The 71,295-nt window shown below is 45.8% G+C and overlaps 1 protein-coding gene across 1 annotated transcript; it reads left to right on the top strand.

Moving 5' to 3' along the window:
* The first annotated feature begins 23,418 nt into the window (after positions 1 to 23,418).
* LOC141192290 (uncharacterized) lies at positions 23,419 to 70,189 on the top strand. The gene is made up of 7 exons (XM_073661784.1): positions 23,419 to 23,710; positions 23,905 to 24,077; positions 27,413 to 27,436; positions 58,261 to 58,384; positions 58,468 to 58,565; positions 58,752 to 58,842; positions 68,498 to 70,189. The coding sequence occupies exons 1-7, from the start codon at positions 23,419 to 23,421 to the stop codon at positions 69,865 to 69,867; spliced, it is 2,172 nt and encodes a 723-aa protein (XP_073517885.1). The 3' UTR covers positions 69,868 to 70,189.
* Positions 70,190 to 71,295: the final 1,106 nt, after the last annotated feature.

Genomic DNA, 71,295 nt, shown 5'->3' with positions numbered 1-71,295 from the left:
TGTGTATCTCAAGGAGAGGTTCACCTCTGCTCCCATCCTTATGTAGCCTGATGTTACTAGGCCGTTTTTGGTTGAGGTTGATGCTTCCTCTGTGGGGGTTGGCGCAGTATTGTCTCAGGATAACGGGGATGGGTTACATCCCTGTGCCTTTTTTTCAAAAAAATTTTCGGAGACTGAATTGAATTACGATATTGGTAATCGGGAATTATTGGCTATTAAACTCGCATTTGAACACTGGCGCCACTTCTTGGAAGGTGCGGAATTTCCCGTTCAGGTTCTTACGGATCATAAAAATCTGATATATCTTGATGCTGCCAAGCGCCTGAATGCCCGTCAGGCTAGGTGGGCACTGTTTTTCTCGCGGTTTAATTTCTCCGTTACTTACATCCCTGGTACTAAGAATGTTAAGGCGGATGCCTTGTCTCGCAGTTTTTCTCCCATAGTCGGTGCTGAGAAAGAGGAAAACATTTTACAAGAAGGTGTTGTGATAGCTGCTTTAGACTCCGTTTTGGAAGATGAGATTCTTAAAGCTCAGGAGAATGCCCCTTCTAACACTCCTCATGGGAGGTTGTTTGTGCCTGGGACCTTTAGGAGAGATTTGTTTGTTGAGTGTCACGAATCTCGGTTAGCAGGTCATCCCGGAATCTCTGAGACCAAGAGACTGGTGGGTCGCAGTTTTTGGTGGCCTGGATGGCAGAAGGAAGTCATTAAATGGGTGCGCCAATGTACTGTATGTGCTAGATCTAAGTCCTCACATACTCCTGCTGCAGGGTTGCTTTGTCCTTTGGAGGTCCCCAGTGCTCCTTGGACACATTTGGCTATGGACTTTATAACTGACCTTCCCCCCTCTGAGGGTTTTACTGTCATCTGGGTGGTCGTGGACCGTTTTAGCAAGATGTGTCACTTGGTTCCCTTCGTCAAACTGCCCTGCGCTAAAACTCTCGCTAAGGCCTTTGTCAAGGAAATTGTCAGACTTCATGGCGTTCCTACTGACATTGTTTCTGATAGGGGTCCTCAGTTCGTGGCTCGTTTTTGGCGTGCCTTTTGTGACAGGTTGGGAATTCATTTGTCGTTTTCGTCCGGATATCATCCTGAATCTAATGGCCAGACAGAAAGGAAAAACCAGGATGTTGAGCAGTTCTTGCGTTGTTTTGTGGCAGACAATCAAGAGGGGTGGTCTGAGTTTCTGCCACTTGCCGAATTTGCTCTGAACAATCATACATCTTCTTCTGCTGGTTGTTCGCCTTTTTTTTGTTGTTCTGGGAGACATCCGTCGTTTGGGTCGTTCTCCAAGTTGGGATCTGCCGTGCCTGAGGAGGAGAATTTTTCCGGTGATTTGGAAAGAGTTTGGACGGATGTGCGTGGTAATCTTCAGGAGGCCAACAGAAAATCTAAAGACTACTTTGATAGGAAACGACAGGAGGTTTTGTTCGCTGTTGGTGACATGGTTTGGTTGTCCTCTAGGAATCTGCGGTTGAGGATTCCTTCTAAGAAATTGGGTCCCAAGTTTGTAGGGCCCTTTAAGGTGCTTCAGGTTGTCAACCAATCTGCTGTTAGGTTGGAGGTTCCTACCTCCTGGAGAATTAATCCGGTCTTTCATGTCTCTCTGTTAAAAAAAGCTGTTGTGTCGGATGGTGACGCCTCTGCCTCTGTTCCTCTGGTGGTGGAGGACGGGGAATATGAAATTTCTCGCATCCTTGACTCTAGACGGTATAGAGGTAGTTTGCAGTATCTTGTGGCCTGGAAAGGTTTCGGACGCGAGGATAACTCTTGGGTGAGGTCAGATGATGTTTCCGCGTCCAGACTTATCAGAGCGTTTCACAGGAGATTTCCTGATAAGCCTGGTCCTAGGGGATCCGGAGGATCCTCTTAGAAGGGGGGGTACTGTTAGAACCTTGCTGTTAGTTTTTTTTTCCTTTGCTGGTCACATGACCTTGTTGGCCTATTTAATCCTGCTCCGCCCTTCTGGCTTTGCTGGACTTCATTGTATATCTACTTTCTAGCTAGCCTGTGCTCTGTGTCTTGCTCTGTTAGTTTGCTTGGTCTACTGACCTCTATGTTCTATATATTTTGTTTGTTCGTCTGTCTGCTACTATTTCTGTTAGGAGGTGTCCCATATTCCTCCCAGTCCTTAGTACTTGTAGGGATTCCCTCCCCACATCTATAGGTCTTCGTACAGACTAGCTTAGGACTTTAGCAGGTCTGATCGCAGGATCAGGTCCCCTGTTACATCGTAGGGATTCAGCTGAGTTCTATTGTAGGGACAGATCTCCTCTCTTTCCTTAGCTCTGGTAGCAGAACATAACAACAGACACACATCCCTTTGGTGTTGGGGTCACACAAACAAACACACATTCAGTGCTGGGGCCACCCACACAGCCCTTCAGTGCTGCATTTCAGGGGACATGTACACGTGTGCCAAACACGCGAGCAGAAACCCCTTCAGTGCTGCAGTGTTGAGGAAACAAGCACACACCCCATTAGTGCAGGGACACACAAACCATCACACAGCCACCCGTTATTGATGGGGCCATAGAGACACAGCCCTTCATTGCTGGGGTCACAGACACACATCCCTTTGGTGCTGAGGTCACACAAACAGACACAGACACACACCTTCAGTGCTGGAGCCACATACACAGCCCTTCAGTGCTGCATTTCAGGGGACATGTACACGTGTGCCAAACACACGTGCACACACCCCTTCAGTGCTGCAGTGTTGACACAAACACACACCCCATTAGTGCAGGGACAGACAAACCATCACACAGCCACCCCTTTATTGATGGGGCCATAGAGACACAGCCCTTCATTGCTGGGGTCACAGACACACATCCCTTTGGTGCTGAGGTCACACAAACAGACACAGACACACACCTTCAGTGCTGGGGCCACACACACAGCCCTTCAGTGCTGCATTTCAGGGGACATGTACACATGTGCCAAACACACGTGCACACCCCTTCAGTGCTGCAGTGTTGAGGACACAAACACACCCCATTAGTGCAGGGACGCACAAACCATCACACATCCACCCCTTTATTGATGGGGTCACAGTGATACCCCTTCATTTCTGGAATCACAGACACACATCCCTTTGGTGCTGAGGTCACACAAACCGACACAGACACACACTTTCAGTGCTGAGGCCACACACACAGCCCTTCAGTGCTGCATTTCTGGAGACATGTACATGTGTGCCAAACACACGTGCACACACCCCTTCAGTGCTGCAGTGTTGAGGACAGAAACACACACCCCATTAGTGCAGGGACACACAAACCATCACACAGCCACCCGTTTATTGATGGGGCCATAGAGACACAGTTCTTCATTGCTGGGGTCACAGACACACATCCCTTTGGTGCTGAGGTCACACAAACAGACACAGACACACACCTTCAGTGCTGGAGCCACACACACTGCCCTTCAGTACTGCATTTCAGGGGACATGTACACATGTGCCAAACACACGTGCACACACCCCTTCAGTGTTGCAGTGATGAGGAAACAGGCACACACCCCATTAGTGCAGGGACATGCAAACCATCACACAGCCTCCCCGTTATTGATGGGGCCATAGAGACACACATCTTTATTGCTGGGGTCACAGACACACATCCCTTTGGTGCTGAGGTCACACAAACAGACACAGACAAACACCTTCAGTGCTGGGGCCACACACACAGCCCTTCAGTGCTGCATTTCAGTGGACATGTACGTGTGTGCCAAACACACGAGCACAAACCCCTTCAGTGCTGCAGTGTTGGGGAAACAAGCACAAACCCCATTAGTGCAGAGACACGCAAACCATCACTCAGCCACCCCTTTATTGATGGGGTCACAGAGACACCCCTTCATTTCTGGGGTCACAGACACACATCCCTTTGGTGCTGAGGTCACACAAACAGAAACAGACACACACTTTCAGTGCTGGGGCCACACTCACAGCCCTTCAGTGCTGCATTTCTGGAGACATGTACATGTGTGCCAAACACACATGCACACACCCCTTCAGTGCTGCAGTGTTGAGGAAACAAGCACACACCCCATTAGTGCAGGGACACGCAAACCATCACACAGCCTCCCCGTTATTGATGGGGCCATAGAGACACACATCTTTATTGCTGGGGTCACAGACACACATCCCTTTGGTGCTGAGGTCACACAAACAGACACAGACACACACCTTCAGTGAAGGGGCCACACACACAGCCCTTCAGTGCTGCATTTCAGGGGACATGTAAACGTGTGCCAAACACACGTGCACACACCCCTTCAGTGCTGCAGTGTTGAGGACACAAACACACACCCCATTAATGCAGGGACACACAAACCATCACACAGCCACCCCTTTATTGATGGGGTCACAGAGACACCCCTTCATTTCTGGGGTCACAGACACACATCCCTTTGGTGCTGAGGTCACACAAACAGAAACAGACACACACTTTCAGTGCTGGGGCCACACTCACAGCCCTTCAGTGCTGCATTTCTGGAGACATGTACATGTTTGCCTAACACACATGCACACACCCCTTCAGTGCTGCAGTGTTGAGGACACAAACACACACCCCATTAATGCAGGGACACACAAACCATCACACAGCCACCCCTTTATTGATGGGGCCATAGAGACACAGCCCTTCGTTGCTGGGGTCACAGACACACATCCCTTTGGTGCTGAGGTCACACAAACAGACACAGACAAACACCTTCAGTGCTGGAGCCACACACACAGCCCTTCAGTGCTGCATTTCAGGGGACATGTACACATGTGCCAAACACACGTGCACACACCCCTTCAGTGCTGCAGTGTTGAGGACACAAGCACACACCCCATTTGTGCAGGGACACGCAAACCATCACACATCCACCCCTTTATTGATTGGGTCACATAGACACTCCTTCATTTCTGGGGTCACAGACACACATCCCTTTGGTGCTGAGGTCACACAAGCAGACACAGACACACACTTTCATTGCTGGGGCCACACACACAGCCCTTCATTGCTGCATTTCAGGGGACATTACACATGTGCCAAACACACGTGCACACACCCCTTCAGTGCTGCAGTGTTGAGGACACAAGCACACACCCCATTTGTGCAGGGACACGCAAACCATCACACATCCACCCCTTTATTGATTGGGTCACATAGACACCCCTTCATTTCTGGGGTCACAGACACACATCCCTTTGGTGCTGAGGTCACACAAACAGACACAGACACACACTTTCATTGCTGGGGCCACACACACAGCCCTTCAGTGCTGCATTTCTCGAGACATGTACATGTGTGCCAAACATACGTGCACACACCCCTTCAGTGCTGCAGTGTTGAGGACACAAACACACACCCCATTAGTGCAGGGACACACAAACCATCACACAGTCACCCCTTTATTGATGGGGCCATAGAGACTCAGCCCTTTATTGCTGGGGTCACAGACACACATCCCTTTGGTGCTGAGGTCACACAAACAGACACAGACACACACCTTCAGTGCTGGAGCCACACACACAGCCCTTCAGTGCTGCATTTCAGGGGACATGTACACGTGTGCCAAACACACGTGCACACACCCCTTCAGTGTTGCAGTGTTGAGGAAACAAGCAACACCTCATTAGTGCAGGGACACGCAAACCATCACACAGCCTCCCCGTTATTGATGGGGCCATAGAGACACACATCTTTATTGCTGGGGTCACAGACACACATCCCTTTGGTGCTGAGGTCACACAAACAGACACACACCTTCAGTGCTGGGGCCACCCACACAGCCCTTAAGTGCTGCATTTCAGGGGACATGTACACGTGTGCCAAACACACGTGCACACACTCCTTCAGTGCTGCAGTGTTGAGGACACACACACCCCATTAGTGCAGGGACACACAAACCATCACACATCCACCCCTTTATTGATGGGGTCACAGAGACACCCTTTCATTTCTGGGGTCACAGACACACATCCCTTTGGTGCTGAGGTCACACAAACAGAAACAGACACACACTTTCAGTGCTGGGGCCACACTCACAGCCCTTCAGTGCTGCATTTCTGGAGACATGTACATGTGTGCCAAACACACATGCACACACCCCTTCAGTGCTGCAGTGTTGAGGACACAAACACACACCCCATTAGTGCAGGGACACGCAAACCATCACACAGCCTCCCCGTTATTGATGGGGCCATAGAGACACACATCTTTATTGCTGGGGTCACAGACACACATCCCTTTGGTGCTGAGGTCACACAAACAGACACAGACACACACCTTCAGTGCCGGGGCCACACACACAGCCCTTCAGTGCTGCATTTCATGGGACATGTACTCTTGTGCCAAACACACGTGCACACACCCCTTCAGTGCTGCAGTGTTGAGGACACAAACACACACCCCATTAGTGCAGGGACACACAAACCATCACACAACCACCCCTTTATTGATGGGGCCATAGAGACTCACCCCTTCATTGCTGGGGTCACAGACACACATCCCTTTGGTGCTGAGGTCACACAGACAGACACAGACACACACCTTCAGTGCTGGGGCCACACACACAGCCCTTCAGTACTGCATTTCAGGGGACATGTACACGTGTGCCAAACACATGTGCACACACCCCTTCAGTGCTGCAGTGTTGAGGACACAAACACACACCCCATTAGTGCAGGGACACGCAAACCATCACACAGCCACCCCTTTATTAATGGGGCCATAGAGACACAACCCCTTCGTTTCTGGGGTCACAGACACACATCCCTTTATTGGTGGGGTCACAGACACACATCCCTTTATTGGTGGGGTCACAGACACACATCCCTTTATTGGTGGGGTCATAAACACACATCCCTTTATTGGTGGGGCCACAGACACACATACTTTATTGGTGGGGTCACAGACACACATGCTTTTAGTGCTGGGGTCACAGACACACTTCCCTTTAGATCTGGGGTCACACAAACCTTCAATGCTGTGCCTACACTCACAGTCACATGCACGCACACCTACCTTCTTGCTGAATCCCAAAAAGTCTTCTCACTTGATAATTGCCGGACGTATGATAGTTACTCCACAGATCTCAGAACAGCCTTGAGGAAGGTCAGGAAGAAAGAAAACAATGCAGCTAATAATCATCTGGAAATATCATGGGGATGAGGACACAGTCCATACAGCACACACTGCTGATCTCTTCCTGATCTTACTCTGCTGTTTGTGCTGTGACACAATGCTGTGCAGCCAGTCCTCCTCCCTTTCCGATGTGACCCGATCCCCAGCGTTCAGTGATGAGCTACTTACCTGGACTGGTCCTCTTCAAGCTGTGACACAAGATGGCTCAGGAATAGAACTTTGTACATTCTGTAGCAGTTATGATGTCATGTGAGGTCTATGATGTCATGTTCTCGGTGCTGTCATGTGCTTTGTGATGTCATCATAACGGACACTGCTGTTTTATGTATCAAGTTTACACTTCAGGAAATAAATTACTAAACAAAAAAGTCACAGACTGCAAATTTTCCACAGCCCCATGTTATAATTCATGACAGCTATTTAAATGAACCTTTATTTTAATCCATATAACCTACTGCTATATGAAAAAAACCTCGAGACCTGAACTGGAATTTAAATTGTCGTGCATGCAGCATGTAAGAGCATGTTCACACATGGCCACTAACCAGAAAAAAACTAAGACAGAAATACAATACACAAACACCCTGCAGTAAATAAATAAATCGCAATAGTGCATGAAAATAATAAAGCGTACTTAGCTAACATAATTTTGATCGAAATAACGTATATTCCAAATATTGTACTCTATTTAACCCCTTTAAAGCATGGGGCGTAATAGTACCCACTAGGCTATCACCCCCGGTTCAGTGAGGGCTCCGGCGCTGAGCCCGCACTGAACCGGGCACATGTCAGCTGATTTATACAGCTGACATGTGCCTCCAACAGCCGCGGGTGGAATCGCGATCCATCAGCGGCTGTTAACATGTTAAATGCCGCTGTCAATCTCTGACAGCGTCATTTAACAGCGCTGCGCCGGAAGCGCGTCACTTACCCCGCCCATCGGTGACCCCGTCACGTAATCGCGGGTCACTGATGGGTGGGCATGACAACCCTGGGTCTGCAGCAGACCCCAGTGATTGTCATGTACTGACGCTATGAGCGCCACCTAGTGGTCGGCGCTCATAGCACAGGAGCATTTCTGCTACATAGAGCTGATCTGCTCATCCCCTCTATGTAGCAGAGGTGATTGGACAGTTGCTGCTTCTAGCCTCCTAATGAGACTATAGAAGCAAGCAAAAAGTGTAAGAAAAAATGTTTTTAAAAATATAAAAAAAAATTAAAAATATATAAAAGTTTAAATCACCCCCCTTTCGCCCCATTCAAAATAAAATTCAAGAATACCACCCAGATACACATATTTGGTATTGCCGTGCTCAGAATCGCCCGATCTATCAATATAAAAAAAGAATTAATCCGATCGGTAAACGGCGTAACGAGAAAAAAATTCTAAACGCCAGAATTACGTTTTTTGGTCGCCGCAACATTGCAATAAAATGCAATAACGGGCGATCAAAACATCGGATCTACCCCAAAATGGTATCAATAAAAACTTCAGCTCGGCGTGCAAAAAATAAACCCGGCCCCAGATCCCGAAAAATGGAGACGCTACGGGTCTTGTAAAATGCCGCCATTTTATATTTTTAATTCTGGCACTTTACAAAGCACTTCATTAGTTTCTTTGGCGTCATATCCATAAAATGATGATATTAAAGTGGCCTCCAGACCCTGCTTTTCCCCAGTGCAGGAGCGTTGCTGGGGTCCTAAGAGATCAGGGACCCCAGCCCCAAAGTACATGTTTCCCCATATAACCTCCCTGCCACTTAAAAGAGGATTTATACATATATAATTACAGTACACCACTGTTACTAATCTAAAATACACTATACAAAGACCAATATTACCAAAATTACTACTATACAAGGCCAAAATGATCCTGCTACACAATGTCCTCTACCATCACCACCACACAGTGAGTCCATATATGAAAGAAAACCCCGCAGGGTAAAAGACCATCAAAGGAGTCCAGGGAGTATAAAATCTATCATATTTATTCAGCAATAGAGAAATAGGATGATGGGGGAAGGGACACAACACATATGTGATTGTTAGGCTATGTGCCCACGATGCAGAAATGAAGCCGAAAATTTCTGCAGCATTTCTGCATCTCCCTGGCAGAAAAAACGCAGGCAGATTGTGCATGCGTTTTCCCTGCAGAATACATGCGGACTGACAAGCACTTTCCAGGCGATATATAGCATCACTTGGAAAGTGCATGACAACTAGGTCACACTGTATGAATCCATGCAGCCAGCATGGATTTATATAGTGTGACCGTGAAAATAAAAAAATAAAGCTATACTTACCTCCGATGCCGTCGCGTGTGCTGTCGCGCTCCTTCCTGGCTTGCCGGCATCTCGCGAGACAGCCTGCGGTCACATGACTGCGACGTCATCTCAGGTCCTGGAAGGAGAAGCGCTGCGGGGGCCGCCGGACAGGTGAATATAAACTTTATTTATTATTTTATTCTTTTTTTCACAGGTACAATGGTACCCAGGTCTGGATGAGAGTCTTCTCTCCTCCAGACCTGGGTACCATCCGCACATTGAAACGCATATAATCCGCGTGTACAAATGTACAGACACGGATTATATGCGTCTCAATGCAAGTCAATGGCAGCAATTCCGCTGCGCTTCCGCAAAATTAATGAACATGCTGCGGATTTTTGAGCGCCGCAGAAACGCTGCGGAATAATCCGCAGCATGTGCATTGACATTGCGGAATGCCATTGAGGACCATGTGGTGCTTATTACCATGCGTTTTTGATGCGTTTCCGCTGCCGAAATTCCGCAGCGGAAACGCATGAAAAATGCATCGTGGGCACGCTGCCTTAGACGTGTAAGCAAAAAAGAAGCAAGGCACCCAAGGAAGGGGCCATTCCAGGTATAATGGCTGTCTATAGTATCATCATGGGTATACTAAAATATCCCAAAATAGACACCGCATATATTCCACTGGGGGCAACAATCATCATATGCAGGTGCATCTCACTAAATTACAATATCATCAAAAAGTTAATTTATTGGAGTTCTTCAATGCAAAAAGTGAAACTCCTATATTATATAGAGTCATTACACACAGAGAGATCTATTTCTAGTGTTTATTTCTGTTAATGTTGATGATTATGGCTTACAGCCAATGAAAACACAAAAGTCATTATCTCAGTAAATTAGAATAATTACCAAAAACACCTGCAATGGCTTCCTAAGTGTTTAAAAATGTCCCATAGTCTGTTTCAGTAGGCTCCACAATCATGGGGAAGACTGCTGACTTGACAAATGCCAAGAAGGCAGTCATTGACACCATCCACAAGGTCCCAGAGTTCCAATTTTCCTTTGGAAATCAAGGTCCCAGAGTCTGGAGGAAGAGTGAAGAGGCCACAATCCAAGCTGCTGGAGGTCTAGTGTGAAGTTTCCACAATCAGTGATGGTTTGGGGAGCCATGTCATCTGCTGGTGTAGGTCCACTGTGTTTTATCAACACCAAAGTCAGCTCATCCATCTACCAGGAAATTTTACAGCACTTCATGCTTCCCTCTGCCGACAAGCCTTTTGGAGATGGAAATTTCATTCTCCAGGAGGACTTGGCACCTGTCCACACTGCCAAAAGTACCAATACCTGGTTTAAAGACAACAGCATCACTGTGCTTGATTGGCCAGCAAATTCACCTGAACTTAACCCCATAGAGAAACTATGGGGTATTGTCAAGAGGAAGATGAGAGACACCAAACCCAACAAAGCACCCACCAAACCCAACAAAGGCTGCTATCAAAGCCACTTGGGCTTCCATAACACCTCAGCAGTGCCACAGGCTGATCGCCTCCATGCCACGCCGCATTGATGCAGTAATTGATGCAAAAGGAGCCCTGACCAAGTATTGAGTGCATTTACTGAACATACATTTCAGTAGGCCAATATTTCGGATTTTAAAAACATTTTTCAAGCTGATGTTATAAAGTATTTTAATTTACTGAGATAATGACTTTTGTGATTTCATTGGCTGTATGCCATAATCAGTGGCGTACCACCAATGGTGGCAGGCCACACCACTGCTATGGGGCCCGTGAGCCTTGGGGGAGCGAGGAGGATAGGTGAGTATTGGGGGGGTGGGAGGTTGCGGCGGAGGAGGAGCGGGCACATGCAGTAGCGGCTGCTGTAGCTACCACGTGTGCCCGCTGCTAAAGGGACATGAATATTCCCTCTTCTCCACTTCCATGGGCGTGGAGAAGAAGGAATATTCATTCTCTTTAGTAGCGGGCACGGAGGAGCGCTGAGCCGTGGCTCCTGCTTACAGTGCCCGCTACTAAAGAGAATGTATATTCACGCTTGTCAACGCTCATAGTCCCGGCGTGGAGAGGAGTGAATATGCCGGCAGCAGCACCAGCTCACCTCGGCAACTGAGAGCGCGCGCTGCTCAGATACCAACATGAGCTGCTGGCAGACAGAAGACAGCAGCTCTGGAGCAGAGGTGAGGAAGGAAGGTGAGTATAAGTGTTTATTTTTTGTGTGTGCAGTGATGGGGCCACACATACCAGGACTGGGGGGTGAGGAGGCCATACATACCAGGATTGGGGGATGAGGGGGCCACACATACCAGGATTGGGGGATGAGGGGGCCACACATACCAGGATTGGGGGATGAGGGGGCCACACATACCATTCCTGACCCCATTTCTGGCGATTGGATATTTTCCTGGATCTCGTGTATCCTGCTGCATATTGCTGTGTATAGCATAGGCTTACGTTATGTGAACAATGGCCAAATAGCTGTTGGCTGAGAACTCGTCCTGTATGATAAAATCTGCGATGGAGGTTCCTAATACGGCTTCCAACGAAGATGTGAAATCATCCAAATGTGTATAAGAACTAGCGAGTGATAAAGGAGACAATGGCTGGTAGGTAATAAGTCATTACCTGTCTGCCAATGTCTTGTTCTGGAAGACTTCAAGATATCATGTATTACATATTACATATTATTTGGAAAGAGCACCGTGTAATACCACATGTGTCCTGGAGAGGCCACTACGTCCAGCAAAACACAGCTGATTGCTGAGGGTGTTCACTGCCAGACCCCCGACTATCAACTGATCGCCTGCAAGTCCTCATTTGGGGACAGGAGTTGTTCCCACTTGGCATATTTTGTGATTCATGAGGGGAGGACAGTAGCCGGATATAGACTTTTTCTATAAAGTCAGATTAAAGGGGTTTTCAGGAATGTTTTTATGTAATATATAGGAGGTTCCCAGTGGTAGAGAAAACACACAGAGCTTTACTTTCTCCTGCTGCTCCAGCTCTGGATCTTCAGCGCTTCCTGTGCTCTATTGTGACTGGCTGCAGGGGTGATGGCTCAACTTCAGCACACATCATTGCTGCAGCCAATCACTGAGCTTAGAGGCTCTGTCAGCATGGGCCACTGAGCCAAGTGATTGGCTGCAGAGCTGCAGTCATGATGTCACCCTTGAAGCCAATGACTAAAGATCAGCGGCAGCGGTGAAGTGCTGGAACTGGAGCAGGAGGTAGTAAAGCTTCATCTCTTCTACTTAAGTGACGATTTATAGGATTTATATTTAAGTGATGAAAAAAAATTCAGAAATTTGTAAAAATAATTTGCTTGTGTCGCCACTTTCCGAGATCTGAAAGCCGCGGCGTTTTCATGTTTCGGGAATGGGGCTGCGTGAGGGCTGTTTTTTGCACCACAAACTGATTGTTATATTGATATCATTTTGGGGTATATACAATGTTTTGATTGTCTGTTATTATATATTTTTTTTCTTGTTGCAACGGCTGAAAATCTGTAATTCTGGCATTTTATTTAATGTTCTAGTTACGCCGTTTACTAAATGGATTAATTTATTTTATATTTTGATAGATCTGACTTTTACAAATGCAGCGATACCAAATATGTGTATTTTTTAAATGTTTTATATTTCTTAATTTTTAATGGGGGGAAAACTGGGATGATTTGAACTTTTATACTTTTTTCATTTTTTTGTTACTTTTCGCTGTATTTGTTTGTCTCTTTAGGGGGCTTGAACCTGCAGTCATCTGATTGCTTGTGCTATATACAACATTGCTATATATAGCAGAAATCACGATCTCCTATGAACACTAGCAACAGGCTGGCTGTCACAGGAATACAGTGATGACAGACAGTATGCAGTGATGGGGCCACACATACCAGGATTGGGGGATGAGGGGGCCATGCATACCAGGATTGGGGGTTGAGGGGGCCACACATACCAGGGGATTGGGGGATGAGAAGGCCACACATACCAGGATTGGGGGATGAGGAGGCCACACATACCAGGATTGGGGGATGAGGAGGCCACAGATACCAGGATTGGGGGATGAGGAGGCCACACATACCAATATTAGGGGATGAGGAGGCCACAGATACCAAGATTGGGGGATGAGGAGGCCATACATACCAGGATTGGGGGATGAGGAGGCCACACATACCAGCATTGGGGGATGAGTGGGCCACGCATATGAGGATTGGGGGATGAGGGGGCCACGCATACCAGGATTGGGGGATGAGGGGGCCACGCATACCAGGATTGGGGGATGAGGGGGGGCACGCATACCAGAATTGGGGGATGAGGGCTGCCATGCATACCAGGATTGGGGATGAGGGGGGCCATATATACCAGGAATGGGGGATGAAGAGGTCATGCATACCAGGATTGGGGAATGAAGAGGCCATACATACCAGGATTGGAGGATGAGGAGACCATCATATTAGGATTGGGGGATGAGGAGACCATGCATACCAGGATTGGGGGATGAGGGGGGGGGGCCATGCATGCAGGATTGGGGGATGAAGGGTGCTATGCATACCAAGATTGATGGATGAGAGGTGGCCATGCATACCAGGATTGGGGGATGAGGGGGGCCATGCATACCAGGATTGGGGGATGAGGGATGCCATATGTACCAGGATTGGGGGATGAGGGGTGCCATACATACCAGGATTGGTGATGAGGGAGCCATACATACCAGGATGGTGAAATTTTCCAGTAGCTGCTGCATTTCCCACCCTAGGCTTATACTGAACTCAATACGTTTTCCCAGTTTTTTTGTGGTAAAATTAGGGGCCTCGGCTTATACTCGAGTCGTCTTATTTAAAACATACGGTATTTTAAAATCAGTGAGTACGTGGTGCCCATAATACTGCAGGACCGTGTGGTGCATTATACTATATGGGGGCTGCATTTTACCCTTTGGGGTGTGAAATATACTGTATGGAGGACTATGGGGAGTGCATTATATTCTATCGAGGACCATGGGAAGTTCATTATACTATATGGAGGATTATGGGGGGTCCATTATACTATATGGAGGATTTTGGAGGGTGCATTATACTATATGGAGGATTATGGGTGGCATATTATACTATATGGAAGTCTACACTGTGTGCAGAATTATTAGGCAAGTTGTTTTTTAGAGGATTATTTTTATTATTGATCAACAACTATGTTCTCAATCAACCCAAAAGACTCATAAATATCCAAGCTTAATATTTTTGGAAGTTGGAGTGTTTTTTTTTTAGATTTGGCTATCTTAGGAGGATATCTGTTTGTGCAGGTAACTATTACTGTGCCGAATTATTAGGCAACTTAATAAAAACCAAATATAATCCCATCTCACTTGTTTATTTTCACCAGGTAAACCAATATCAGTGCACAAAATTTAGAAATAAATATTTCTGACATGCAAAAACAAAAACAAAAAAAACTAGTGATCAGTACAGCCACCTTTCTTTATGATGAGACTCAGCAGCCTTCCATCCATAGATTCTGTCAGTTGCTTGATCTGTTTTCAATCAACATTGCGTGCAGCAGCCACCACAGCCTCCCAGACACTGTTCCCAGAGGTGTACTGTTTTCCCTCCCTGTAGATCTCACATTTTATGATGGACCACAGGTTCTCTATGGCATTCAGATCAGGTGAACAAGGGGGCCATGTCATTATTTTTTCTTCTTTTAGACCTTTACTGGCCAGCCACGCTGTGGAGTAGTTGGATGCATGTGATGGAGCATTGTCCTGCATGTAAATCATGTTTTTCTTGAACGATACCGACTTCTTCCTGTACCACTGCTTGAAGAAGTTGTCTTCCAGAAACTGGCAGTAGGTCTGGGAGTTGAGCTTCACTCCATCCTCAACCCGAAAAGGTCCTACAAGTTCATCTTTGATGATACCAGCCCATACCAGTACCCCACCTCCACCTTGCTGGCGTCTGAGTCGGAGTGGAGCTCTCTGCCCTTTACTGATCCAGCCTCTGGCCCATCCATCTGGCCCATCAAGAGTCACTCTCATTTCATCAGTCCATAAAACTTTTGAAAAATCAGTCTTAAGATATTTCTTGGCCCATTCTTGACGTTTTATCTTATGTTTCTTGTTCAAAGGTGGTTGTTTTTCAGACTTCCTTACCTTGGCCATGTCCCTGAGTATCGCACACCTTGTGCTTTTTGAAACTCCAGTAACGTTGCAGCTCTGAAATATGGCAAAACTGGTGGCGAATGGCATCTTGGCCGCTTCACGCTTGATTTTCCTCGATTCATGGGCAGTTATTTTGCGCCTTTTTTGGCCAACACGCTTCTTGCGACCCTGTTGGCTATTTGCCATGAAATGCTTGATTGTGCGGTGATCACGCTTCAAAAGTTTGGAAATTTCAAGACTGCTGCATCCCTCTGCAAGACATCTCACAATTTTGGACTTTTCAGAGCCCGTCAAATCTCTCTTCTGACCCATTTTACCAAAGGAAAGGAAGTTGCCTAATAATTAAGCACACCTTATATAGGGTGTTGATGTCATTAGTCAACACCCCTCCTCATTACAGAGATGCACATCACCAGATTTACTTAATTGGTAGTTGGCTCTCAAACCTATGGAGCTTGGAGTAGGACAACATGTATAAAAAGTATCAAAGTGATCAAAATACGCATTTGCCTAATAATTCTGCACACAGTGTATGTGGGGCCATTATGATATTTTGAGGGCTATGTGGGGGGCCGTTATACGGTGTGAAGGTTTGTGTGGGGTCCATCATACTGTTTGGAGGGCTGTGTGGGGCCATTATACTGTTTGGGCGGCTAGTGTGGGCCATTATACTGTATGTAGGCCCATTATACTGTATGGAGGGCTGTGTGGGGGTCACAGTTGGGGGAATCATACTGTGTTAGGGTCACCATACTTTGCCTTGGGAGTTGAAGTGGGGTACAATAAGGTCATTATACTGTTCATGTAGAGGCTAATGTGGAGGAATGCACCATGGGGGTATCATACTGTGTTTGGGGGCACTTTTATTGGCATCATACTTCATGGGGGCAATGAAAGAGGGATCTAGGACTTCAGTAGGAGGAAAATTAGAAAAGCGAAGTAAAGGCTGGAAAGTTGTGAGATCGGCTCTTCTGTGACACAGACAAATATTTCTTTATTTTTTTGGTGGGGGGGTCCAATTAGAGCTTCTGCTATGGGGTCTCATGATTTCTATGTGCGCCCCTGGCCATAATCATCAACATTAACAGAAATAAACACTTGAAATAGATCACTTTGATTGTAATGACTTTATATAATATATGAGTTTCATTTTCAGCATTTAAGAACTAAAATAAATAAACTTTTTGATATTCTAATTTAGTGAGATGCACCTGTATATATAAGGGGTGTGGGTGCCATCATACTATAAGGGGCTATGGGAGTCATCATGCTATATATAAGGGGCAGTGGGGCCATCATATTATATAAAATGGGGAGTGGGTGCCAGAATACAGTTTATAAGGGGCCGTGGGGCCATCATACAGTATAAAGGGAGCTGTAGGGGCCATAATATAGTGTACAAGTGGGTATGGGGGCCATCATACAGTATATATTGGGCTGCGGGAGCCATCATACAGTACTGTATATATGGGGCTGTGAGGGCCATTATACAGAATATAGGGAGTTGTAGGGACCATCATGCCAGTTATAAGGAGTTGTAGAGACCATCATACAATGCATAGGGAGCTGTGGGGACCATTATGCAGTGCATAGGGAGCTGTGGGGACCATTATGCAGTGCGTAGGGAGCTGTGGGGACCATTATGCAGTGCATAGGGAACTGTGGGGACCATTATACAGTGCATAGGGAGTTGTGGGGATCATCATACAAAGCGTAGGGAGCTGTGGGGACTATCATACAGTACATAAGGAGCCGTGGGGACCATCATACAGTGTGTAAAGAGCCGTGGGGACAATCATACAGTGTATAAGGAGCCGTGGAGACCATCATACAGTGCATAAGGAGCTGCGGGGACCATCATACAGTGCGTAGAGAGCTGTGGGGACCATCAGACAATGCATAGGGAGCTGTGGAGACCATCATACAGTGCTTGAGGAGCTGTGGGGACCATCATACAGTGCATAGGGAGATGTGGGGACCATCATACAGGGCATAGGGATCTGTGGGGACCATTATGCAGTGCATAGGGAGCTGTGGGGACCATCATTCCAAGCGTAGGGAGCTGCGGGGACCATCATACAGTACATAAGGAGCCATGGGGACCATCATACAATGTATAAGGAGCCGTGGGGACCATCATTCAGTACATAAGGAGCTGCGGGGACCATCATACAGTGCATAGGGAGCTGTGAAGACCATCATACAGTGCATAGAGCACTGTGGGGACCATCATACAGAGCGTAGGGAGCTGTGGGGACCATCATACAGAGCATAGGGAGCTGTGGGGACCATCATACAGAGCATAGGGAGCTGTGGGGACCATCATACAGTGTCTAGGGAGCTGTGGGGACCCTCATACAGTATCTAAAGAGCTGTGGGTACCATCATACAGTGTGTAGGGGGCTGTGGGGACCATCATACAGTGTATAGGGAAGTATGAGGACCATCATACAGTATCTGAGGAGCTGTGGGGACCATCATACAGTGCATAGTGTGCAGTGGGGACCATCATACAGAGCGTAGATAGCTGTGGGGACCATCATACAGTGTATAGGGAGCTATGGGTTCCATCATAAAGAGCGTAGATAGCTGTGGGGACCATCATAGAGAGCTGTGGGTTCCATCATACAGGGCATAGGGAGCTGTGGGGACCATCATACAGAGCATAGGGAGCTGTGGGTTCCATCATACAGAGCATAGGGAGCTGTGGGTTCCATCATACAGGGCATAGGTAGCTGTGGGGAACATCATACAGTGCATGGTGGAGCTGTGGGGATCATCATACAGTGTCTAGGGAGCTGTGGGGACCCTCATACAGTATCTAAGGAACTGTGGGGACAATCATACAGTGTCTAGGGAGCTGTGGGGACCATCGTACAGTATCTAAGGAGCTGTGGGGACCATCATACAGTGTGTAGGGAGATGTGGGGACCATCATACAGTGTATAGGGAGCTGTGGGGACCATTATACAGAGCGTAGGGAGCTGTGGGGACCATGATACCAGTGCATATTGAGCTGTGAGGACCATCATACAGTATCTGAGGAGCTGTGGGGACCATCATACAGTGCATAGGGAGTTGTGGGGACCATCATACAGAGTATAGGGAGCTGTGGGGACCATCATACAGTGTGTAGTGAGCTGTGGGACTATCATACAATATACAGGGTGCTATGGGGGCACTCAGGACATTATTTCTTTTATATGGGTGCATCATCAGAAATTTCTTCTTTCACCACCCCGAAATCATCGTCCATAGACTTGAAGAAGAACTTTGTAGTTGGGTGTAGTTTGATTGTGGCTTTAAGGGGGCATTATTACTTAAAGGGGATACTCAATGGTATTTGTTGCTTGGAGGGAACACTTCAGATATTGAAACTTTCATAAGAGCATATCTGGCATTATTACTTGCTAGGTAGCACAGTGGGGTCTTTACTACTTTCTATGGGACGCTATTATTTTTATAGGTCCCCTCTATCTGGCACACAGTCTTTGTAGCATTAATTAGTGGAGGGTAATCATAGTAATGACATAATTTTTGAATAATTGAGGTTCCTATTCCACGTCGGAAGAGCAGGCAGCATGGGGAGGTTGTGCAGGGTGGGAATAGATGGGGACGGTGCTGGGAATGTGAGAAGTCAGATGGTCTTTGTACAGTGTGTTTTTTATGTAGAGGCAATGGTCATATCATAATACTATGTACTCACTGTGTAGTGTTGATGGTAGAGGGCATTGTGTAGCGGGATAATTATTGCCTTGTATAGAAGTAATTTTGGGAATATTGGTCTTTCAGTTGTGTATTTTAGGTTAGCAACAATGGTGTACTGTAATTATATATGTATAGGTCCTCTTTTAAGTGGCGGGGAGGTTGTATGGGGAAACACCTACTTTGGGGCTTTGGCCCCTGATCTTTTAGGACCCTAGCAACGTCCCGGCATACAAGGGATATCGGGGGGCACAAAGTGTTCTGGACGTTTCCTTTACAGTATAAAGCATTTTCCACACAGTATCCTTCCTCTGTAATATACTCCAGGACTGGTGAGGCGCACTGTCGCTCCCTATTTCGCCATAACTCGGCCTCGGCACTGCAGTGCTGATCAGCAGGTCTGCTTACTTGTTCTTCGGTTTCGCGCACTATGTCTTCCACTACTGGCGCCCTTTAACCCTTACACTCGTGACTCCCACTAGTACAGGGGTCTCAAACTCGATAGAGTAAATGGGCCGCACATAAAAAACAATTTAAGCTGGCGGGCCGCATTCCTTTCCAATTTAATACAGTACAAAATTATTGTTAAACAATTATTTATTTGAACTGCTATAACAATTCTCCATTACGTTACTATAATACTGCTAGGTTTAAACTTAATGGAAATTTGCCGGCTTACTCCACATGCTTATTTTAACAATCCAGTTTTCCACTTCAAGTGTCGCAGAATTCAGTCTGGCTGCTCAGTTGTCAGCGTTTGCCAGATACGAGAATGTCGAGATTGGGCTTGAAATCATGAGCGTCGGCCAATCGCAATGTTGCACGAAGATGTTCATCTGTAAGTCTTGACCGTAATGCTGATTTGTTCAGCTTCATTGAAGAGGAAAACTGTTCGCATACGTATGTACTTCCGAACATGGCCATGATCCTGGCAGCGGCTTTAAGAAGATTTGGAAATTTTTCTCGTGTGACAAACCTATAGAGATCTGGAACAGCAATGTCCATATACTTCTGTTTAAGAACAGCGTCGCATTGCAAGTCCACAATCTCCATCTGCAGATCTTCTGAAACACAAGCAATGTCTACCGCAAACGGAGTGGCGAAGAGTGGAAATTCAGCTTCAAGATCCTGAAACTCATGAAAACTTCTATCAAACTCTTGTAGTAACTGAGAAATTATATTGGAAGAGTAGTTCAAGCGTTCGGGTTCCGCTCGTACCAGCGACTGCATAGCTGAGAAATGAGGCAAATTGCCAGACTGCAGCTGCTGGGCCACAAAGACAGCTACATCTGATTGCTTTTATACCAGCAAACATCATTGTAATCATCTGCTTTGGGCCCCGGAGCTTCAGGTTGAGTGCGTTGAGGTGTTCTGTGACATCTGTTAGAAACGCTAAGTCAGATAGAAAAGCTGGGAAGGAAAGTTGGAAAGCGTCTTTATCTTTCACGGCCATAAAAATCTATCTCCTGCCTCAAAGCAAAAAATCTTTTCTACCCTCTTCTCCGACTCAACCATCTGACCTCGGTATGATACAGCAAGTCACCATATTCACTGTCCATATCAGACAGGAATGAAGTGAACCGCCTATGGTCAAGACCTCTTGCCCGTATAAAGTTACCAGTCTTAACCACAACGTCCATAACTTCTTTCATTTGTACACTTTTTCCGCACAGCGCCTCCTGGTGCAGAATGCAGTGTATAGCACTGAAAGGACCTGACAATGAACGCTGGCCTCGTTTTGCTTTCAATAATCCCACAACACCAATGTTTTCAGAACACATTGCTGGTGCCCCATCCGCTACCACAGGCACCAGTTTATCCCATGGCGGTCCTGCTGGGTTAATACAACCTTCAAGTTCTTTAAAAATGTCTCAAAAGGTCTTTGTGCCTTTAATTAGTAATAAATCCAATAATTCCTCAGTTATGTTTAGGTTTTCTTCAACCCCACGAATGAACACAGCACAGTATGGAGTATCTGTTACCTTCAGTAAATGGTCGTGAATGTTTTGCTCTCATGTTACTGAGTACAAAACTCGCTTTTCCAGAAGCTTCACTTGACCCGTTAATACTTGGGAAGAAGTTTCGCTGTTTTTGAAGAGACGCTTTCAGCTGCTGAAGCTTTTCCTCTCAGTTTGCCAGACATTGCTCCATACTGTCTTCCATGCTGCGTCATGTAATGTCCACGCACATTGTAGTCCTTAAGCTGCGACAAACTGAAGACAAATCAGACTCTGGGCTCTCTCTCCGACCTCTGTGACAAAATATAAGTTTCCCCACTTTTCCTGAAATATTCGTTTTTCATCAGCAATCTTGCGCTTTTTTCATGACGATGCCATTTATGATGTTAAACTGGTGCTCTGTGTATTGAAAAATATGTCTGTTAGCAACTCCGTCCTGCTCCCATAGAAATGCATAATAGTCTGTGGGCGTATGCAGAGTATGGACTATAATGGTGCTGGCAGAGCGAACATGCGCTCTGTCGTGCATCGCCTACTTGAGGCAGACACTCGGACATAGTAGACTGCGTCCAGTAGGTGTATATGTGGCGCCCCTGAGGGTTCGGTCGCCACAGAGGTATTGCACCTCATCCACAGGTGTGGTATCTCACTCTCAGGTAAGGAAGGAGTATGGCTCAGGACCCTAACACTACATCCACTACACCACATTTCCGGGGGACAGGGCGACAATGCTCCTATAGGTGAGCGCAACTGTCCCTGATCCCTGGCTGGAGTGGGGAGGAACCACTAGCGAGGGGGAACTAGGTAGTGGATGGGTGGATGACGTAGATCCTGGGAGCACTGGAGTAGGAGCATATAAAATATTGAACCATCTTAGATCAGGGTTCGTTCAGTCAGAGGAGGAGAGTGTAGGAGCAGGGGCTCTGTAGGAGCTCTGCTCCAGAGGCGGGCCTAGTCAGGAGGCCTGAGCCTGAAGGAAGAAGGAGAGGAAAGAGGGAGCAGGAAGGCTCCAGGAAAGGAACCGAAGGGACCCCAGGGGTACGGGCCATGCAGCTGCCACCCGTACGCCCGCCGCTGCCAGGAGGTAGGGGGGTCAGGCCAGAAGAAAGGGAACCGGATCCCTCAACCAGCGGAGACTACAGGGCTCAACTGGGAACCGGAGGCTGCAGCACTTTAAGTACAGCAGGCCGCTCACACCAGCCACCAGGAAGGTAGCCACATAGGGCCAGGGGATGGAACACACTTCGCCCGCCAAGGCCCGAGGACACTGGACAGAGGTGCCGCTAGGTGTGAGGTACAAGGAGAGAGGCCAGAGAAAGGTACACAGAACGGGGTCCTGATAAGTGCTCTGGGGATACCTGAGGGTGGACTGAGTCCCTCACTGAGTACGCACAGCATGACGTGGGAAGCTATGATCTGCAGTATAACTTGGAAACTGACAACCGTGAGTAAAGACCCTGGGACTGCATCATCTTGTCTCCGTGTTTCTTACCGCTCCGGCACTCACTGCACTGGGACGCCCCGCACAACCACCATCATTCACCTGCACTGCCCTGAAGCTACACTCTTCCTGTGGGAAGTTATACTACACTTGCTGCACATACCACCAGCTTCAGTGGACTGCTCCGCAGCGGCGGTTCTCCATAATCGCAATCCACAGGTGGTGTAGTCGGACTATACATCACCTATACACATAGACTGCCACTGGTTTGACCGCCCTGGGTCACAGACCGGGTCGCCGCCACGGTGACTACGACCCCCAGCATTTACGAGGCCCGGATCCGGGTGCCCCACGGCCCAGGGGGCGCGTCAACTTTGGGGTAGTCGGCAGGATACGTAACCCACCCGTTACCATCGGGTATTGTGTGCCTAAGAGACTGTGTTTTCTACTGAATGTGGCGTCCACCCCTGAAGAACGGACGCCATTATGTGTCAGCCAAACAACAACCAAAGGTCACCTCCCATCGTGGGCCAGGTCCCAGAATGGCGCCAAAAGCGGAGCCCGCCCCAACCAGCAGTGATCATGTATGTGGATCTGTCCATCGAAGTGGGGGGGCTGCCCTTGGAGGTGACCGACAGCAGACTGCCCTGGAACCGCCCCCGAAAGGGGAGGGGAGGCCAGAAAACTGAGAGACAGGGTGTGGTCTGGACCAGTCGAGGCAGGCCGCACCCGGGAAAGGAGATGGACCGTGGCAGCTCCGGAGACCCTGCCAACGCCATGCTGCTGGCCGAAGCACCTTATACCCTGGAGGAGCTGGTGGCCAAGCTCCCCGGGAGGATACCGAGTTCCTCCGCGCCGGCATGGAAGATCTGGGCCGGAGGATGGCGAGATGCCATCGCGGACTGGAAGAAGGAGATGGAGCAGAGGATAGCGGCCCGGCAGCCAGCGACGCTGCCCAGCACTGGCAGCGCCCCAGCCTCCGAGGACCGGGATCAGGAGACCGCGTCTGACGCAGGAGCGGCCGAAGGAGCAGGTAGGAGAAGTCCTCCTGTGCCGGACGCTGTAAGCGTCGACCTGCCCCTGGGCCCCCTGGTGGAGTCGCAGATCCCGGGCGTCACCGAAGCAGCCCCACTCCCGACGCCAGAGCCAGGCTCTTTAAACCAGGGCGAGACCGCCACGTGCTCGCTATGCGCGTACCAGGACGCGCAAGTTCCAAATGCCCTCCAGACCCCGGAACCAGCTCCAGCCACCAGCGACGCCGGCCCGCTCCTAGGTCCGTTGCAGGAGCCGCCCCCTCCGACACCCGAATGGGTGTACGGGCACCCCCCCTGGGACTGGTCCATGGAGGACCAGCGGCCTTCACTCCTGTCCGCTCCACAGCCCGCCGCCGCCGCTTCTCGGTACCGGAGGAGGAGGCTCAATTTGAGTGGGAGCACTCAGGGGAAGATCTAATGGGGTTCTCTCAGGAGACCAGGGCAGCTGCAGCACGCAGCAAGGAATTCTGCCACCAACAGCTGCTCAAGTTTGAGAAGGAGCGGAAACAACGGCGTGAGTGATGGGCGCAACTTGAGGCCAGAAATCTGGAAGAGAAGGCCCGGACCGGCCATGACAAGAGAGGCTCGTGGTCCGAGAATTACTGGGACCGTGGTGAAGTTTGACTTGGACGCGGGATGGGGGTTCATCTGGGACCCGCCATCAGACACGGACCTCTTCGTAAACAGAAGGGACGTGGAGTCCCGCCTGCCAGAGGGACACCCAGATCGAGACCTGTATCCCGGGGCACCGTGTCCTACACCAGGCACCGAGGAGTCAGGGGCTGGTATGCCCTACATGTCCACCGGGTGGAGACAGAGTCCCACCATGCTGAAGAACCGGCTGGGTCAGCACGTGATGAACCAGAGTCTCCCCACAGGGAGCACCATTACTGAGTACAGTAGGTGGAGCAAGACTTTAAAAATTTAAATAAGTTACCCGTCAGGGTATGCAGAGACGCTGCGAGTTCAAGTTTATCCAGTTGCCCAGAAGGGTGTAATCAAAAGTTGAAAGGTTTCAAAGTTTCATTTAAAGTTACCTGGAACGGGTCCAAAGACTAACCGGCTGAGGACTGGGAGCAGCCACTTCTTGTAAATAGTTGCACCTCTTCAGGTGCCCCTTATTGGTTTTATAAGAACTACAACGTATACCTCAGAACAAAAACCCGTTGGAGGTGGCCGAAGACGAGGTCCAGCATCTGGATCATCTAAGCCCTGCAGCCACCCCAGGGCCTCCGTTGAGGGTTTGGGACGGGTCCCTCATGTTCCTGTTTGCAAGTTGGCACTTTATTGAGAAATGGACACCTGGTTGCAGACATCACTGTGACCGGTTGACCAAAAGTTTAACTTGAAAATGTGTTGATATGAAGAAAGTTTATTACGGAAGTGTTTTATACGCGAAAGAAATGTTTATAATGTCTAATATATGTGAAGAAATGTTTTATATGAAAAGTTTTATATGCAGAAAATGTTTTATAAGATATCAGAGAAACAGAGTTCCAGAATGCCTTATGTGTGAAAGAAAAATGTTATTAAAAGTGCATTTATAATGTTTTGATAACTAGTAACTTTAAAAGAAAAAGAGCCTCCCATAAAGGGAAGAAGTATTGTTTTATGGTCTTATATGCGGATGCATCCTAAAAGTTTGCATGTCCTAATTTACCCTGTCTTTTACTCTGTTCCAGCCCGCGGACGTGCTGTGTTTTACCAGGGGTGTGTGTGGCGCCCCTGAGGGTTCGGTCGCCACAGAGGTATTGCACCTCATCCAGAGGTGTGGTATCTCACTCTCAGGTAAGGAAGGAGTATGGCTCAGGACCCTAACACTACATCCACTACACCACATTTCCGGGGGACAGGGCAACAATGCTCCTACGGGAGAGCACAACTGTCCCTGATCCCTGGCTGGAGTGGGGAGGAACCACTAGAGAGGGGGAACTAGGTAGTGGATGGGTGGAGGACGTAGATCCTGGGAGCACTGGAGTAGGAGCATATAAAATAGGGAATCATCTTAGATCAGGGTTCGTTCAGTCAGAGGAGGAGAGTGTAGGAGCATGGGCTCTGTAGGAGCTCTGCTCCAGAGGCCTGAGCCTGAAGGAGGAAGGAGAGGAAAGAGGGAGCAGGAAGGCTCCAGGAAAGGAACCGAAGGGACCCCAGGGGTACGGGCCGTGCAGCTGCCACCCGTACGCCCGCCGCTGCCAGGAGGTAGGGGGGTCAGGCCAGAAGAAAGGGGACCGGATCCCTCAACCAGCGGAGACTACAGGGCTCAACTGGGAACCGGAGGCTGCAGCACTTTAAGTACAGCAGGCCGCTCACACCAGCCACCAGAAAGGTAGCCACATAGGGCCAGGGGGCGGAACACACGTCGCCCGCCAAGGCCCGAGGACACTGGACAGAGGTGCCGCTAGGTGTGAGGTACAAGGAGAGAGGCCAGAGAAAGGTACACAGAACGGGGTCCTGATAAGTGCTCTGGGGATACCTGAGGGTGGACTGAGCCCCTCACTGAGTACGCACAGCACGACGTCATATACGCCCGAAAATGATGCACGACAGAGCACACATTGAGTCTGTCAGCACCATTATATATTCTATGGCCCTTGTCGGCACATACGTCCAAATCCCATTTTATATTGGTTCGGACATAAGCCCCGAAGGGACCAACGAACATGGGGAAGAACACAATGTGAAAGGGGCCTCAGCAATATATGAGGCTGCTGTGTTCTGCCCATACATTGCTTAGTTCACTGCCAGAGCAGTTTTCAACTGAAAAAGGGATGTGGCGGGCGCCCGCACCCCACTGATCTCATATCACTGATTTATTCAATGAAATGGCCATTTAATCATTAAAGGGGTTTTCAGACAATTTTATTTTGATGGCCTATCATGAGGACAGGTGATGGATATCTGATTGGTGGGATGCAACATCCAGCTCCCCCCACTGATCAGCAGTTCCCGGTGCCCGTGGTATGTGCTCACTTGCGGAGCGGAACTACACAGCTCCATCAACTGCATAGTGGCCACGGCTCGGCACTTCATATCCACTCTTATTGAATAGGCGTAGATTTGCATTACCCAGTTGCAGCCATTATAAAGGATAGCCCATCAATATAAAAGCAATGGCAATCCCTTTAAGTCCTGCAGAATCTCTTTATGTAGTTTCTCACCATAGCAATGCCATACATGTCAATATTAAAGAGAACCTGTAATGTCAGAAAACGCTATTTACCTGGAGATTTAGAGTCAATCTGCAGGTAAATATCTTTACAATGCTACATGGCCGTGTTACTGTAAGTGCAGCTACCAGGAAAGAATTAACTTATTTCCTCCCGGGAGCTATGGGCTTTCAGTCATAGTAGTTACATTCATCGCTCACAGCACTGCTCACCATACTGTAAGCACGCCCCAGAACTTTTGATTTTCTCCGCACAGATGCGCTGCACACTGAGTTGGCAACCCAAGTGCTGGAGCGTGCTTACAGCAACTACTCATAGTGTAGTAAGCCGGCTTAAGCAACTCCTTGCATGACTGAAAGCCGATGGCTCTTGAAAGAAATATAGTTCAGTTTCCCAGTAGCTGAACTTTTAGTAAAGCAAACAGGAAACGTTATAACACTATTTACCTGCAGATTATTCCTGTATCTGACGTTTTCAGCTATACCATTTTTGGTATATGGCTTTTTGATAATTTTATATTCTATTTTCTGACAGTATGATGGAAAAGCTCCATTTTTGGTGCGTTTATTATTTTTTATTCATCATGAGGCTATGATCACACGTTACGTTTTTGCAGTGTTTTCTCTGCAACCAAAATTTGCTCTTGCTTATAAGGGCTCTTTCACATGTCAGTATCTCCAGTATGAGTGGTGACAGTTTCCACACGTGCTGGAGACATCGATACACGATGAATGAATTGGTCTGTGCACATCTCAATGTGTTTCCACAGACCATGTGTCAGTGCGCTCCACGGGGAGAATGAGCGGCTTCGGAGCTGCGCTCAGTGAGTGACAGGACACGGCTCCTGAGCTCAGCTCCGGAGCCACTCATTCTCCTCGGCTTCTCGGCGTCAGAGGATTACAGCGGGGGACACCTAGGAGAGGTGAGTATATGGATTTTATTATTTTATTCTTAGTTTTACACAGGGACACAGCTGGAGCAGACACTACCACTACCCTCATCCTTGTCCCTGCTGGTGCTGATTGCAGCGCAGGCAAGGAATCATGATGAGGGCCGCGTTCAGCATCCGGCGCTTGGGAACAGCGCTAACTGTACGCTGATTCTCAGGCGCTGGTATGTGTGATCCTGATGTGGCACATGGGTCGCACACGGATGCAACATGTAAAACGCACACGGACACGGATATCTCCGGTAACCGAAATATATGCGAAACCGGCCTGAAAAACAGGTTTTGTGGCTTTATTTGGTGGAGATTATAGGAATCTACAGTACGTTTAATAAAGTCAGTTTTATTCACCAAAAAAACTGCAAAATCAGTGTTTTCCCACTTTCTTATTGCTATGGGTGAAAAACGCTGCAAAAACGCTCTTGTTCAATGTCCCCGTTGGGGCATACGTTCGAACCCTACAAGAAAACGGGATACGGATAATTGTGCCTACAGGGCCATAGACTGTAATGATGCCGGCAGAGCAAATGTGCGCTGTGCATAATTTTCTGGAGTGCATGCCTACAGGAGGCGGACACTCAGACATAATAGACTGCATCTGAATGTCTGCTTCCAGTATGTGTACACTTCCGAAAATGATGCCGGCAGAACGCACGTTCGCTCTGTCGGCGCCATTACTGTATATGGCACCATAGGCACATATGTCTGAATCCTGTTTTGTGGGGGGGTCCGGATTTATGCCCCGATGGGGACATTGAGCATAATGTGAAAGCACAGTAAGCCAGGGATATGGTACAGATTTAGTTTAGTAGCAGAATACTTTTATTTCATATTTTATTTAGATTTTTTTTTATGTAGCTTTTAACTTTTACTTTATAGTCACTGATCTAATATCCTGCAATACTTCTGTACTGCAGAATATTAGGTCTGTCTGTCTTATATTGACAGTTCACATGTAGGACCCTGCATATTCCAGGCCCCAAAGATGGCTAACCCAAAGCCCATTACTTGGCCTCAGGTTACCATAGGCTTAAGAGTAAGACCCTCCCCTGAAATAGCCATCTAGATGCCGCTGTCACAATTGATGGCGGTATCTAAAGGGTTAAACGGCCGCGATCGGTGTTAATACCAATCGTGGCCGTTAAAGTAGGTTGTCAGCTGTGATGTACAGCTTACCTCAGCGCATGATAGTGTCGGCTCTGCATGTGAGCCGACGCTATCATCTCGCTGTACACGTACAGCCACAGCGTATGTCACCTGCAAAATCCAGCAATGGGAGGGAAAGTCACGCCTCCGCTCTCTGTGCGCTGGTGTGATGTCATCACACAGCGCCAGAGGGATGTCATAACGCAGGGCCACAGCCACTACGGAGCGGCGCACTCCTCCTCTCTGCTAGGGTCAGACATGTGGTGCACTGCGGGCCGCAGATGCCTGCCTCAGGGGCCGCATGCTGCCCGCGGGCCGCGTGTTTGAGACCATTGAGTTAGCCGGATGTAACGCACAGACAAACACATACCCTCTAATCGTATGTTACTTTGTCTACTGACAAGGGTAACGGACACATATAGGCCATTATGCTCTGCGGTGTGGAACACATAACTACGGGAATGCGCAGTCACGGGTACGAGTGGCGCGGCGGCAATCAGTTTATCTGGTGTTTCAGTGTAAAGCACGTCACTTCCAGACATGCACACTAGGGGATGGACATTATCGGACCTCTAGCTCATGAGAAGTAGCGCAGGCGCAGTACATTATTGTAGACAGACTCCATTCTATATGTCCTATGACAATTCACCTTTAGGAATGGGAATGGGTTTCCTAGTCTGGGGAGGGGTTTTAGATGAAGTGGGATATTTACACATGGACATATGGCTATTAGGCACACTATGCTGAACATCATGAATTATCATCGCTGTATCAAGCCTCCTGATGAACACGTTGAGGCGGATTATTGAAACATTCTCTGATGAGTACCATACCCTTTCCTTTATATATACCCTGAGATATATTTGGTTTTATTTAATGTATCAGTGTATTTTTTGATATACACTACCGTTCAAAAGTTTTGGGTCATTTAGAAATGTCATTATTTTTGAAAGAAAAGCACATTTTTTTTCTATGAAACTAACATTAAATGAATCAGAAATACACTCTATACATTGTTAATGTGGTAAATGACTATTCTAGCTGCAAACGTCTTGTTTTTATTGCAATATCTACATAGGTGTATAGTGGCCCATTTCCAACAACCTACACTCCAGTGTTTTAATGGTACATTGTGTTTGCTAACTGTGTAAGAAGGCTAATGGATGTTTAGAAAACCCTAGAAAACCCTTGCACAAGTATGTTAGCCCAGCTGAAAATGGTTTGGCTGATTTGAGAAGCTATAAAATTGACCTTCCTTTGAGCTAGTTGAGAATCTGGAGCATTACATTTGTTTGTTCTATGAAACTGTCAAAATGGCCAGAAAAAGAGAACTTTCATGTGAAACTCGACAGTCTATTCTTGTTCTTACAAATAAAGGCTATTCCATGCGAGAAGTTGCCAAGAAACTGAAGATTTCCTACAACAGTGTGTACTACTCCCTTGAGAGGAGAGCACAAACAGGCTCTAACCAGAGTAGAAAGAGAAGTAGGAGGCCCCGCTGCACAACTGAGCAACAAGACAAGTACATTAGAGTATCTAGTTTGAGAAATCGACGCCTCACAGCTCCTCAACTGGCAGCTTCATTAAATACTACACGCAAAACGTCAGTGTCAACGTCTACAGTGAAGAGGCGACTCCGGGATGCTGGCCTTCAGGGCAAATTGGCAAAGAAAAAGCCATAGCTTAGAGTGGTTAATAAAAGGAAAAGATTACTATGGGCAAAAGAACACAGACATTGGACAGAGGAAGATTGGAAAAAAGTTTTATGGGCAGACGAATCAAAGTTTGAGGTGTTTGGATCACACAGAAGAACATTTGTGAGATGCAGAACAACTGAAAAGATGCTGGAAGAGTGCCTGATGCCATCTGTCAAGCATGGTGGAGGTAATGTGATGGTCTGGGGTTGCTTTGGTGCTGTGAGAGATTTGTACAAGGTAAATAGACTATCACTCCATTTTGCAATGCCATGCCATACCCTGTTGTCAGTGCTTCATTGGAGCCAATTTCATCCGACAACAGGACAATGACCCAAAGCACACCTCCAAATTATGCATGAACTATTTAGGGAAGAAGCAGGCAGCTGGTATTCTATCTGTAATGGAGTGGCCAGCACAGTCACCAGATCTCAACCCCATTGAGCTGTTGTGGGAGCAGCTTGACCGTATGGTACGCAAAAAGTGCCCATCAAGCCAATCCAACTTGTGGGAGGGGCTTCAGGAAGCATTGGGGGGAATTTCTCAAGATGACCTCAGCAAATTAACAGCTAGAAGCCAAAGGTCTGCAATGCTGGAATTGCTGCAAAGGGAGCATTCTTTGAGGAAAGCAAAGTTTTAAGGAGAAAATTATTCTTTCAAATAAAAATCATTATTTCTAACCTTGTCAATGTCTGGACTATATTTTCTAATCATTTTTCAACTCATTTGATAAATAAAAGTATGAGTTTTCATGGAAAACACAAAATTGACTGGGTGACCCCAAACTTTTGAACGGTAGTGTACATCTATAGATATAGACATAAAGTTCAAATGAAAAGACAATTTGAGGTATAAATTTCCACAATAAAGCAAGTCTTGTGTGTATAAAGTCTTATTGTGAAGGATGTGTTCTTGTTAATCTCTGAGACTATTGGAGCTGAACAGAAGCTTCAGGCCGGAGTCACACTACACGTAGACAAAATTGTCCCAATTCTCACTGATGAGAGTCGCACGAGTGATCTCCTTATGGTAATCCGTGTGTAATGCGATTGCAATGCGATCATGTGATAGATTGTCACCCATCATCAGAATGCAACGCTTTTTTTTTTCGCTGCAACTAATTCTCCAATCATTTACAGGACCATTTACAGTGTTCTATGCTACAGAATGATGATAATGTATCTATAAAAATCGGATGCCACATGGATGGTCCGTGTGGCGTCCGATTGTTTCTCGCACCCATAGGCTTGTATTAGCGAGTCTTGCGCGATATACGCGTACAATCACAGCACGAACTCCGAATACGCCTGAGAAACAAAAAGGTGATGTGAGCTGCCCCATAGAATAACACTGGGCCGAGTGCTGTGCGATGTTTTATATGTTATACGGTAGTGTGACTCCAGCCTTACCTGACATATCTGCTTCTAGAAGGATGTGACATGAAAGGAGGAAGAGCAGCACAATCCTGGTGTTCTGGATGAAGGACTTGTACACGCAACCAGCTAAACACTGATAAAGAGAACAAGTAAGAGGAGCAGCGCTCCAGGGAAAGTACTGACAATGTCTGACTGTATTCACACAGCTACAGAGGAATTTATTCACACAGACACAGAGGACTTTATTCCCATAGATACAGAGGACTTTATTCACACAGATACAGTTGTGCTCAAAAGTTTACATACCCCGTAGAATTTTTCCTTTCTTGGCCTTGTTCCAGAGAATATGAACGATAACAAAAAAACTTTTTCTCCACTCATGGTTATTGGTTGGGTGAAGCCATTTATTGTCAAACTACTGTGTTTTCTCTTTTTACATCTTAATGACAACCAAAAACATCCAAATGACCCTGATCAAAAGTTCACATACCCCAGTTCTTAATACCGTGCATTGCTCCCTCTAACATTAATGACAGCATGAAGTCTTTTGAGGTAGTTGTGGATGAGGTTCTTTATTTTCTCATATGGTAAAGCTGCCCATTCTTCTTGGCTAAAAGCCTCCAGTTCCTGTAAATTCCTGGGCTGTCTAGCACGAACTGCGCTCTTGAGATCCCCCCAGAGTCCCTCAATGATATTGAGGTCAGGAGACTGAGATGGCCACTCCAGAGCCTTCTATTTGTTCTGCTGTAGCCAATGACTGATCGACTTGGCCTTGTGTTTTGGGTCGTTGTCATGTTGGAAAGTCCAAGTACGTCCCATGCGCAGCTTCCGGGCTGATGAGTGCAAATTTGCCTCCAGTATTTGCTGATAACGTGCTGCATTCATCTTTCCTTCAACTTTTACCAAGTTTCCTGTGCCTTTGTAGCTCACACATCCCCAAAACATGTGATCCACTTTCGTGCTTTACAGCAGGAATGGTGTTCCTTTCATCATAGGCCTTGTTGACCTCTCTCCAAATGTAACGTTTATGGTTGTGGCCAAAAAGTTCAATTTTGGTCTCATCACTCCAAATTACCTTGTTCCAGATGTTTTGAGGCTTGTCTCTGCGGTTTGGCGTATTGTATGCGAGATACTTTGTTGCATTTGCGCAGTAATGGCTTTCTCCTGGCAACTCGACCATGCAGCTCATTTATCTTCAAGTGCCTCCTTATTGTGCATCTTGGAACAGCCACACCGCTAGTTTTCAGAGTCCTGAATTTCAGCTGATGTTATTTCTGTATTTTTCTTTGCATCCCAAACAATTTTCCCGGCAGTTGTGGCCGAAATTTTCGTTGGTCTGCCTGACCGTGATTTGGTTTTTACCTGATTTTTAGCCCCTGATTTTCCATTTGTTAATCACATTTTGAATGCTGCTGACTGCATTATCAATTCCTTGGCTATCTTTTTGTATCCCTTTCCTGTGTAATACAGTTCAACTACCTTTTTCCCGTAGATCTGTTCACAATTATTTTGCCTTCCCCATGACTCACAATCCAGAAACGTCAGTGGCTGGATGAAAGGTGCAAGAATCTGTCTGGATCCCAGATACTCACTCAGCTTTTATGCACACACACTGATTACAAGCAAACAGGTCACAGGTGAGGATGTTACCTTTAGTAGCCATTCAAACCCATTTGTGTCAAATTCTGTGTATGTTATCAGGCCAAAATCACCAGGGTATCTTTCTTCTCTGCTAGATTCCTAAAACTTAATATGGATAAAACTAAATTCATCATCTTTCCACCATCTCACTCAACCCCCCATCTGACCTGTCCATCAAAGTCAATGGCTGTCCACTCTCCCCAGTCCGCAAGCTCGCTGCCTTAGGGTAACCCTTGACTCTGATCTCTCCTTCAAACCTCATATCCAAGCCCTTTCCACTTCCTGCTGACTCCATCTCAAAAATATTTCCCAGATTCGCACATTCCTCAACCCTCTGTCAATCCTTTCATATATGACATATATGTCAGCACTGTAAAAATACTTCTGAACATTCCATAAATGGGAAGTTTCAGCACTGAAATTTCAAGGCAGAGAAAAGGTGTATAGGCCTATTCGGGGGGAAGGTGGGGGGGGGAGTTTAGAGACCATAGACACAAACTGCTAAATAGGGAATCATATTGGATTTTTATGTTAGAAACCCGAGTACCCTTTGGATTGAATCTCAGGCAGGATCTAATACTACAATATTAATAACAGTTATGTTTACAGCTTCGACATGGTATATCGCTCGTTTTTATATTTATTCTGTATTTGTATCACAAATATTTTTATTTTTTCTACATGCCAATGATGCTATCTCCCGCATCTGCGCATTCCTCAGCAAACACTCTGCAAAAACACTAGTGCATGCCCTCATCATCCTCCGCCTTGACTACTGCAACTTCCTGCTCTGTGGCCTCCCTTCCAACATTCTCGCGCCCCTCCAATCTATCCTAAACTCTGCTGCTCGACTAATCCACCTCTCCCACTGCTATTCCCCGGCCTCTTCCCTTCACTGGCTCCCCATTGCCCAGAGACTCCAGTTCAAAACCCTAACCATGGCATATAAAGCTATCCACAACCTGTCTCCTCTATACATCTGTGACTCCCGGTGCTAACCTGCACGCAACCTCCGATCCTCACAAGATCTCCTTCTCTACTCAACTCTTATCTCCTCTTCACAACAATCGCATGCAAGATTTCTCCCGTGCATCCCCCCTACTCTGGGACTCTCTACCCTAACATATCAGACTCTCGCCTACCGTGGAAACCTTCAAAAGAAACCTGAAGACCCCCCTCTTCGACAAGTCTACAACCTGCAGTAATCAAAAGAATGGTCTATTCTCATCAGGTCCATATCCACAGGTGTACACCACCAAAGCAATCACGTTAGGTAGGGGAAGGGGAAAGTAGGAAAAGTGTGGCTATAAAGAAATTTTTAAAATTCATAAACTTTATTAATTTATTAAAATCCTTTAAATATAAAATTGCTCATGCATCTATAGATGCATGTAAGGTAACCATCTATTCGGTATAAAGATGGTACCCACTAATAATTTGTATAATTGCTCCACCTGACATCCATACTGAGGCTATTCCAATATATGGGGATATCACATACAGTGCCTACAAGTAGTATTCAACCCCCTGCAGATTTAGCTGGTTTGATAAGATGCAAATAAGTTAGAGCCTTCAAACTGCAAACGAGAGTAGGTTTTATGAACAAAAGCATAAATCTTACAAACCAAAAAGTTATGTTGCTCAGTTGAATTTTATTAAATTTTAAACATAAAAGTGTGGGTCAATTATTATACAACCCCTATGTTTAATATTTTGTGGAATAACCCTTGTTTGCAATTACAGCTAATAATCGTCTTTTATAAGACCTGATCAGGCCGGCACAGGTCTGTGGAGTTATCTTGGCCCACTCCTCCATGCAGATCTTCTCCAAGTTATCTAGGTTCTTTGGGTGTCTCATGTGGACTTTATTCTTGAGCTACTTCCACAAGTTTTCAATTGGGTTAAGGTCAGGAGACTGACTAGGCCACTTCAACACCTTGACTTTTTCCCTCTTGAACCAGGCCTTGGTTTTCTTGGCTGTGTGCTTTGGGTCGTTGTCTTGTTGGAAGATGAAATTACGACCCATCTTAAGATCCTTGATGGAGGAGCGGAGGTTCCTGGCCAAAATCTCCAGGTAGGCCGTGCTATCCATCTTCCCATGGATGCGGACCAGATGGCCAGGCCCCTTGGCAGAGAAACAGCCCCACAGCATGATGCTGCCACCACCATGCTTGACTGTAGGGATGGTATTCTTGGGGTCGTATGCAGTGCCATCCAGTCTCCAAACGTCACGTGTGTGGTTGGCACCAAAGATCTCGATCTTGGTCTCATCAGACCATAGAACCTTGAACCAGTCTGTCTCAGAGTCCTCCAAGTGATCATGAGCAAACTGTAGACGAGCCTTGACATGACGCTTTGAAAGTAAAGGTACCTTACGGGCTCGTCTGGAACGGAGACCATTGCGGTGGAGTACGTTACTTATGGTATTGACTGAAACCAATGTCCCCACTGCCATGAGATCTTCCCGGAGCTCCTTCCTTGTTGTCCTTGGGTTAGCCTTGACTCTTCGGACAAGCCTGGCCTCGGCACGGGAGGACACTTTCAAAGGCTGTCCTGGCCGTGGAAGGCTAACAGTAGTTCCATAAGCCTTCCACTTACGGATGATGCTCCCAACAGTGGAGACAGGTAGGCCCAACTCCTTGGAAAGGGTTTTGTACCCCTTGCCAGCCTTGTGACCCTCCACGATCTTGTCTCTGATGGCCTTGGAATGCTCCTTTGTCTTTCCCATGTTGACCATGTCTGAGTGCTGTTCACAAGTTTGGGGAGGGTCTTAAATAGTCAGAAAAGGCTGGCAAAAGAGATCTTTAATCCACACATGTGAAGCTCATTATTCTTGGTGCCTGAACTACTTCTTAATACTTTTGGGGGACCAAACAGAATTCTTGTGGTTTGAGGGGTTGAATAATAAATGACACTCTGAATTAACTTTTAACGTTTTAAAAAAAAAAAAAAATTCGCTGCAGTGCATTTCCCACTTCCAGGCTGATCTACAGTACAAATGTCACAATGCCAAGTTAATTCCGCATGTGTCAACCAGCTAAATCTGCAGGGGGTTGAATACTACTTGTAGGCACTGTACAATTGACCTCTGTCCTATATTAGAGGGACTGGACTGAGGTGTCCTAAATTTGTCCTACACTACATTAAGCCGGATTTATTAGTGGGTACCATCTTTATACCGAATAGATGGTTACCTTATATGCATCTATAGATGCATGAGCAATTTTATATTTAAAGGATTTTAATAAATTAATAAAGTTTATGAATTTTAAAAATGTCTTTATATCCACACTTTTCCTACTTTCCCCTTCCCCTACCTAATGTACAACCTGCAGTAACCCTCGCTCCACCATGCCGCTGCACGACCAGCTCTACCCTCACCTACTGTGTCCTCACCCATCCCTTGTAGATTGTGAACTCTCACGGGCAGGGTCCCCTCTCCTCCTCTACCAGTCGCTGACTCGTTTTTGTTCAAATTATTGTATTTGTTGTTTGCTATGTATACCCCTTTTAAACATTAAAAATGAGAGAATGTTTTAAGGCATTTTATTACTTTCTGCAAAGAAAAAAAGTTTACATACATTTCATTAGTATTTGGTGCCATTGCCCTTAAACTGAATGACTTGGGTCAAACGTTTGGGATCTCCTTCCACAAGCTTCTCACAATAGTTGGTTGGAATTTGGGCCCATTCCTCCTAACAAAACTGGTGTAACTGATCCAGGTTTGTAGGTCGCCTTGCTCGCACCTGCCTTTTCAGATTTGCCCATAAATTTTCAATAGGATTGAGATCAGGGCATTGTCTACTTGGAAGACCCATTTACGCTCAAGGTTTAACTTCTTGGCTGATGTCTTGAGATGTTGCTTCAGTATTGCCACGTAATCTTCTTTTCTCATTCTATCATCTATTTTGTGAAGTGCACCAGTCCCTCCTGCAGCAAAACAACCCCACAGCATGATGCTGCCACCTCCGTGTTTCACAGTTGGGATGGTGTTCTTAGGCTTCCAAGCTTCTCCCTTTTTCCTCCAAATGTAACGATGGTCATTAGGCCCAAAAAGTTCTATTTTAGTTTGATCAGACCAGAGAACATGTCTCCAAAAATTAAAGGAGTTGTCTAGCAGTTTTTACTGTGGCCCAAATATCCCGCAATGTATTTACCCTGTTCAGATAAGGGTTTTTGTAAGGGTTTTGCTCGCAGGCATGATGTGACCCCCGGTTGCATCCGGCTCTTCCTTCCACTGATGTCAGATCAAGTGAGGCGCGACATCAGTGACATGGTCCCCACGGTGGATGCTGGGCTGTGGGCAGGGTTACACCATACGTCACACCCAGCATCCACTGCGCGCTTACCCAATGAATGAGGATATGGAAATCATGCAGTAGATGCTGGGTGTGACACACTGGGTAACCCTGTCCACAGCCCATCACTCACTGGGGAGCGCAGCACTGAGTCACGCCCGGAACTTGATGTGACATCAGCGGTCAACAGTGGAGAGGTCAACAAAGCCTATGAAGAACAACAAGGATATTTACAAAAACCCTTATCTGAACAGGGTAATTATATTGGGGGGCATTTGAGCCATAGTAAAAAGTACTTCCCAACTTCTTTTAGGTCTTTGTTCCTGTGTGTATTTGCAAACATTAATCTGGCCTTTTTTTATGTTTCTTTTGGAGTAATGGCTTCTTCCTGGCTCCGCTCCCTACACCTCATACACAAGCGTCTCTGCTTCGTACACCTCATACACACACGGATCCGCTCCGTACGCCTCGTACACACACGGCTCCGCTCCGAACGCCTTGTACACACGCGGCTCCGCTCCCTGCACCTCATACACATGCGTCTCTGCTTCGTACAACTCGTACACACACGGCTCCGCTCCGTACACCTCGAACACACGCGGCTCCGCTCCGTACACTTCGTACACACGCGGCTCCGCTTAGTACACCTCGTACACACCCGGCTCCGCTCCGTACACCTCGTACACACACGGCTCCGCTCCGTACACCTCGTACACACACGGCTCCGCTCCGTACACCTCGTACACACATGGCTCCGCTCCGTACACCTCGTACACGCGCGGCTCCGCTCCGTACACCTCGTACACGCGCGGCTCCGCTCCGTACACCTCGTACACGCGCGGCTCCGCTCCGAACACCTCGTACAGGCATACCTCCCAACTCATGAAGATCAGAAAGAGGCAAATTTTGGCCACAACCCAATCGACACCCATTTACCATTATCTTTCTCTCCTGGCAGGAGCAGTTGTCAGAGGGGCGCTAACAGCGAGGGAAATTCAGCCAGATGGCCGAGACTGCAGTGTGTAGACCCAAATCCAGGACTGTCCACTGTATCCCGGAGAGTTGGGACTAGAGATGAGCGGATGGATTCCTGAGTCTCTGGTCCAGTGTCCAGGTCAGTGCTACCTGGCCTTTTTTAATGTTTCTTTTGGAGTAATGGCTTCTTCCTGGCTCCGCTCCCTACACCTCATACACATGCGTCTCTGCTTCGTTCACCTCGTACACGCGCGGCTCCGCTCCGTACACCTCGTACACACGCGGCTCTGCTCCGTACACCTCGTACACGCGGTTCTGCTCCGTACGCCTCGTACACGCGCGGCTCCGCTCCGTACGCCTCGTACATGCGCGGCTCCGCTCCGTACGCCTCGTACACGCGCGGCTCCGCTCCGTACACCTCGTACACGCGCGGCTCCGCTCCGTACACCTCGTACACGCGCGGCTCCGCTCCGTACACCTCGTACACACGTGGCTCTGCTCCGTACACCTCGTACACACGCGGCTCTGCTACATCCACACTGTAAACCCCTCCTGACCCCACACATAAACTTCAGCTCATCCAGCACCATGACAACCAGCACAGCAGAGTCCTGCATCCACTGAGGCCCCTGATCATGTGACCCCTGACTCCTCCCCTCCTGTGACCTCATCACAGCTCCTGTGCGCACAGAGCAGCCATATATGTGGTGGCGGCTCTGCAGGTGGAGGTATGTGGAGACCCCCATTACTGGGCGCAGGGGGCATTAACCCCTTCAGCACCGAGACTCTTTTGGGGTCTTGTGTTGCCCCTTTATAAGAATCATAAGGTTTTTGTTCTGTTTCCTGTAATAGATACATACGACCCAACTATGGAGACAGGAAGGGAGGAAACGTATTGTTCTCATAGTACAGGACCCCTTTACTGGCCCCACAGTGTAATGCCCCCATTATGCCCCTTATGCAGGATGTATGATGCCCCCACACAGTGTAATGCCCCCATTATACCCCTTATGCAGTATGTATGATGCCCTCACACAGTGTAATGCCCCCATTATGCCCCTTATGCAGGATGTATGATGCCCCCACAGTGTAATGCCCCCATTATGCCTCTTATGCAGTATGTATGATGCCCCCACACAGTGTAATGCCCCCATTATACCCCTTATGTAGTATGTATGATGCCCCACACAGTGTGATGCCCCCATTATGCCCCTTATACAGTATGTATTATGCCCCCACACAGTGTAATGCCCCCATTATGCCCTTTATGCAGTACATATGATGCCCCCCACAGTGTAATGCCCCCATTATGCCCCTTATGCAGTACGTATGATGTCCCCACACAGTGTAATGCCCCCATTATGCCCCTTATGCAGGATGTATGATGCCCCCACACAGTGTAATGCCCCCATTATGCCCCTTATGCAGGATGTATGATGCCCCACACAGTGTAATGCCCCCATTATGCCCCTTATGCAGGATGTATGATGCCCCCACACAGTGTAATGCCCCCATTATGCCCCTTATGCAGTGTGTATGATGCCCCCACACAGTGTAATGCCTCCATTATGCCCCTTATGCAGGATGTATGATGCCCCCCACACAGTGTAATGCCCCCATTATGCCCCTTATGCAGGATGTATTATGCCCCCACAGTGTAATGCCCCCATTATGCAGTATGTATGATGCCCCACACAGTGTAATTCCCCCATTATGCCCCTTATGCAGGATGTATGATGCCCCCACACAGTGTAATGCCCTCATTATGCCCCTTATGCAGTATGGCAGTATGTATGATGCCCCCACACAGTATAATGCCCCCATTATGCCCCTTATGCCGGATGTATGATGCCCCCCACAGTGTAATGCCCCCATTATGCCCCTTATGCAGGATGTATGATGCCCCCACACACTGTAATGCCCCCATTATGCCCCTTATACAGGATGTATGATGCCCCCCACAGTGTAATGCCCCCATTATGCTCCTTATGCAGGATGTATGATGCCCCCCACAGTGTAATGCCCCCATTATGCCCCTTATGCAGGATGTATGATGCCCCCACACAGTGTAATGCCCCCATTATGCCCCTTATACAGGATGTATGATGCCCTTATGCAGGATGTATGATGCCCCCACAGTGTAATGCCCCCATTATGCCCCTTATGCAGTATGTATGATGCCCCCACACAGTGTAATGCCCCCATTATGCCCCTTATGTAGTATGTATGATGCCCCACACAGTGTGATGCCCCCATTATGCCCCTTATACAGTATGTATTATGCCCCCACACAGTGTAATGCCCCCATTATGCCCTTTATGCAGTACGTATGATGCCCCCCACAGTGTAATGCCCCCATTATGCCCCTTATGCAGTACGTATGATGTCCCCACACAGTGTAATGCCCCCATTATGCCCCTTATGCAGTACGTATGATGTCCCCACACAGTGTAATGCCCCCATTATGCCCCTTATGCAGGATGTATGATGCCCCCACACAGTGTAATGCCCCCATTATGCCCCTTATACAGGATGTATGATGCCCCCCACAGTGTAATGCCCCCATTATGCTCCTTATGCAGGATGTATGATGCCCCCCACAGTGTAATGTCCCCATTATGCCCCTTATGCAGGATGTATGATGCCCCCACACAGTGTAATGCCCCCATTATGCCCCTTATACAGGATGTATGATGCCCTTATGCAGGATGTATGATGCCCCCACAGTGTAATGCCCCCATTATGCCCCTTATGCAGTATGTATGATGCCCCCACACAGTGTAATGCCCCCATTATGCCCCTTATGTAGTATGTATGATGCCCCACACAGTGTGATGCCCCCATTATGCCCCTTAAACAGTATGTATTATGCCCCCACACAGTGTAATGCCCCCATTATGCCCTTTATGCAGTACGTATGATGCCCCCCACAGTGTAATGCCCCCATTATGCCCCTTATGCAGTACGTATGATGTCCCCACACAGTGTAATGCCCCCATTATGCCCCTTATGCAGTACTTATGATGTCCCCACACAGTGTAATGCCCCCATTATGCCCCTTATGCAGGATGTATGATGTCTCCACACAGTGTAATGCCCCCATTATGCTCTTTTTGCAATAGGTTTGATGCCCCCCACGCAGAGTAATGTTCCTACAGTACCACCATCCCCCCACACACAGTATAATGTTCCCATAGTATCGCCTGAGGTCCTGCAGTTGGAATAAGTCCTGAGGTTTTACAGTTGAAATAATCCCTCTGGAGTTGGTTTTCCCTCTGCCTGCTCCCCTACATGTATACCCTCGAGCATGTATACATGTATGTAGGGGTGCTGGGCTTACTAGATATCGAGGCTTTGTACAGTAATATACTGCATGAGGATGATATCCGAGGAGCATGAGATTTACCAATTATCCTTATGGTAGCATGAGACGGACTCTACAACCCACAGAAGTTGATCAGGTAGTGCAGCTCATCCAAGATGGCACATCAATGCGAGCTGTGGCAAGAAGGTTTGCTGTGTCTGTCAGCGTAGTGTCCAGAGGCTGTAGGCACTACCAGGAGACAGGCCAGTACACCAGGAGATGTGGAGGGGGCCTTATGAGGACAACAACCCAGCAGCAGGACCGCTACCTCCGCCTTTGTGCAAGGAGGAGCACTGCCAGAGCCCTGCAAAATGACCTCCAGCAGGCCAGAAATGTGCATGTGTCTGCACAAACGGTTAGAAACCGACTCCATGAGGGTGGTATGAGGGACCGACGTCCACAGATGGGGTTGTGCTCACAGCCCAACACTGTGCAGGACGCTTGGCATTTGCCACAGAACACCAGGATTGGCAAAGTCGCCACTGGCACCCTGTGCTCTTCACAGATGAAAGCAGGTTCACACTGAGCACATGTGACAGACGAGTCTGGAGATGCCGTGGAGAGACACACACACACACACACACACACACACACACACACACACACACACACACACACACACACACACACACACACACAGAGCTCAAAAAAATAAAGGGATTCAAGTCTGGGGAACGGGCGGGCCAGTCCATAGCTTCAATGCCTTTATCATCTTGCAGGAACTGCTGACACACTCCAGCCACATTAGGTCTGCTATTGTCCTGCATTAGGAGGAACCCAGGGCCAACCGCACCAGCATATGGTCCGACAAGGGGTCTGAGGATCTCATCTCGGTACCTAATGGCCGTCAGGCTACCTCTGGCGAGCACATTCCAAAGAAATGCCACCCCACACCATTACTGACCCACTGCCAAACCGGTCATGCTGAAGAATGTTGCAGGCAGAAGATCGCTCTCCACGGTGTCTCCAGACTCTGTCATGTCTGTCACATGTGCTCATTGTGAACCTGCTTTTCTGTGGCAAATGCCAAGCGTCCTGCACGGTGTTGGGCTGTGAGCACAACCCCCATCTGTGGACGTCAGGCCCTCATACCACCCTCATGGAGTCAGTTTCTAACCGTTTGTGCAGACACATGCACATTTGTGGCCTGCTGAAGGTCATTTTGCCGGGCTCTGGCAGTGCTCCTCCTGTTCCTCCTCGCACAAAGGAGGAGATAACGGTCCTGCTGCTGGGTTGTTGCCCTTCTATGGCTCCCTCCACATCTCCTGGTATCTGCTCCATGCTCTGGACACTGTGCTGACAGACACAGCTACACTTCTTGCCACAACTCGCACTGATGTGCCATCCTGGATGAACGGCACTACCTGAGCAACTTCTGTGGGTTGTACTGTAGATACCGCCTCATGCTACTGTACCTCTAGGGGTGAGAGCAATCGCAAAATGAAAAAGTGACCAAAACAACAGGCAAAAAGGATGAGAACAGAGAGATGGTCTTTGGTCACCACCTGCAGAACCGCTCTTTTATAGGGAGTATCTGGCTAATTGCCGATCATTTCTACCAGTTGTCTGTTCCATTTGCACAACAGCAGGAGAAATTGATTCACAATCAGTTTTGCTTCATAAGGCTATGTGCCCACGTTGCGGAAATGAAGCAGAAAATTTCTGCTTCATTTCTGCATGTCCTCTCCCGGAAAAACGCATGCGGAATTCCGCACGCGTTTATTGCGCGTTTATCGCGCGTTTTCCACATGCGGAATTGCCTTGCGTTTTTAATGCATTGCACAAGGCAATTCCGCATGCGGAAACGCAAAATTAATGGACATGCTGCGGATTTTTGAACGCAGCATAAACGCTGCGGAAAAATCCGCAGCATGGGCATAGAACTTGCGGATTCTCATTGGGGACAATGGGATGCGGATTACCAAGCGTTTTACAAGCGTTTCCGCTGCGGAAAATCCGCAGCAAAAACGCTTGTAATCCGCAACGTGGGCACGCAGCCTTACTGGACAGGTAGATTTCACCGAAGTGTTATTGACTTGGAGTTACATTGTGTTGCTTAAGTGTTCCCTTTATTTTTTGAGCAGTGTGTGTGTATATATATAATATATTTACCTATTTTTATTGATCATATTAAAATTGTACATATATATATCGTGCAAGACAAATTTGTTTTGCATCAGGTTGGAGATGACTACGGAATTGCACCCAATTCCACAAATTATATACTATTATCCAAATGATCAAAGGTTCATTATTATGCCATCAAGTTTAGTTGATTTGATAATCAGAATTATACTATATCAAATAATAAAGGAGATTATTTATGAAAAATTCTAAAGTGACTAGTGCATCAAATAGATAACAATTGATCATATCATATACTGTGTATAAAAATAATAAATAAACGATACAACAAAGATACCACCTATAAAGTACTCTTGTGCCATATTTCGATATGAAATTGATATGACAAGATTGATAGATTATTAATTACTAGAGATGAGCGAATGTTTTGATGTTCCGGCTCGGCGAATAAACCTGTAACATCAAAAAATTGTTCGGGCTCCTGATCACGGACACGAACATGGCCCGAATATCTCTGGTTTCCCGCGCTGTCATCTGCGTGACATTGTGGGAATCAGGGCCTGTGATTGGCGGTAATATAGCTACCACCTGACACAGCGCTGCAGGGACTATACTGACAGCTGTCAGTGTGATACCCACAGCTTTGACAGTGACCCGCGGTAATATAACTACCGCCGGTCACAGCACTGCAGGGACCATACTGACTGCTGTCTGCGTGATCCCCGCAACTGTGACAGTCTCCCGGGGTAAAAAAGCTTACCGAGGGTGACAGGCGCCGGCTGATGGGGCTACTACCCCCATCATCCGGCGCCTCCTGTCATTGTAGACGAGCACCGCTGATGGGAGAAGTAACATCTCATCAGCGCGGTGAAAGTAAAATTTAAAAAAGTTAAAATATTTAAATAAAAATTATAAACGCATATACTCACCTATGACTTACCTGCACCTTGACCCCGATGTTCTCGTCCCCTGTAAAAAATTAAAAAACACCATATACTCTCCTTACAGCTAATCCTCGAAGCCCATCATCACCTGCAATAAAGGTAAAATAATAAACCAACCTCAATCTCACCTGTCTGCCACAGTCCATATAGCGAGGGTCCCACGACGATCTCAGTGATAGACCAGCCACATCCCGAGATATTTATACTCTCCAATCTGCGTTCTTTTTTTAAAGCTACATACAAATGTGCTCACCATCTTTTTATACAGATAATCACCAATAACATTTCATAAAAATATCACATGACCCGGAACAATTTACATACAGAATTATTAAAAAAACATGTCACTTGATCCGAGGCAACATACATATATGATCATTTATGCAAAAAACATACAACGTATATTAAAAAACTCTTTCAGTACAATGTTTTTAGAACAGACTAAATTATCCTTTAATAATGGAACATTATTTCTCTTTGCATGTTTAGTCCATTTGGATGGCATGTATTTAGGTGGAACATCCAATATGCCGCACTATCTAGTAGGCGTTCTTCAAATCACCTCCTCTGGGATTGGGAAAGAGTTTTTCAATACCATACATAAAGCTGAGAGATATCTTTGCTATGGATCTGAATAAAGTGTTTGGAAGCATAAGAAACATTTCTATTAGATTCATTGACATTGAATATATCAGCTACAGTTAGGTCCATATATATTTGGACAGAGACAACATTTTTCTAATTTCTGTTCTAGACATTACCACAACTAATTTAAAAAAAAACAATTCAGATGCAGTTGAAGTTCAGACTTTCAGCTTTCATTTGAGGGTATCCACATTAAAATTGGATGAAGGGTTTAGGAGTTTCAGCTCCTTAACATGTGCCACCCTGTTTTTAAAGGGACCAAAAGTAATTGGACAATTGACTCCAAGGCTATTTCATGGACAGGTATGGGCAATCCCTTCGTTATGTCATTCTCAATTAAGCAGATAAAAGGCCTGGAGTTGATTTGAGCTGTGGTGCTTGCATTTGGAAGGTTTTGCTGTGAAGTAAACATGCGGTCAAAGGAGCTCTCCATGCAGGTGAAACAAGCCATCCTTAAGCTGCAAAAACAGAAAAAACCCATCCGAGAAATTGTACAATATTAGGAGTGGCAAAATCTACAGTTTGGTACATCCTGAGAAAGAAAGAAAGCACTGGTGAACTCATCAATGCAAAAAGACCTGGGCGCCCACGGAAGACAACAGTGGTGGATGATCGCAGAATAATCTCCATGGTGAAGAGAAACCCCTTCACAACAGCCAGCTAAGTGAACAACACTCTCCAGGAGGTAGGCAAATGAATTCTGATTTATTCAGAGCCATACTGTGTGCTCAGATCCAGCCAAATGCAGCCAAACTGATTGGTCGTCGTTTCATACTACAGATGGACAATGACCCAAAACATAAAGCCAAAGCAACCCAGGAGTTTATTAAAGCAAAGAAGTGGAATATTCTTGAATGGCCAAGTCAGTCACCTGATCTCAACCCAATTGAGAATGCATTTCACTTGTTAAAGACTAAACTTCAGACAGAAAGGCCCACAAACAAACAGCAACTGAAAACCACCGCAGTGAAGGCCTGGCAGAGCATCAAAAAGGAGGAAACACAGTGTCTGGTGATGTCCATGAGTTCAAGACTTCAGGCAGTCATTGCCAACAAAGGGTTTTCAACCAAGTACTAGAAATGAACATTTTATTTACAATTATTTCATCTGTCCAATTACTTTTGGTCCCTTTAAAAACAGGGTGGCACATGTTAAGTAGCTGAAACTCCTAAACCCTTCATCCAATTTTAATGTGGATACCCTCAAATGAAAGCTGAAAGTCTGAACTTCAACTGCATCTGAATTGTTTTGTTTAAAATTCATTGTGGTAATGTCTAGAACCAACATTAGAAAAATGTTGTCTCTGTCCAAATATATATGGACCTAACTGTATATGTTCTGCTCTGCATTTTTTTCAATTTTCTTGCAGTACACCCCACGTACAATTTCCTGCATTCTTTGCATTCAGTTCTATATACAACATGATTACTGTTGCAATATTTATGCAGCTGTGAACGTTAAACTGATGTGTATTCTCCTTATTGGAGAAATTTTTTGAGACCTGAACTAAATTACTCATGCCACAGCCATTTTCACCACATTTAAAAAATCTTTTGCAATTTAGCCATGCATGTCTTTGTCTCACAGTATTAGATCTCTTTGGGGATAAAATGTCTCTTTGCCACAATTGAACACCCTGACTTCAAAATCTCAGATATGACACTGTCATCATGCAATATGGACAAATATTTATTTATTATTTTTTTAATCTGATTAAATTGTAGACTAAATTTTAAAGCTAATGCTGGTTTCATTATTTTTTTTTTCATCAGTTTTACTCTCAGAAACATCAATTAGTTTTTCTCTGTCTCTTGTAGCTACGATCCTTGAAGCTCTGTCCAGAGTCCAGGGTGGGTAACCTCTCCTAATTAGTACTGCAGTTAGGGTATGTGCACACGATGCAGAAATGAAGCAGAAAATTTCTGCATCTCCCTGGCAGAAAAAACGCATGCGGATTCACATGCGTTTCCGCATGCGGGTTGACAAGCGCTTTCCAGGCGATTTTAGCATCACTTGGAAAGTGCTTGACAACTAGGTCACACTATATAAATCCATGCAACTGGCATGGATTTATATAGTGTGACCGTAAGAATGTTTAAAAATAAAAAAATAAAGCTATACTTACCCTCTGATGGCCCGGCGTGTGCTGCCGCATTCGTTCCTGGCTTGTTCCTGGCTGCCGGGATATCGCGAGACACTGCTCTGAAGGGCCTGCGGTCACATGACTGTGACGTCACCGAAGGTCCTTCAGTCTTGCACGCGAGCAGAGGGAAGGAGACCGGGGGCCGTCAGAAGGTGACTATATCTTTATTTTTTATTTTATTCTTGTTTTACTGCTTTTTAAATGGTACCTGGGTGTGGAGAAGAGTCTCATCTTCTCCACACTCGGGTACCATCCGCACATTAGAACGCGCCAATAACGCAAGTACAAATGCAGTCTTGTGGAATTGGCGCTTTCTAATGCAAGTCAATGGCGGCGAAAACGCCGCGTTTACGCAAAATTAATTGACATGCTGCGGATTTTTGAGCGCAGCGTTTACGCTGCGGAAAAATCCGCATCATGGGCACAGCACATGCGGATTTCAATTGGGGAACATTGCTTCCCTTCTACCATGCTTTTTTAATGCTTTTCTGCGGCGTTTATGCAGCTGCTAAAACGCCGCGGAAACGCATTAAAAACGCATCGTGTGAACTCAGCCTTACGCTTTATCCTGGTATACTCTCCCACTGGGATGGCTTTTATGGTGTGACACGGTTGACGGCTTGCAGCATGCAGTATCATATTTCCTGAGCGGGGTTTAGAAAATGTTGAAGTAGCTATACTTCCATTTCCCCCTCCAGTCTGAGGTCCAAGAATGGAATTACAGTGGGGTGAGTATTGTATGTGAATGACAAATTAAAATCATTAAGATACTGTACAAATTCTGGTATGGCAGATATATTGCCCCTCCATATGAAGATCAAATCATCGATGTATCTGCCATACCAGAACAGACAATTCACATAAGGATTCGCAGAAGTATACAAACATTTATGCTCCCAGAAGGACATTATTAAGTTTTATGAGCGACGGGGAGTATTTAGCTCCCATGGAGACCCCCTTGCACAGAAGGAAAAAAACCTGCTTGTACATAAAAAAAATATTAGTTATTAAAAATTGCACCAAGACAATATATTCACATAGATCAGAAGAATAAGCGCTGAATTTAATTAGATGATACTTTAGCGTTTGGATAACAATATTATAAGGAATGCAAGTATACAATGACACTACATCGCAGCTAAGCCACGTGTAGTTAGGCTGCCATTCCATTTTAGATACCTGATTTATGACATCCCTGGAGTCCTTTAAAAATCCTGCAGTTCTTTGAACTAATGGCTGCAACAAATTATCCTTCCAATCCCCTATTAATTCAGTAACTGAGTTTATACCCGATACTATGAGTCTCATCGGGGGAGGAATTATATTTTTATGTATTTTTGGCAGACCATATAAACCTGGCAACATAGGTTGCTCCACAATTAAATAATCTCTTTCTTATTCAGTTATAACCTCTAGGGTAAAACCCTCTTGAATAATAGAATGGGTATCTATAACTAGGTTTGATAAGGGATTATTTAGGACTTTTTTATATGTTGTATTATCTGACAGCATTTGTAAATCATACATCTCTGCTTCCATTAACTGCTTCCCGACCTCCCACTTGTAAGGCGGCGGTGTTCACACCGTGCAGTAACTGAGGCAGTGACCCAAGCAAGTCCAACATAGGCAGCTTTTATTCAGCACTCACGGGTAAAACCGAAAGTCCTCCGGTTCGCAGCCGGGCTAACATAAGTCCATAAATAACGGTTGCCATGGGCAACGGCTGCGCCGGGCTGCTCAGAGCCTGACGGGTGCAGAACCTTCCCAGGCGTAGGTTCAACTACACACAGGCCCGCCGAGATTTCCTGCTATCCTCCTAGCTGGTCCCAACACTGAACAACACTAATCCTTAATGCAGGGTTTTTAAAGGACGCATGGCAAGAGCCACTGGAAAACCCGGGTTGGAGTGAGGAAGCCGCCCCACTGCCTTCCTGTAGCCTCCTCCAAGAAATGAATATGCCTTAGCCAGATAGCCTGACCAGGTCAATGCTCACCTTTATTCCTGCATTGCAGCCGCAGGTGTGTCTGTGACTGCAATGCACTTCAATAGTTTTAATAGGTCTCTATACACATATATATATACCGTCCCTTGTATACGATCCCCATCACTGCCTCACACACTGTACATAAACGTCGGTGCTGGCTGGTCTCTGTGCAGCGCCTACGTTTATGAACAGTCGGCGGCCTCACAGCTCTCAGGAACCCCAGGGTCCTGCAAGCGCTGCGGTTGCGGTGCAGGGCAACAGCTCTGACAGGTAACATCATCGGGACCTGATTGGATCAGGTCCCAATGATGTTAACCCTTTGCTATCTTCTAGATGCCGCGATCCATAGCGATCGCGGCATTTAGGAGATAGTAAGAGGAGAGGGGGTCGTCCACTCACCTTTCCGACGGCCCCCGTGATAGGACCTGGCGTTGTCATGGCAGCAGGAGGTCATATTATGACTTCCCGGTCTGCCATGCTCGGTATCCTGCTAGAATCAGCCAGCAGCTGAGTCTAGCAGGAGATCTGACTGTGTAAAACTGTCTGCTCTGATGCAATGCAATACATGTCTATTGCATTGCATGAGACCAGTGATCAGAAAAATAAAAATTGAAGTTCCATACAGGGACTAAGTAAAAATGTAAAAAAAAAAAAAAAAAAGTATAAAAATGTTTTCAAACTGTTAAAAAAAAATCACAAAATAAAATAAATAAATAAACCAATAAATCAATATATTTATACAAATAAAAAAAGTACATATATTTGGTATCGCCGCGTCCGGAACAACCCGATCTATAAAACTGTCACACTAATTAACCCCTTCTGTAAACACCGTAAAAAATAAAAAAACAGAGCAAAAAGCTATGGTTTTTCATCATACCGTCAAACAAAAAGTGGAATACAATACGATCAAAAAGCTAAATGGAAATAAAATGGTACCGCTAGAAACGTCATCTTGTCCTGCAAAAAAAAAAGCCGCCATACAGCTCCATCAGCCAAAATATAAAACAGTTATAGCTCTCAGAACAAAGCGATGCAAAAACAATTCTTTTATCTATAAAATAGTTTTTTTTTGTGTAAAAGCGCCAAAACATAAAAAAACTATGTGTGGTATCGCTGTAAACATACTGACCTGAAGAATAAAACTGCCTTATCAATTTTAACACTTTCAGAACGATATTAAAAAACCCCTCAGAAAACAAATCCTGAATTGCTAGTTTTTGTTCATTCTACCTCCCAAAAACCAGAATAGAAAGCGATCAAAAAATGTCACATACCCAAAATTGGTACCAATAATAACGTCAACTCGTCCCGCAAAAAACAAGCCGTCACATGACTCTGTCGGCCAAAATATGGAAAAATTATAGCTCTCAAAATGTGGCGATGCAAAAACTAGATTTTGCAAAACAAAGCGTCTTTTAGTGTATGACAGCTGTCAATCATAAAAAAACTATATAAATCTGGTATCACTGTAATCGCACTGACCCGAAGAATAAAGTTGTCTAATCACTTATAACGCACGAGGAACGGCGTAAAAAATAAATAAAAACAATTCTTCATCTGCTGCTAATTTGTTCATTCTGCTTCCCAAAACAATGCAGTATGGCGCGTCTCACGTTTATTCTGCGCTAAGCGCTTACACCGGAGTTTCCGTGTAAATCTCTGAAATACATGATTCATACGGCACACCCGACGGAAGATTCCCTGTAATGAGGCAGATAGAGGCACCGTGGACACCGTCTAGCCTATCATCCCACAGTGTCTGTTTCTTTAGACATGCGTAAAAGTGTGGTTGGCCACAATTCTGTGCACCTCTGAAAAAAAAGACAACGCTAAACAGAGCCAAGACTGAGTCCTGAGTAACTGCTGCCTCACTATAGTGAATGGATCCCTCTGGGGTTTCATCTGAATTACATCACTTGTAGATTTAGATGGAAACCCCGATGTAAGTGCTCAGCGTAGAGAGCCGGATAAACGTTATGTAAAATGTTCCCAATAAAAACTTCAACTCAATCCACAAAAAAAGCAAGTCCCCACTCAGGTCTGTCATCTAACGAAAATATAAAGGACTTTCAAGTTACTGGTAGCACAAATGCTCTTTAAAAGCGAAATGGCCCTTGCCCCCAAAAGAAATTCAGAAAATTCTGTGCTCTCAAGTCCAAATGCTCCCCTCCCTTCTGAGTCCCACGATGTGCCTAAACTATATTTAGGGTCCACATGTTTGGCATTCCTGTAGCGATGAGAGCCCGCCTAATTTACAGGTGCATCTCTCCAGAAGCATGAGCTGGGCACAACATACTGGTCACTACAACGTACTAGTCACTACAACGTACTAGTCACTATAACGGCAGTTTGAAATTTTCACTCAGCAACATCCACTGCTGCTTGTTTCTGGAAAACACCCATGAAGTGAAAATTGTCACTACACCTGTATGTAAATTCCCAAAGGGGTATAATTTCCAAAATGGGGTCACTTGAGGGGGGATTCTGCTCTTCTAGCACTTAGGGGCTCTGTATGGAGTCCTCAAACTATTCTACAATAATTTGTTCTCCAGGAGTCAAATAGCACTCCCTCCCTCCTGGGTCTTGCCGTATGGCTAGGCGGTACTGTACAGCCACATATGGGGTATTGCCACGTTTAGAAGAAATTGTGTGACACATTTTGACACCATTTTTACCCATTCCCCTGTGTGAAAATATAAAATCTGAGGCTAAAACTATTTTTTTGTGGTAAAAATGTAATTCTTTTTTCCTCACTGTCCAATGGTATAAATTTCTGTCACGTGATGTAAATATGATCACTGCACCCCTAGTTGAATTCATGAATTCATTGAGAGGTGTAGTTTGTAAAATTGAGTAATTTATGGGGGGGGGCTCTGTTGTTCTATGTACTTAAGAGAAGCTGTGTAACATTTTCTCTTATTACCCCTTTTGAAAACTGCAAACTTGTGGTCAAAGCAACATTTTAATGGAAAAAAATAGCAATATTTAATTTACTCAGCCCAATGTTATATAAGTTTGTGTATCACCTGAGGGTTAAAAAAAATACTCACTACTCCCCTAGATTAATTCCTTGAGAGGTGTAGTTTACAAAATGGTGTCACTTGTGGGGGTTTCTGCTGTTTTGGTATGTTAGCGACTCTTCAAATGTGACATGGTGTCTGCAACCTCTTCCAATCCCTGCCGTTAGCTAAAGCAGTAGTTTTCCTCCACATATGGGGTATCGGCTTACTTAATTGCACAACAAACTGCATTGTGCAATTTCTCCTGTTACCCTTATGAAAATGTAAAATTGGGGGCTGAAAAACATTTTTGTGGGAAAAATGTGAAAATTGCATTTTTACGGCTTAATGTTATAAACTTCTGTGAAGCACCTGGGGGTTTAAGGTGCTCACCACACATCTAGATAAGTTCCCTGAGGGGTCTAGTTTCCAAAATGGTGTCACTTGTAGGGGTTTCCACTGTTTAAGCACATCAGGGGCTCCCCAAACGCGAGATGGTGTCCACTAATTATTTAAGCAAATTTTACATTCCTAAAGTCAAATGGTGCTCCTTCCCTTCCGAGCCCTGCCGTGCACCCCCACAGTAGTTTTCCCTCACATATGGGGTATCAGCCTGCTCAGGAGAAATTGCACAACATATTTTGTAGTCCATTTTATCCTGTTACCCTTCCGAAAATAAAAAAAAAATTGGTCTAAAGTAAAATTTTTGTGAAAAAAAGTTAAATGTTCATTGTTTACTTCCACATTCCAAAAATTCCCGTGAATCACCTGAAGGGTTAATAAACTTATGGAATGTGGTTTTGAGCCCCTTGAGGAGTGCAGTTTTTAGAATGGTGTCACATTGGGGTATTTTCTGTCATAAAGGCCCCTCAAAGTCACTTTAAATAAAATGTGGTCCCTAAAAAATGGTTTTGTAAATTTTGTTGGATAAATAAGAAATCGCTGGTCAACTTTTAACCCCTATAACTTCCTAACAAAAAAAAAATTTGGTTCCAAAATTGTGCTCATGTAAAGTAGACATGTTAGAAATGTTAACTGTTTTGTGTGACATATCTCTCTGACTTAAGGGCATAAAAATTTGAAGTTTGAAAATTGCGAAATTTTCAACATTTTTGCCATGCCAAATTTCCGATTTTTTTTTCACAAAGTAAAGCAAGTCATATCGAAGAAATTTTACCACTATCATGAAGTACAATATGTCACAAAAAAACAATCTCAAAATCAGTGGGATCCGCTGAAGCGTTCCAGAGTTATTACCTCATAAAGTGACAGTGGTCAGAATTTAAAAAATTGGCCCGGTCACGAAGGCGAAAGCAGGCTCTGGCGCGAAAGGGTTAATACTACTACTCCTCCCTTGTCTGACATTCTTATGACAAGATCTTTCATACATTTTAATTCTTGAAGGGCAATCTGTTTTTTCTTGGTCACATTTGACTTGGCACTCCCCATATTCTGAGATGAATGCAACACCTTTAACTCTCGCTGCACAGCATCCTGAAAGATATCCATTGAATCAGATCTGGACTGAATAGGATAAAATCCTAAAAATTTGACTTTGGTTTCTTTGGATATGGGTCGCACTGACTAAGAACATCTGAGTTCGAAACATGTTATTGTGACTCCTAAGTCCCATTGTCTTGTTTTAACTTTTTCACAATAAATGGAGTTTTAACTTTTTTCACATTACCTGGATTTCATGCTGGATTTTTCGCCCTTCTGTAGAGTGGGTACGGAAAGTATTCAGACCCCTTTAAATTTTTCACTCTTTGTTTCATTGCAGCCATTTGGTAAATTCTAAAAAGTTCATTTTTTTTCTCATTGAAGTACACTCTGCACCCCATCTTGACTGAAAAAAAACAGAAATGTAGACATTTTTGCAAATTTATTAAAAATGAAAAACTGAAATATCACATGGTCATAAGCATTCAGACCCTTTGCTCAGTATTGAGTAGAAGCACCCTTTTGAGCTAGTACAGCCATGAGTCTTCTTGGGATTGATGCAACAAGTTTTTCACACCTGGATTTGGGGATCCTCTGCCATTCTTCCTTGCAGATCCTCTCCAGTTCTGTCAGGTTGGATGGTGAACGTTGGTGGACAGCCATTTTCAGTTCTCTCCAGAGATGCTCAACTTAGGTCAGGGCTCTGGCTGGGCCAGTCAAGAATGGTCACAGAGTTGTTCTGAAGCCACTTCTTTTGTTATTTTAGCTGTGTGCTTAGGGTCATTGTCTTGGTGGAAGGTGAACTTTCCACCAAGTCTGAGGTCCAGAGCACTCTGGAAGAGGTTTTCATCCAGGATATCTCTGTACTTGGCCGCATTCATGTTTCCTTCAATTGCAACCAGTTGTCCTGTCCCTGCAGCTGAAAAACACCCCTATTGCATGATGCTGCCACCGCCATGTTTCACTGTTGGTATTGTATTGGGCAGGTGATGAGCAGTGCCTGGTTTTCTCCACACATACCGCTTAGAATTATCACCAAAAAGTTCTATCCTCATCTCATCAGACTAGAGAATTTTATATCTCATAGCCTGGGAGTCCTTCATGTGTTTTTGAGCAAACTCTATGCAGGCTTTCATATGTCTTGCCCTGAGGAGAGGCTTCCGTTGGGCCACTCTGCCATAAAGGCCCGACTGGTGGAGGGCTGCAGTGATAGTTAACTTTGTGGACCTTTCTCCACTTCTCTTCTTTACCTCTCTCACCAAGGCTCTTCTCCCATAATTGCTCAGTTTGGCTGGACGGCCAGGTCTAGGAAGACTTCTGGTGGTCCCAAACTTCTTCCATTTACGGATTATGGAGGTCATTGTGCTCTTGGGAACCGTGAGTAAAGCAGAAATTCTTTTGTAACCTTGGCCAGATCTGTGCCTTGCCACAATTCTGTCTCTGAGCTCCTTGTGCAGTTCCTTTGAGCTCATGATTCTCATTTGGTCTGACATGCACTGTGAGCTGTGAGGTCTTATATTGACAGGTGTGTGCTTTTCCGAATAAAGTCCTATCAGTTTAATTAATCATAGCTGGACTCCAATGAAGGAGTAGAACCATCTCAAGAAGGATCAGAAGGAAATGGACAGCATGTGACTTAAATATGAGTGTCTGAGCAAAGGTTCTGAAATCTTATGACCATATGATATTTCAGTTTTTCTTTAATAAATTTACAAAAATTTCTACATTTCTGGGTTTTTTTCAATCAAGATGGGGTGCAGAGTGTACTTTAATGAGAAAAAAATGAACTTTTTAGAATTTACCAAATGGCTGCAATGAAACAGAGTGAAAAAAGTAAAGGGGTCTGAATACTTTACATACCCACTGTATATATACAGTGGGGAAAAAAAGTATTTAGTCAGCCACCAATTGTGCAAGTTCTCTCACTTAAAAAGATGAGAGAGTCCTGTAATTGACTTCATAGGTAGACCTCAACTTTGAGAGACAAAATGAGAAAACAATCCTGAAAATCACATTGTCTGATTTGGAAAGAAATTACCCCAAATCAGACAATGACCCCAAACACACCTCCAGGCTGTGTAAGGGCTATTTGACCAAGAAGGAGAGTGATGGGGTGCTACGCCAGATGACCTGGCCTCCACAGTCACCAGACCTGAACCTAATCGAGATGGTTTGGGGTGAGCTGGACCGCAGAGTGAAAGCAAAGGGGCCAACAAGTGCTAAGCATCTCTGGGAACTCCTTCAAGATTGTTGGAAGACCATTTCCGGTGACTACCTCTTGAAGCTCATCAAGAGAATGCCAAGAGTGTGCAAAGCAATCATCAAAGCAAAAGGTGGCTACTTTGAAGAAGCAAGAATATAAGACATATTTTCAGTTGTTTCACACTTTTTTGTTAAGTATATAATTCCACATGTGTTAATTCATAGTTTTGATGCCTTCAGTGTGAATGTACAGTTTTCAAAGTCATGAAAATACAGAAAAATCTTTAAATGAGAAGGTGTGTCCAAACTTTTGGTCTGTACTGTATATCAGACCTGAATCCGATTGAGCACATCTGGGACATCATGTCTCGCTCCATCCACCAAGGTCACGTTGCACCACAGACTGTCCAGAAGTTGGCGGATGCTTTAGTCCAGGTCTGAGAGGAGATCCCACGGGAGACCATCTGCAACCTCATCAGGAGCATGCCCAGGCATTTTAGGGAGATCATACAGGCACGTGGAGGCCACACACAATACTGAGCCTCATTTTGACTTGTTTTAAGGACATTACATCAAAGTTGGATCAGCCTGTAGTGTGTTTTTCCTCTTTAATTTTGGTGGTGACTCCAAATCCAGGCCTCCATTGGTTAATAAATTTGATTTCCATTGATGATTTTTGTGTGATTTTGCTGTCAGCACATTCAACTTTGTACAGAACAAAGTATTCAATGAAAATATTTCATTCATTCAGATCTAGGATGTGTTATTTGAGTGTTCCCTTTATTTTTTTGAACAGTGTATGTAGGTTTTATTACTAGATGTAAAGAAGAAAACTAAATACTGTAAAATAATAAATCTCCTCATATGTTTCCCCTGATTATCTCCAGTACTTGTATTATTACACAGGATTTTTATGATGTTACATAGCTTCATTGTCTTCTCGTTCAGGTCTCTACAATATCGGATCCTCTCAGTGAAGATCTTCTATATAAGAGAATTTTCCTTATTGACCCATCAAAGATGAAAATGGACATAGACAAGATGGCGGAGAGGATATTAAATCTCACCCTAGAGATCCTCTTCCGGCTTACTGGAGAGGTGAGAGATTCTGATGACGTCACATTACATCATTCTTATCTATGGGAATAACAGATGGACAGAACTGGAGAGGTGAGGACTCTGGAAATGTCTGTAGTGAGATTTATTAATGTGTCTCTCCATAACCAGGATTACACAGTAGTGAAGAAGACCTCTAGTGAGCGCTGTCAGGACCCTGTGTCTGAGGGATGGAGAAGACCCCTGAGCCCAATCACAGGGCCTCCACCTCACCCCCTGATACATGAGGACATCAATGACCAGAAGATCCTAGAACTCACCTACAAGATGATTGAGCTGCTGACTGGAGAGGTGACACTGCTAGGAATGAGGAATGCTGGGACATTATACAGTAACACTATGAAGGGATCGGGGAACGACTGTATCATTGTATGTGTCAGGTTCCTATAAGGTGTCAGGATGTCGCTGTCTATTTCTCCATGGAGGAGTGGGAATATTTAGAAGGACACAAAGATCTGTACAAGGACGTCATGATGGAGGTTCCCCAGCCCCTCACATCACCAGGTAATAGACAGGACTAAATACACACGGCCCATAATTATCTGTATGTAAAGAATGAGTTCAGCCCCTGTATGTGTTTCCTCCAGATCTATCCAGTAAGAGGACAACACCAGAGAGATGTCCCCATCCTCTTCTTCCACAGGATTGTAAACAAGAAGATCCCAATGTTCCTCAGGATCATCAGGTAGATGGAGAGAAGGTGTCATGAGATCTCCCCTATGATGTGTAGGTCTTGTGTTCAGTCTTGTTTTATCCACCAGTATTATATGTTTTATACTTGTGTAATGAGAACGGTAGAGATGGCAGGATTAGAGCTGATCATAGATGTGACTTCTCTAACTGTCTGTGACTTTTACAATATTTGTTTCAGGGTGAAGATCTGACCCATATTAATACTACAGAGACATATGTGAGGGGTGATGAGTGGTGTAAAGAGATGATTTCTACAGATAACCTCCCAGGTGAGTAGTAACTAGTGTTGAGCGAGCACTAAAATGCTCGGGTGCTCGAAGTTCAGGCAGAGCTCACCGTGATACTCGGGTGCTCAACCTGAGCAACGAGCCGAATGTTAGTCTATGGGAGACCCGAGCATTTTTGCGGCGGCACCCGCGGCAGTCTGTAGAAAGCCTAAAAAGTGCCCAAAACGATAGTGACAGTGCTCAAATGACATGGGGACAGCATGAGGATCGCCCCAGGAAGCATTTCTGACCCCCAGGTCAGTGGTGTCAACAATGTGGTCAGAGGTATTAAGTCACTTTTACGGGCTCACAATAAAACGTTCAAAAACGAAACTGAAACGGTTTTCCTGTGAAATATGTTAAGGAACTTCCTTTCCAGGGTAAAGACTTGTGTATAAGGTAAAATAAATAACCAAAACCAAAAATATTCCTCCACACCTTGGGCTATGTTCACAAGTAGCATTTTTTATGCATTTTTGCACTTTTGTATTGCTTTCAACCATGACAAATGCATTCACCGGGAAATATAATTTTAACATTTTACAACCTTATCTGGCCATGTGCTGTGTGACACATGCATACAGTGCTGAAAAGACATGGGAACAGCATGGGGAAGACCCCTGGAGGCATCTCTGACACCCTGGTCACTGCCTAAAAGTGTGCCCATCAGAAGTGATCCTTGCCGCATCAGAAGATGCAGACTTGCAACTATCCCCGTGCAAGTCCTTGTCCCAGGGTAGTGTTCCATTGTACCTCCCCCATTCCTTGCAATGCAAGCGCAAGTATGCAGCCTGCCACCCACCCAGCCCCAGGCTGCAATACCATACTGTTTGCTTGCTTGCACTTCAAATTGGGCCTTTTAGGCATGTGGAGGCGGAATCTGGCCACCACTTCACGGCTGCGTCGGCGGCCTGGTATCCATACTCAGTCCCCAGCCGCCCGGCGGCCGGGTGTCCACTCTTGGTCCCCAGCCGCCAGGGGGTGGCCGGGTGTCCATACTCTGTCCCCAGCCGCCCCGCGGCCGTATGTGTCCATACTCGGTCCCCAGCCGCCCCGCGGCCGGGTGCCCACACACGGTCCCCCACCCCCTGGGGGCGGCCGGGTGTCCATAAACGGTCCCCAGCCACCCCTATTTGTCCCGGTGCTCCTTATACACAAGCGCGCATGCCAAAACATTACCTGTGCCATCCCCAGTGCATTTAGTGGGAAAGACAGCCTAACCACAAACACGTGGACAAGTGAATGTGGCCAGGGATGGTCCATCTCACTGACGCCTTCACACTGGGTTAATATTGTGGAAGCCAGGACACAGTTGGACACTGGGATGCAACACGTCCTCCAGATATAGAGGATTGCGGGTCCTGGGTCAATCAGGCTTCAACACAAAGTTCAGAAGGTAGACAGCAGCAGTGGTCGGCCTCCTACACCACGAGTAAATCATTCATGATCATGAGGCCATCCATCTCCTTAGCTTTCTGTTCCTTGGAATGCAAGCGCATGTATGTAGTAGCGGCTAGGCCTGAGGTGGTCAGCATTTTGGCGCATATCCTACCTCCTCCGAGGATTGCTGGATGTTTTCCTGCTACTATCCCAATTCTATGACTCCCGTTAAAACAAAGCTTCAGGTGATGAATGATGGATGAGGTGGTGGCAAAGGAGAAAGAGCAGGAGGAACAGGGACCATTCACATTAATATCAGGCCAGTCAACAACACATGTCTAGTAGAATATGTTTCTGTACAAAAAGGAGCGGTTCGGCTACACAGTTATAGCCCATACAGTGAGTGCAATGCCTACCAAATATTTTGAGACACTCCAATGCCCCTTGGAAGTAACATGGAGGTTAGAGGGCCTTAACTAAACCGTTTTTTCCATTTATAGCAACTGGGTCTCCTGTACACTGTTGGCCTAAGCAGTGAATGGAAGGATTTCCAAAAATTATGAGGAACTTCAATGCCCCTGGAAACAGACGTGGATTACAGCGTACTAAAAACCTTCTACCCATTATTGGGGAGTGGGTCTCCCTTAGTTTTCGCCTATGCATTGAAAAGCAAAAGCTGACTAAAATTAGGAGGAAATGCAATGCCCGTTGGAAGAGTCGTGGTGATTAGAGGTAATTAAAAACAACATTTCAATGCCCCTTGGAAGAGCTGTGGAGTTCAGAGTGGTTTAACAAGACGGTTTTAATGCCCCTTGAAAGAGACGTGGAGGTCACAGTAGCTTAACAAGACGGTTTTAATGCCCCTTGGAAGAGTGGTGGAGGTCGCAGTGGAATAAAAAGACAATATCAATGCCCCTTGGAAGAGACGTGGAGGTCACAGTAGCTTAACAAGACGGTTTTAATGCCCCTTAGAAGAGTGGTGGAGGTCGCAGTGGAATAAAAAGACAATATCAATGCCCCTTGGAAGAGACGTGGAGGTCACAGTAGCTTAACAAGACGGTTTTAATGCCCCTTGGAAGAGCTGTGGAGTTCAGAGTGGTCAGGCAGCGTAACATAAAGTCAGCCATGCGTGCCAGACTGCTAACAGGCAAGACTTCCGTGTCCTCACCAAGATGACGACTGACCATGCTCTCCTCCTCCTCCCCCCGTCCTCAGGCCACCCACCCTGAACCGACGCTATGACAGTTGGCTCCTGTTCTTCCTCCTCCTCCTCTCCCTCATTGTCCCCCAATGCACGTTGGGATGAGATGAGGCTGGGCTGTGTGTAATCGACCGCTACTGCTTCTTGATCCATCTCATCATACTCTGGCTGCAATGCCTCCTCTTTAATTCTCTGCAGAGCGCGTTGCAAAGGACAGACAAGTGGGATGCTGACGCTAATGATGGCGTCATCGCCACTCACCATCTTGGTGGACTCCTCAAAGTTTGTCAGGATGGTACATATGTCAGACATCCAGGTCCACTCCTGAGGTCTTATGTGTGGAGTCTGACCTGAAAATCGAAGGCCTTGTTGTGGCTGGTACTCCACAACTGCTCTGTTGTGCTCACAAATCCTTTGTAACATGTGGAGGATGGAGTTCCAACGTGTGGGGACATCACACACCAAACGCTGCTGCAACACAGGGAAGCTGTAGCCGACTTCCAAAAATGAGCTGACAGGAGGCGTACTTTGACGAGCAGATCTGGCAACTCGGGGTACGATTTAAGAAACCTCTGAACCACGAGGTTAAGCACATGAGCCAGGCATGTTACGTGTGTGATCTCGCCTCTCCTCAGAGCCGCCACCAGGTTACGGCCATTGTCACACACGACCATGCCTGGATGTAGGTTCAGCGGTCTCAGCCACAGATCTGCCTGCTCTTTCACAGCTATCCAGAACTCACAAGCAGTGTGAGGTTTATCACTTAAGCTTATGAGTTTCAGCACAGCCTGTTGCCACTTGACAGAGGCAGTACTGCAGTGCTTCCAGCTTGTAACTGATGTGGTGATATCTTAGATGGAGGCTGAACATGAGGAGGAGGATGATACGCAGGAGATGTACACTGTGGGGGCAACTCTGACTGACATTGGGCCCACAATCCTCGGTGTGGGGAGGATGTGTTCCGTCCCAAGGTCCAACTGGGTCCCGGCTTCCACTATGTTTACCCAGTGTGCCGTCAGGGAGATGTACCATCCCTGGCCGCAAGCACTTGTCCACGTGTCCGTTGTCAGGTGGACTCTCCCAGTAACTGCGTTGTTGAGGGCACGGCAGATGTTTTGGGACATGAGCATGTGTAGTGCGGGGTTGGCACACCGGGCAAAATAGTGTCGGCTGGGGACCGAGTACCGAGGGACTGCCACCGCCATAAGGTTGCGGAAGGATTCCATCTCTACCAGCCTAAAAGGCAGCATTTACAGTGCAAGCAGTCGTGAAATGTGTGAATTTAGGACCGTGGCCTGTGGGGCGTTGGCTGCGAATTTGTTCTTTCATTCAAAAGTTTGGGATATGGACAATTGAACGCTGCGGTGGGATGTGGACGTTGATGCTGTTTCTTGAGAAATTGCCATAACAAGTGAAGACTGAAAGGAGGGGGCATCTTTGCATGCAGTATGGACAGGGGATTGCCTTGCACGCACAACAGGGGGTTCTCTTACACGCACAACAGCGGAAAAAGCAGTGGTGACACCCGCTGACACTGGTCGTGGACCCTGGTGGTGCTTTGCTGACATGTGCCTGATCATGCTGGTGGTGGTCAGGCTGGTACTTTTGTTACCCCTGCTGATGCTGGCATGGCAGGTGGTACAAATGGCCTTTTTGGGGTTATTAGCAGAGTCTTTAAAAATCTTCCAGACTGTGGAAGACCTACCGGTTGTACTGGCAACGTCCCTCGTGTTGCGGTTACGGGGAACAGTTGCCCGCCTTCTGTGTGTGGCCACCACACTGCTTCTTCCTGCCTGTTGGGGTACTCTGCCTCCCTCCCCCTTGTGCTGCTGGCCTCGCTCTGCGTGTCCTCCTGCCACGTTGGGTCAGTTACTAGATCATCCACCACCTCCTCCTCTTCCACTTGCGCACCACGATCCTCCTCCTCCCTTCGTGGCAATTGTGTCTCGTCATCGTCCACCTCTTGTGACAAATTGCCAGCGTCGCCTTTCTGTGGCCGTAGCTGTTCAAATATTTGGGATCGCTACATGGGATCTCCTCTTCCACCACTTGAAGCGCAGCAGGCGAGGGGCACAAATATGGAAATGGACCAGTGAACTGCTCTTCAGAGTGTCCAACTGTGGGATCAGTTGCTGTCTGACGACACTCAGCATGGTGGGAGGAAGGAGCACCAGGGTGAGGAGGAGTATGCGGTCAAGACTCACTAAAACTTGACCGTGTGGAAGACAGACCGGAGGTGGTGGTGCCCAGGTAACTGGAAGTATTATCTGCTATCCAATTAATAACCTGTTCACACTCATCAGTTCGCAATACTGGTGTTGTGTGCTTCCCTAGTAATTCGGTCAAGAAGTGGGAGCGAAAAGATGTGGCTGTTGGTTGTGGCACATTTTCACCTTGGCCACGGCCCAGTCCTCTACACGCACCATCACCAGAATGTCCAGTTCCACGTCCCTTGCTACGCGCCTTGCCCATTGTAAATTAAGTAAAATAGCTTACACTCGCACTATCAATGGAAATAGGGTAATAAAAAGGAGAATAGAACCATGGAAGAGGAAAACCACAGTTCTATTTCTCTGGCCTACACCAGAATGTTTTAAACAGATATATTTGTGTCTGAACAGTCAGCAAGACACTATTACTGTTTTTTTTACGGAAAAAAGGCAAAAAGCTGGATAATATAGAGATTTGAACCATGGAACTGCAAAACCACAGTTATAGTTATCTGGCCTACACCAGAATCTTTTAAACAGATATATTTGTGTCTGAACACTCACAGACACACTCTTTTTTTTGGGGGGGGACACCAAAAGGTTAATAAGACTGGTATTTGTACAGTCTGACGGAGGGAAAAAAAAAAAAAAAAAAGAGGATTTAGATGAAAAAAAAAAGGATTTTTCCTGGCCCCCGAGACCTGGGACTAAGTCTAGCAATTTGAGCAGCAGCACACAGGACTGTAATGCAGTGTTTGTTGGTATAACTACTGCGTCTACTATACAGCCTGGCTGCCTGCCTGATATCTGGGATGGATATTAGTCCTGAGAAGGACTGTTTGTTTGATTTGGCAGGCTTTAGAGACCCTAAACTAAGTATTTTGCAGTATAAATCTCTCCCTAGCTCATCAGCACTCCCCCTACACTGTCTGATCCCGGGCGACTGTGTCCAAGATGGCGGCGCCCAGTTTTAAATACTCAAGGTGACGCTGTCACTGAGTCATTATCTCAGTAAATTAGAATACTTTATAACAACAGCTTGAAAAATGTTTTTAAAATCCGAAATGTTGGCCTACCGAAATGTATGTTTAGTAAATGCACGCAATACTTGGTCTGGGCTCCTTTTGCATCAATTACTGCATTAGTGCTGCACGGCATGGAGGCGATCAGCCTGTGGCACTGCTGAGGTGTTATGGAAGGCCAGGTTGCTTTGATAACAGCCTTCAGCTCGTCTTCATTGTTGGGTCTGGTGTCTCTCATCTTCCTCTTGACAATACCCCATAGATTCTCTATGGGGTTAAGGTCAGGCGAGTTGCTAGACATTGATACTGTTGTTTTTAAACCAGGTATTGGTACTTTTGGCAGTGTGGACAGGTGACAAGTCCTGCTGCAGAATGAAATTTCCATCTCCAAAAAGCTTGTCGGCAGAGGGAAGCATGAAGTGCTCTAAAATTTCATGGTAGACGGCTGCGCTGACTTTGGTCTTGATAAAACATAGTGGACCTACACCACCAGATGACATGGCTCCCCAAACCATCACGGATTGTGGAAACTTCACACTAGACCTTCAGCAGCTTGGATTGTGGCCTCTCCACTCTTCCTCCAGACTCTAGGACCTTGCTTTCCAAATGAAATGCAAAATTTACTTTCACCTGAAAACAACAGCTTGGACCACTGAGCAGCAGTCCAGGTCTTTTTCTCCTTGGCCCAGGTAAGACGCTTCTGGCGTTGTCTGTTGGTCATGAGTGGCTTGACACAAGGAATGCGACACTTGTAACACATGTACTGGATACGTCTGTGTGTGGTGGCTCTTGAAGCAATGACTCGAGCAGCAGTCCACTTCTTGTGAATCTCCCCCCAAATTTTTGAATGGCCTTTTCTTAACAATCCTTTCAAGGCCGCAGTTATCCCAGTTGCTTGTGCACCTTTTTCTACCACACTTTTTCCTTCCACTCAACTTTCCATTAATATGCTTGGATACAGCACTCTGTGAACAGCCAGCTTCTGTAGCAATGACCTTTTGTGGCTTACCCTCCTTGTGGAGTGTGTAAGTGACTGCCTTCTAGACATCTGTCAAGTCAGCAGTCTTCCCCATGATTGTGGAGCCTACTGAAACAGACTAAGGGACCTTTTTAAACGCATAGGAAGCCTTTGCAGGTGTTTTTTGTTAATTATTCTAATTTACTGAGATAATGACTTTTGTGTTTTCATTGGCTGTAAGCCATAATCATCAACATTAACAGAAATAAACACTTGAAATAGATCACTCTGTTTGTAATGACTCTATATCATATATGAGTTTCACTTTTTGTATTGAAGAACTGAAATAAATTAACTTTTTGATGATATTCTAATTTATTGAGAAGCACCTGTATCTCTAAGCTGTGCTTGGCTGATAGCTGTAATATACTGTAATATTTACACCTGCAGGAGATATGTTGGCATGACTCGAGCCCTGGTATGTTGGATTCACTTCACGTCATAAATTACATTATGTTTTCAATCCTAAGGAATTCAGATTACTGCACAATCTCTCCTGAAATGGGGGGCGCTAATACTTTCTCCACTCTTCTGATCAGGTTATTGTAGCTCCAGTGGTCCACCATAAATACAGTAAGCAGTAAGTGTAAGTCCGCTTTAATGTTGGAGTTCTCCCCTCATACATATGTTCTTGTTGAGGATGTAACATATTTTTTATGTCTTTTTTTCCAGGTTCATTCTGTATGATAGTTTGATTGTGGTGGGATCGGCCGGCCTCACTTATGTGAATCTGTAACTCCCTGGTAGTCTTTAAAAAAGGTCTCCATTACCTCTTCCCAATGCCCGAGGTCTAAATTTAAGACGCCTCAGCTCTGCACTATTATAAAAAGTTCATTTAAAATGTCTAATATTTCTTCTTGAAACTCATCTGATCTGAAAATATTGGCACTTAGCGATAATTTAGATTGCCAAGAGCCACATGCTCTAATTACCCCCGAGAGGTTTCACCACTATTTACTCATTTTTTTACTAAAGAAGCCTGTTCAGCTTGATTTCTTCAGTTCTTCAGTAGATGTGTTATGGTCTATAGTCACAGTTTTGCCCATCACCCCTTTAACTTCTTTAAAGGGAATCTGTCACCCCCTGGGCGATTTGAGACCTCTAATATGGGCATACTGGTTATAGAAAAGTAAATCTATACATACCTGTATGGCCCATAGTAGAGGTCTGCTTGCAGTGAAATTGAGTTTTATAAAATCTGTCTTCACATGCTTGGCATCCCCTGGACACCAAGAAATCCCCGCCTATCTCTTTAGTTAGCCTAGAAATCCCCGCCTATCTCTTTAGTTAGCCCAGAAATCCCCACCTATCTGCTTATTTAGCATGTCCCCCCCCCCCCTCCCCTGCACGTCACAGGACCCTGTGACGTGCGCTCTTGTCACTCACTTCCTGCACATGCGCGTTGCGACGCTCACATCAGGAGCGCTTTGTTTCCTCCGGCCCGTTTGTCTCTGCACTGTTCCGCAGTGTTCTGGTGCACTGGGGAGGCTGCACCGGGGAGCCTGCGCACCAGAACACTGCGGAGCAGTGCAGAGACAAACGGGCCGGGAGGAAACAAAGCGCTCCTGATGTGAGCATCGCATTGCGCATGCGCGGGAAATGAGTTAGACCACTGCACGTCACAGGTCCCTGTGACGTGCAGGGGAGGTGGGGAACATGCTAAATAAGCAGATAGGCGGGGACTTCTTGGCGTCCGGGGGACGCCAAGCATGTGATAACGGATTTTATAAAACTCCCATTTCACTGCAAGCAGACCTCTACTATGGGCCATACAGGCATGTATAGATCTACTTTTCTATAACCTGTATGCCCATATTAGGGGTCTCCAATCTCCCAGGGGGTGGCAGATTCTCTTTAACCCCTCTACATGGATCTGGACTTACACAGAGACCCCTAGGCTTGGGCCACTGTGTTACCTGCTGTTCTGTTGTGTCAGATGGGAAGAATAGTCAGCTATTCGGGTCAGAACCAGGAGGGCAGAGAAAATACAAAATCAGAAGAAACTAATAGTCAGTAAAGGGGCCGAGGTCACAACAGAAACAAATAGACAAACCGGGAGCTGAGCACAGAGGACTGAACCAGAGGAGAACAAGGCTGTATCTGGCAGCTTCCAGCAATATGCTTCCAGCTTTAGTAGGGTGCGGTGCTTTCCAATTAACTGAAGCAGGGAGCAGATTACTCCAGCTGGACAGCACACACACCCATACTGCCAGACTGGATGGTACTACTGGTCCCAGCAACCCTAATCTTAATGGCTGGACAGAGCCTGCGCCGCCAGAGCTTCTGGTTCTGACGTCTCCTCCTTCACCAGCGCCGCCTGCAGGATGAATAAAGCTCCTGGTGACAGAATTAGACGTTGCAGGAGCAGATCCCAGAGAAAATGGGACCCACCATTTGCAGAAACCTTGATATGACAAAATGAAAGAAAACCAGAGCAGTAGAAATCCCCATAAGGTGACTCCATCTTGGAAATTATAACCTTCAGGGAATTAATCTATAGGAGTAGGGACTATTTTGACTCCACAGGCACTTTCCCTAAATTAGCACGCAGTGGATGTTGGAGAGTGAAAATTGCAAAAATGCCATTTTATTACCCAACACACAGTGCCCAGATAAATTAAGTGGGTTCTTCTCACTATAGTAATGCCAAATACATGAATGCTAAATGTGGTTTGGGCACAGTCTTTTAGACTGTGAACTGTAATTGACTTGGTGAATAATTTTTTTTTTACGTAGCTTGCCATTTTTACAGACCCTTTAAGTAAAAATGTTAAAAAAATGTAAGAACATTTTATTCAATAATAATACTTAATTTTATTCTTGGCAGATGACTGTACCAGGAGATCAGAAGGACAACTGACATCTTCAATTTTTAAATCACATGAGATTGAGATCCAACAAGATGCAATTGAAATGAATGCCATTACTCCAGATATACCATCATCCCTTCACAGCAAAGATCAATCATCTAATCCTTTGAAACAGGTCCTGTCTTCTGATTCATTAGCGACTACTAAGGAAAATCAAAGTTACAAAATAAGCATTAAAAAACGAACTGCTCCTAAAGCAAAGAAGCCATTTTCACGTTCAGAATATAGAAATACTCTTCTTAAACAAGAAAAAATTCGCAGATCAGATCTTGCGAGGCAGAGAACTCACAGAGGGGAGAAGCCATTTTCATGTTTGGAATGCGGGAAATGTTTTAACGATAAATCAGTTTTGATTAATCACCAGAGAACTCACACAGGGGAGAAGCCTTTTTCTTGTTCAGAATGTGGGAAAGGTTTTAACTACAAATCAGAGCTTCTTATACATCAGAGAACTCACACAGGGGAGAAGCCTTTTTCTTGTTCAGAATGTGGGAAATGTTTTAACCATAAATTGGTTTTGGTTAATCACCATAGAACTCACACAGGGGAGAAGTCTTTTTCCTGTTCAGAATGTGGGAAATGTTTTAGCCGGAAATCAGGTTTAGTTGTGCACCAGAGAACCCACACAGGGGAGAAGCCTTTTTCCTGTTCAGAATGTGGGAAAGGTTTTAGCTACAAATCAGAGCTTCTTATACATCAGAGAACTCACACAGGGGAGAAGCCTTTTTCTTGTTCAGAATGTGGGAAATGTTTTAACCATAAATTGGTTTTGGTTAATCACCATAGAACTCACACAGGGGAGAAGCCTTTTTCCTGTTCAGAATGTGGGAAATGTTTTAAACAGGAATCAGGGCTTTATAGACATCGGAGAACTCACACAGGGGAGAAGCCTTTTTCTTGTTCAGAATGTGGGAAATGTTTTAACCTAAAATCAGTTTTAGTTATACACCAGAGAACTCACACAGGGGAGAAGCCATTTTCATGTCCAGAATGTGGGAAATGTTTTAACCATAAATCGGTTATGGTTAATCACCAGAGAATCCACACAGGAGAGAAGCCTTTTTCATGTCCAGAATGTGGGAAATGTTTTAACCATAAATCGGTTATGGTTAATCACCAGAGAATCCACACGGGAGAGAAGCCTTTTTCCTGTTCAGAATGTGGAAAATGTTTTAACCAGGAATCGGTGCTTTATAGACATCAGAGAACTCACACAGGGGAGAAGCCTTTTTCACGTCCAGAATGTGGGAAATGTTTCACCCATAAATCAGCTTTGGTTAATCACCAGAGAACTCACACAGTGGAGAAGCCTTTTTCATGTTCTTAATGTGGGAAATGTTTTATACGGAAATCAATTCTTAATAAACATCAGAGAAGCCACAGAGGGGAAAAGCCTTTTTCATGTTCAGAATTTTGGAAATGTTTTAACCGAAAATTGTATCTTCTTAAAGGGGTTACTAAGAAAAAAAACAAAAAGTCAGCTCACCCATTGAGGAATCCAAAGCTCAGGAAACCAGCAGAATCGAGAGCAGAAAAAAATCCAGCTTCAATGACTAAAGACCTTACTGTCTGAAACGTGTCTGCTAGAAAATATTTCCCCCTCTAGGGGTTGTGACATCCATGCTGTTATCTCAGATTTTTATATTTACTCAATAAAGCAATGTTTTTAGAGGATCATTGAAGCTGGATTTTTTTCTGCTCTCCATTCTTAAAGGGGATGTCCTCTACTTGGACAATGCTTTGTCATTCCTCATGTTTGGCCTCGTTAAATGTGACGCCAGCGCTGATTGGGCTCAGGGCTCACATGGCGTAACAACCTGACCTGAGCCCCGGAAACACAAGTGCTGACACCGATGGAACGGCACCAGTATGGGAGGTTTGTATAATTCTTATAATAATTTTTGTAATAAGTATATCGTTTATCCATTATGTATATATTCAGTGTGTTCATTAATAGAGATTTGAATCCTTAGTTATAGAAATATAGTTTTATCAAAAGATCATAACAGGTCTACTTTTCAGTCATGCTCTTTGCGGTCAGAAGCATCTAACATTCTGAGATACAGTTGTGTAAAACAAAGTGTTTGCCCCGTCCTGATTTCTTATTCTTTTGCATATTTGTCACAGATGTAAATATTAGACAAAGATAACACAAGTAAACACAAAAAGCCATTTTTAAATGAAGGTATTTTATTATTAAGGGAAAAAGAAATCCAAAGCTCCAGGGCCCTCTGTAAAAAAGGCCCCACTCATATACACACACACACACACACACACACACACACACACACACACACACACACACACACACACACACACACACACACCACTTAAAACATAAATTAACTGTGGTTTATAACATCTTTGGGAATCTGAGTTAAATTTCCCTAGCCACACTCAGGCCTGATTCCTGCCACACCTGTTCTCAATCAAGAAAATACTTTAATAGGACTTGCTTGACAAAGTGAGGTAGACCAAAAGATCCTCAAAAGCTAGACATCATACCGCGATCCAAATAAATTAAAGAACAAATGAGAAAAAAGTAATTGAGATCGATCAATCTGGAAAAGGTTATAAAGCCATTTCTAAAGCTTTAGGACTCCAGCGAACCACAGTGAGAACCATTATCCACAAATGGCAAAAGCATGGAACAGTGGTCAACCTTCCCAGGAGTGGCCGGCCCACCAAAATTACTCTAAGAGCGCAGCGGCCACTCATCCAAGAGGTCACAAAAGACCCTGCAACAACATCCAAA

Source organism: Phyllobates terribilis, unplaced genomic scaffold (genome assembly GCF_046119375.1).
Source record: "Phyllobates terribilis strain yellow unplaced genomic scaffold, ASM4611937v1 Scaffold_56__1_contigs__length_8794411, whole genome shotgun sequence".
NCBI lineage: Eukaryota > Metazoa > Chordata > Amphibia > Anura > Dendrobatidae > Phyllobates > Phyllobates terribilis.
This window is presented reverse-complemented; position numbering and strand designations above follow the sequence as displayed.

What these genes read in the sequence shown, in the direction of transcription:
- LOC141192290 (XM_073661784.1), top strand. Translation starts at nt 23,419, where the DNA reads ATGGACCGTGGCAGCTCCGGAGACCCTGCCAACGCCATGCTGCTGGCC. An exon ending in CCCGCCGCCGCCGCTTCTCG is followed by an intron (nt 24,078 to 27,412) that starts GTACCGGAGGAG and finishes ATTTTCTGACAG; the next exon opens with TATGATGGAAAAGCTCCATT. An exon ending in ATGTTCCTCAGGATCATCAG is followed by an intron (nt 58,566 to 58,751) that starts GTAGATGGAGAG and finishes TATTTGTTTCAG; the next exon opens with GGTGAAGATCTGACCCATAT.